General features: G+C 43.5%; 1 protein-coding gene and 1 pseudogene across 1 annotated transcript; both read left to right on the top strand.

Moving 5' to 3' along the window:
* Positions 1–21,000: 21,000 nt before the first annotated feature.
* LOC147086886 (histone H2B 1.2-like) lies at positions 21,001–21,375 on the top strand (annotated as a pseudogene).
* Positions 21,376–38,093: 16,718 nt separating this feature from the next.
* On the top strand, positions 38,094–62,696 carry LOC147086885 (uncharacterized). Its single transcript, XM_085978350.1, has 6 exons — positions 38,094–38,166; positions 44,671–44,906; positions 51,217–51,469; positions 54,193–54,489; positions 58,034–58,156; positions 62,542–62,696. Exons 1-6 carry the CDS (start codon positions 38,094–38,096, stop codon positions 62,694–62,696), a joined length of 1,137 nt encoding a protein of 378 aa, XP_085834476.1.
* The last annotated feature ends 9,393 nt before the right edge of the window (positions 62,697–72,089 follow it).

Genomic DNA, 72,089 nt, shown 5'->3' with positions numbered 1-72,089 from the left:
CTCCTTTGTGAATACAGAACCAAAGTATGAGTTTAATTGGTCTGCCATTTCCTTATTCTCCATTATATATTCTCCCGAATCGGACTGCAAGGGACCGACTTGGGATTTTACTAGTCTTTTCCTCCTGATATACCGATAAAAGCTTTTGCAGTCTGTCTTTATGTTTGCTGCAAGTTTACTTTCGTTTTCGATTTTCCCCTTCCTGATTAATCCCTTTGTCCTCTTTTGCTGTATCTTGTACTGCCCCCAATCTTCCGGTCTGGTGCTTTTTTTTGCCAGTTGATATGCCCTTTTTTTTGATTTTCTGCTGTCCCTAATTCCCCTCGTTATCCACGGTTGAGCCACGTGCTTCCGCTGTCGAACAGGCAGGTCGTGGCGTGGCCATTTACTTTGATGTCCATCATGGACTTGGACAGGTGATGCGGGCGAGCTTGGTCCAGTGTGACGGAGGCTAGTGTGTGGCTGAGCGAGCTGCTGTCGTCTGCGGGTGAGGCTGTGGTCGGGTCTGGAGACAAGGTGGCGGTCGAGTGTGGTGAACAAAATGGCGGTGCCCACGACGTTGCATAAAATGGCGGAGAAGATGGCCGCCCCCACAACTCACATGAGGCACTGCCGGTGTCGGTGGCCTTGATCAAAGATGGCCGCCCCCACGACTCACACAAGGGGATACTGGCATCTGTGGCCTTGATGAAAGATGGCTACCCCCACAACTCGCATGAGGCACTGCTGACGTCTGTGGCTTTCCCCCTGCAGACCTTCGTGAAGTGGCCTTTCTTGTGGCAGTCAGAGCAGCTCGCATTTCTTGCAGGGCAGCGCGCCCTCGGGTGTTTCGCCTGGCCACAGAAAAATCAGCCGGCGGCCCGATCGCGGGGCTCCGATGTCGCAGCCGGTACCGGGGGTGGCGGTCCCGATCGGGTCCGGGACGCCGACGCTGAGGTAGGTCCCAGAGGTGGCGGTGCGAGGGGTATTGCGGTCGGGGTCGGGCCCGAGTCCCAGGGTCGCGCAGCACAGTACCTGGAATACGCCTCGAGGTCCCGATGGGCCACTTCCAGAGAGCGAGCGAGGGCTGCAGCTGTGTTCAGGTCGAGGTCCTTTGATTCGAGCAGTCTTTGCCGTGAGTAGTCGGACCGAAGGCCTTTCACGAAGGCATCGCGGATATTCCCTTCAGTATTTTCTGCAGCCGTTACAGCTTTAAAGTCACAGGCCTAGAAATTGAGTGCCCTTAGCACCGATTTTGCGGCGCTAGAGGGCCTAGCGCTGCAATTGGCGCCGGTTCCTAAATTGCCTGGGGCCCTTCCACGGCGGTAGACCGGTAGCGCTGCGCCGCCACCGATGACGTCATCGGTGTGCGCAGCGTCCCGGTTGCCGTGGTAACCCGGCCCCAAGCCGAAATTCAGTAGCGGCCGCCTCGCCAGTGGCAGCCGCAACTAAGGCTCCGGCAAACGAGTGCTGCCGGAGTCTGCGCCAGCGCTTTAAGGAGGCGCGGCGGCCGGCCGCTTTCCCGCCGGCCGCCTGCCCGCAGCTCCCTCCCCGGACTTCTCCCCCCCCGACCCCCGGAACAGATGCAAGCCCGGCACTTGTCCGAGGTGCCGGGCTCATTTTTGCAGAGATTTGCGCGGGCCGCGGCCGGGTGCAGGCAGCTCCTCCTTAACGGAAGGAGGAGGCCTGCACTTCCCGAGCCTGCCGCACCGCAGCGGGTGCCGCAGCGCTGGAATAGCGCCGCAATGCGGCGCGTTGCGCCAGTTTTCAGGCGCTAAAAACCTTCTGTAGCGCCGGCAGCCGTTTGGGCGCGGTGCTACTGAATTTTTGGCGCGCGCAAAGGGACTTAGCGCCGGCGCTAACTTCCGGCGCTAAAGCCCTGGCGCAGCGCAAACTCAATTTCTAGGCCACAGTCCCTGCCGAGTGTTTGTAGCGCCCGTAAAAATTCATCTACAGACTCTCCTGGCTGTTGCGGGCGGGATCTTAGGAGATGTCTGGCATACATAGAATATTCCGGGCTCTGGTACTGCTGTGTCAGCAGGTTGAGGGCGGCCTCGTATGTAGTAAGGTCCTGGATGAGTGCAAATACTTTAGGGCTCACTTGGGCGGTCAGAACTCTTAGTTTGGATTCCGGAGGCACGCCGGAGGCTCCCAGATAGGATTCGAAACAGCTCAGCCAGTGTTTCAGGTCGAGGGCTGAGTTCGCTGCCTGTGGGTTTAGATACAGGTACGGCGGTCGGAGGGCTCGCAGCCAGGCCGGCTGCTGTGGCTGTTGTAGCTGGGCGTCTGACTGGTCGTTTGGCTGCTCCGTTAAAGACATTTCAAAATTTAGCCAATAAAATTGATATACCTATCAATTCATCCAATGAAAAGCGACGAGTTAAGACAGTAACTGTAGGTTTTTATTGGCTAAATAACAGAGCCCACCCTCGTGGGTGATCGGATCCAACAAGGAGGAATACCAGCCAGTCGACCACCTTTATACCTCGGCAAGAAGGTGGAGCCATGGGCGGAGTCAGCAGTGGTCAGCCCAGGTATAACAGCGTGACAAGAGGCGACCTCGTGTAGTGATACAACAGTGTAAACAGTGATAACCATAGTGTAATGATATTACAGTGATAACCATAGTGTAACGATAGTGAACGATAAAAGTGATTTACCACACAGAGACTGTCAGATACAGAATGAATCCCACACTCACAGACACCACCAGAGACTGAGAGATACAGAATGAATCCCACACTCACACACACTACCAGAGACTGACAGATACAGAATTAATCCCACACTCACAGACACCACCAGAGACTGAGAGATACAGAATGAATCCCACACTCACACACACTACCAATGACTGAGAGATACAGAATGAATTCCACATTCACACACACTACCAGAGAGTGAGAGATACAGAATGAATCCCACACTCGCACTACCAGAGACTGACAGATACAGAATGAATCCCAGACTCACACACACTACCAGAGACTGAGAGATACAGAATGAATCCCACACTCTCTCTACTGCAGACTGAGAGATACAGAATGAATCCCACACTCACGCACAGTACCAGAGACTGAGAGATACAGAATGATTCCCACACTCACACACACTACCAGAGACAGAGAGATACAGAATGAATTCCACACTCACACACACTACCAGAGACTTAGAGATACAGAATGAATCCCACACTCTCACACTCTACCAGAGACTGAGAGATACAGATTGAATCCCACGCTCACGCACAGTACCAGAGACTGAGAGATACAGAATGAATCCCACACTCACACACACTACCAGAGACTGTCAGATACAGAATGAATCCCACACTCACACACACTACCAATGACTGAGAGATACAGAATGAATTCCACACTCACACTACCAGAGACTGAGAGATATAGAATGAATCCCACACTCACACTACCGGAGACTGAGAGATATAGAATGAATCCCACACTCACACACACTACCAGAGACTGACAGATACAGAATTAATCCCACACTCACAGACACCACCAGAGACTGAGAGATACAGAATGAATCCCACACTCACACACACTACCAATGACTGAGAGATACAAAATGAATCCCACACTCACACACACTACCAGAGACTGAGAGAAACAGAATGAATCCCACACTCACTCTACTGGAGACTGAGAGATACAGAATGAATCCCACACTCTCACACACTACCAGAGACTGAGAGATACAGAATGAATTCCACACTCACTCTACTGGAGACTGAGAGATACAGAATGAATCCCACACTCACACACACTACCAGAGACTGAGAGATACAGAATGATTCCCACACTCACTCTACTGTAGACTGAGAGATACAGAATGAATTCCACACTCACACACAGTACCAGAGACTGAGAGAAACAGAATGAATCCCACACTCACACACACTACCAGAGAGTGAAAGATACACAATGAATCACACATTCACACACACTACCAGAGACTGACAGATACAGAATGAATCCCACACTCACTCTACTGGAGACTGAGAGATACAGAATGAATCACACACTCACACACAGTACCAGAGCCTGAGAGATACAGAATGAATCCCATACTCGCACTTCCAGAGACTGAGAGATACAGAATGAATCCCACACTCATGCACAGTCCCAGAGACTGAGAGATACAGAATGAATCCCACACTCACGCACAGTACCAGAGACTGAGAGATACAGAATAAATCCCACACCCGCACTACCAGAGACTGACAGATACAGAATGAATCCCACACTCACACACACTACCAGAGACAGAGAGATACAGAATGAATCCCACACTCACACACACTACCAGAGATTGACAGATACAGAATGAATCCCACACTCACACACACTACCAGAGACAGAGAGATACAGAATGAATCCCACATTCACACACACTACCAGAGACTGAGAGATACAGAATGAATCCCACACTCACACACACTACCAGAGACTGAGAGATACAGAATGAATTCCACACTCACACACAGTACTCACTCTACTGGAGACTGAGAGATACAGAATGATTCCCACACTCACACTACTGGAGACTGACAAATACAGAATGATTCCCACACTCACATACACTACCAGAGACTGAGATACAGAATGATTCCCAAACTCACACTACCAGAGACTGAGAGATATAGAATGAATCCCACACTCACACACACTACCAGAGTGATATAACTATCAATTCATCCAATGAAAAGCAACGAGTTAAGACAGTAACTATAGGTTTTTATTGGCTAAATAACAGAGCCCACCCTCGTGGGTGATCGGATCCAACAAGGAGGAATACCAGCCAGTCGACCACCTTTATACCTGGGCAAGTAGGTGGAGCCATGGGCGGAGTCAGCAGTGGTCAGCCCAGGTATAACAGCGTGACAAGAGGCGACCTCGTGTAGTGATACAACAGTGTAAACAGTGATAACCATAGTGTAATGATATAACAGTGATAACCATAGTGTAACGATAGTGAACGATAAAAGTGGTTTACCACACAGAGACTGTCAGATACAGAATGAATCCCACACTCACAGACACTACCAGAGACTGAGAGATACAGAATGAATCCCACACTCACACACACTGCCAATAACTGAGAGATACAGCATGAATTCCACACTCACACACACTACCAGAGAGTGAAAGATACAGAATGAATCACACACAGTACCAGAGACTGACAGATACAGAATGAATCCCACACTCACACACAGTACCAGAGACTGAGAGATAGAGAATGAATCCCAAACTCACACTACCAGAGACTGAGAGATACAGAATGAATCCCAAACTCACTCTACTGGAGACTGACAGATACAGAATAAATTCCCACACTCACACACACTACCAGAGACTCACAGATACAGACAGAAAGCCACACTCGCACTATTGGAGACTGACAGATACAGAATGAATCCCATACTCACAGACACTACCAGAGACTGAGAGATACAGAATGATTCCCACACTCACACTACCAGAGACTGACGAATACAGAATGAATCCCACACTCACGCACAGTACCAGAGAGTGAAAGATACAGAATGAATCCCACACTCACACACACTACCAGAGACTGAGAGATACAGAATGAATCCCACACTCACACACACTACCAGAGACTGAGAGATACAGAATGATTCCCAAACTCTCACTACCAGAGACTGAAAGATACAGAATAAATCCCACACTCGCACTACCAGAGACTGACAGATACAGAATGAATCCCACACTCACACACAATACTGGAGACTGAGAGATAGAGAATGAATCGCAAACTCACACTACCAGAGACTGAGAGATACAGAATGAATCCCACACTCACACTACCAGAGACTGAGAGATATAGAATGAATCCCACACTCACACACACTACCAGAGACTGACAGATACAGAATGAATCCCACACTCACACACACTACCAATGACTGAGAGATACAGAATGAATTCCACACTCACACACACTACCACGGACTGAGAGCTATAGAATGAATCCCATACTCACACACACTACCAGAGACTGAGAGATACAGAATGATTCCCACACTCACACTACCAGAGAATGAGAGATACAGAATGAATCCCACACTCGCACTACCAGAGACTGACAGATACAGAATGAATCCGACACTCACACACACTACCAGAGACAGAGAGATACAGAATGAATCTCACACTCTCACACACTGAAATAAAGAATAGATTTGCCTTTCTAATCAAGGCTTTATTAACTTAAACATCCTGTCGCACATCTTTCAACACCCAGTCCCAACTAAAGGCTGGAAAGAACTGAATTTAAGATGGCCACCACAAATCACATGACATCAACTACCAATGAGATTACAGCATATATCCCAAGGCAGGAAACAAACAACCAATCACAATACTTCTTACTAAACAAAGAATAATCACCACATTCACCCCTCCTTTTAAAATATACTCCAACCTAAATAACCTTTACAATTTATAATTAATTATTTACAACTAAAACTATGCATAGACAAAATAAAACAATTCAACATGACACAATACTAAGTGAGCAACAACAAATAGTAACATTGCACAAAAGTATTAAGTATCTCTCAACTAAAACAATATAATATAATATTTCAACAGTTTTAAAACATTACTATCAATTTAAAAGTCCATTTTCAATCGGTCGACCGGATATCTTGTTCGTGTCGACCTTCTTAACCTTGGTGAAATTCCTTGCCCTCCCACACCAGAAGACACAGAAGTATCTTCTGCAGGAAGGCTATCCATATCCTGATTTTCAACGGTTTCCGGATTAGAAATCCCATCAGGAGGTAAGCTGGGACGGTCATGAACATCCCTCGAGGGCTGACTAATAGAAGTATAATTATCTGCAGTCGGATTGGAAATATTCGTAGTATCTGTAACAGCATCCACATTATCTGAATCATGACTATTGTTAATATCCTCAGAAGAGGGCTGGCCACCACAAGGAGCCAAGTCTTTAATTGAAACGGTACTTTCTTTCCCATCTTGGAATCGAATATGAGCATATTGGGAATTTGCCTCCAACAGCTCCACCTCCTCCACTAAAGGATCATATTTTGACAACCTAACATGGCGTCGAAGCAGCACAGGTCCCTGCATAGTAAGCCATGAAGGTACCGAATATCCCGTAGTAGATCTCCACGGATAGTTAAAGAGCCTTTCATGGGGGGTCACATTAGTAGCCGTTGAAAGCAATGATCTAATGGAATGCAGGGCATCAGGCAGTACCATTTCCCACTGTGTATTCTTAAGGTTCCGGGATCTCAAAGCCAACATAACTGCCTTCCAGATCACCCCATTGTATCGTTCGCACTGTCCATTACTCTGGGGATTATACGGGGTAGATCTGCTAGTAGAAATTCCCCGACTCTGAAGGTATTCCTTCAACTGGGAAGACATAAAAGAACTTCCCTGATCCGAATGGATATACGCAGAATGAGAGATACAGAATTAATCCCACACTCACAGACACCACCAGAGAGTGAGAGATACAGAATGAATCCCACACTCGCACTACCAGAGACTGACAGATACAGAATGAATCCCAGACTCACACACACTACCAGAGACTGAGAGATACAGAATGAATCCCACACTCACTCTACTGCAGACTGAGAGATACAGAATGAATCCCACACTCACGCACAGTACCAGAGACTGAGAGATACAGAATGATTCCCACACTCACACACACTACCAGAGACAGAGAGATACAGAATGAATTCCACACTCACACACACTACCAGAGACTTAGAGATACAGAATGAATCCCACACTCTCACACTCTACCAGAGACTGAGAGATACAGATTGAATCCCACGCTCACGCACAGTACCAGAGACTGAGAGATACAGAATGAATCCCACACTCACACACACTACCAGAGACTGTCAGATACAGAATGAATCCCACACTCACACACACTACCAATGACTGAGAGATACAGAATGAATTCCACACTCACACTACCAGAGACTGAGAGATATAGAATGAATCCCACACTCACACTACCAGAGACTGAGAGATATAGAATGAATCCCACACACACACACACTACCAGAGACTGACAGATACAGAATTAATCCCACACTCACAGACACCACCAGAGACTGAGAGATACAGAATGAATCCCACACTCACACACACTACCAATGACTGAGAGATACAGAATGAATCCCACACTCACACACACTACCAGAGACTGAGAGATACAGAATGAATCCCACACTCACTCTACTGGAGACTGAGAGATACAGAATGAATCCCACACTCTCACACACTACCAGAGACTGAGAGATACAGAATGATTCCCACACTCACACTACTGGAGACTGAGAGATACAGAATGAATTCCATACTCACACACAGTACCAGAGACTGAGAGATACAGAATGAATTCCACACTCACTCTACTGGAGACTGAGAGATACAGAATGAATCCCACACTCACACACACTACCAGAGACTGAGAGATACAGAACGATTCCCACACTCACTCTACTGGAGACTGAGAGATACAGAATGAATTCCACACTCACACACAGTACCAGAGACTGAGAGATACAGAATGAATCCCACACTCACACACACTACCAGAGAGTGAAAGATACACAATGAATCACACACTCACACACACTACCAGAGACTGACAGATACAGAATGAATCCCACACTCACTCTACTGGAGACTGAGAGATACAGAATGAATCACACACTCACACACAGTACCAGAGCCTGAGAGATACAGAATGAATCCCATACTCGCACTTCCAGAGACTGAGAGAAACAGAATGAATCCCACACTCATGCACAGTCCCAGAGACTGAGAGATACAGAATGAATCCCACACTCACACACAGTACCAGAGACTGAGAGATACAGAATAAATCCCACACCCGCACTACCAGAGACTGACAGATACAGAATGAATCCCACACTCACACACACTACCAGAGACAGAGAGATACAGAATGAATCCCACACTCACACACACTACCAGAGATTGACAGATACAGAATGAATCCCACACTCACACACACTACCAGAGACAGAGAGATACAGAATGAATCCCACACTCACACACACTACCAGAGACTGAGAGATACAGAATGAATCCCACACTCACACACACTATCAGAGACTGAGAGATACAGAATGAATTCCACACTCACACACAGTACTCACTCTACTGGAGATTGAGAGATACAGAATGATTCCCACACTCACACTACTGGAGACTGACAAATACAGAATGATTCCCACACTCACATACACTACCAGAGACTGAGATACAGAATGATTCCCAAACTCACACTACCAGAGACTGAGAGATATAGAATGAATCCCACACTCACACACACTACCAGAGACTGAGAGATACAGAATGAATCCCACACTCACACTACCAGAGACTGAGAGATATAGAATGAATCCCACACTCACACACACTACCAGTGTGATATAACTATCAATTCATCCAATGAAAAGCAACGAGTTAAGACAGTAACTATAGGTTTTTATTGGCTAAATAACAGAGCCCACCCTCGTGGGTGATCGGATCCAACAAGGAGGAATACCAGCCAGTCGACCACCTTTATACCTGGGCAAGTAGGTGGAGCCATGGGCGGAGTCAGCAGTGGTCAGCCCAGGTATAACAGCGTGACAAGAGGCGACCTCGTGTAGTGATACAACAGTGTAAACAGTGATAACCATAGTGTAATGATATAACAGTGATAACCATAGTGTAACGATAGTGAACGATAAAAGTGGTTTACCACACAGAGACTGTCAGATACAGAATGAATCCCACACTCACAGACACTACCAGAGACTGAGAGATACAGAATGAATCCCACACTCACACACACTGCCAATAACTGAGAGATACAGCATGAATTCCACACTCACACACACTACCAGAGAGTGAAAGATACAGAATGAATCACACACAGTACCAGAGACTGACAGATACAGAATGAATCCCACACTCACACACAGTACCAGAGACTGAGAGATACAGAATGAATCCCAAACTCACACTACCAGAGACTGAGAGATACAGAATGAATCCCACACTCGCACTACCAGAGACTGAGAGATACAGAATGAATCCCAAACACATACACACTACCAGAGACAGAGAGATACAGAATGAATCCCACACTCACACACACTACCAGAGACTGAGAGATACAGAATGAATCCCACACTCACTCTACTGGAGACTGACAGATACAGAATAAATTCCCACACTCACACACACTACCAGAGACTCACAGATACAGACAGAATGCCACACTCGCACTATTGGAGACTGACAGATACAGAATGAATCCCATACTCACAGACACTACCAGAGACTGAGAGATACAGAATGATTCCCACACTCACACTACCAGAGACTGACGAATACAGAATGAATCCCACACTCACGCACAGTACCAGAGAGTGAAAGATACAGAATGAATCCCACACTCACACACACTACCAGAGACTGAGAGATACAGAATGAATCCCACACTCACACACACTACCAGAGACTGAGTGATACAGAATGAATCCCACACTCTCACTAACAGAGACTGAGATGCAGAATGAATCCCACACTCACACTACCAGAGACTGAGAGATACAGAATGAATCCCACACTCACACTACCAGAGACTGAGATACAGAATGAATCCAACACTCACACTACCAGAGACTGAGATACAGAATGAATCCCACACTCACATTACCAGAGACAGAGATACAGAATGAATCCCACACTCACACACACTACCAGAGACTGACAGATACAGAATTAATCCCACACTCACAGACACCACCAGAGACTGAGAGATACTGAATGAATCCCACACTCACACACACTACCAATGACTGAGAGATACAGAATGAATTCCACACTCACACGCACTACCAGAGAGTGAGAGGTACAGAATGAATCCCACACTCACACACACTACCAGAGAGTGAAAGATACAGAATGAATCCCACACTCACACTACCAGAGACTGAGAGATACAGAATGAATCCAACACTCGCACTACCAGAGACTGAGAGATACAGAATGAATCCCACACTCACGCACGGTACCAGAGACTGAGAGATACAGAATGATTCCCAAACTCTCACTACCAGAGACTGAAAGATACAGAATGAATCCCACACTCGCACTACCAGAGACTGACAGATACAGAATGAATCCCACACTCACACACACTACTGGAGACTGAGAGATAGAGAATGAATCGCATACTCACACTACCAGAGACTGAGAGATACAGAATGAATCCCACACTCACACTACCAGAGACTGAGAGATATAGAATGAATCCCACACTCACACACACTACCAGAGACTGACAGATACAGAATGAATCCCACACTCACACACACTACCAATGACTGAGAGATACAGAATGAATTCCACACTCACACACACTACCACGGACTGAGAGCTATAGAATGAATCCCACACTCACACACACTACCAGAGACTGAGAGATACAGAATGATTCCCACACTCACACTACCAGAGAATGAGAGATACAGAATGAATCCCAAACTCGCACTACCAGAGACTGACAGATACAGAATGAATCCGACACTCACACACACTACCAGAGACAGAGAGATACAGAATGAATCTCACACTCTCACACACTGAAATAAAGAATAGATTTGCCTTTCTAATCAAGGCTTTATTAACTTAAAAATCCTGTCGCACATCTTTCAACACCCAGTCCCAACTAAAGGCTGGAAAGAACTGAATTTAAGATGGCCACCACAAATCACATGACATCAACTACCAATGAGATTACAGCATATATCCCAAGGCAGGAAACAAACAACCAATCACAATACTTCTTACTAAACAAAGAATAATCACCACATTCACCCCTCCTTTTAAAATATACTCCAACCTAAATAACCTTTACAATTTATAATTAATTATTTACAACTAAAACTATGCATAGACAAAATAAAACAATTCAACATGACACAATACTAAGTGAGCAACAACAAATAGTAACATTGCACAAAAGTATTAAGTATCTCTCAACTAAAACAATATAATATAATATTTCAACAGTTTTAAAACATTACTATCAATTTAAAAGTCCATTTTCAATCGGTCGACCGGATATCTTGTTCGTGTCGACCTTCTTAACCTTGGTGAAATTCCTTGCCCTCCCACACCAGAAGACACAGAAGTATCTTCTGCAGGAAGGCTATCCATATCCTGATTTTCAACGGTTTCCGGATTAGAAATCCCATCAGGAGGTAAGCTGGGACGGTCATGAACATCCCTCGAGGGCTGACTAATAGAAGTATAATTATCTGCAGTCGGATTGGAAATATTCGTAGTATCTGTAACAGCATCCACATTATCTGAATCATGACTATTGTTAATATCCTCAGAAGAGGGCTGGCCACCACAAGGAGCCAAGTCTTTAATTGAAACGGTACTTTCTTTCCCATCTTGGAATCGAATATGAGCATATTGGGAATTTGCCTCCAACAGCTCCACCTCCTCCACTAAAGGATCATATTTTGACAACCTAACATGGCGTCGAAGCAGCACAGGTCCCTGCATAGTAAGCCATGAAGGTACCGAATATCCCGTAGTAGATCTCCGCGGATAGTTAAAGAGCCTTTCATGGGGGGTCACATTAGTAGCCGTTGAAAGCAATGATCTAATGGAATGCAGGGCATCAGGCAGTACCATTTCCCACTGTGTATTCTTAAGGTTCCGGGATCTCAAAGCCAACATAACTGCCTTCCAGATCACCCCATTGTATCGTTCGCACTGTCCATTACCCTGGGGATTATACGGGGTAGATCTGCTAGTAGAAATTCCCCGACTCTGAAGGTATTCCTTCAACTGGGAAGACATAAAAGAACTTCCCTGATCCGAATGGATATACGCAGAATGAGAGATACAGAATGAATCCCACACTCACACTACCAGAGACTGAGAGATACAGAGTGAATCCCACACTCGCACTACCAGAGACTAAGAGATACAGAATGAATTCCACACTCACACACAGTACCAGAGACTGACAGATACAGAATGAATCCCACACTCACACACACTACCAGAGACTGAGAGATACAGAATGAAACCCACACTCGCAGTACCAGAGACTGAGAGATACAGAATGAATCCCACACTCACACGACCGGAGACTGAGAGACAAAGAATGAATCCCACAGTCACACACACTACCAGAGACTGACAGATACAGAATGAATCCCACACTCACACACACAACCAGAGACTGAGAGATACAGAATGAATCGCACACTCACACACACTACCAATGACTGAGAGATACAGAATGAATTCCACACTCACACACACTACCAGAGACTGAGAGATACAGAATGAATTCTACACTCACACACACTACCAGAGAGTGAAAGATGCAGAATGAATCACACACTCACACACAGTACCAGAGACTGACCGATACATAATGAATCCCACACTCACACACAGTACCAGAGACTGAGAGATACAGAATGATTCCCACACTCACACTACCAGAGAGTGAGAGATACAGATTGAATCCCACACTCGCACTACCAGAGACTGACAGATACAGAATGAATCGCACACTCACAGACACTACTGGAGACTGACAGATACAGAATGAATCCCACACTCACACACACTACCAGAGACTGAGAGATACAGAATGAATCCCACACTCACACACACTACCAGAGACTGAGAGATACAGAATGAATCCCACACTCACTCTACTGGAGACTGACAGATACGGAATGAATTCCCACATTCACACACACTACCAGAGATTCACAGATACAGACAGAATGCCACACTCGCACAACTGGAGACTGACAAATACAGAAGGTATTCCACACTCACACACACTGCCAGACACTGAGAGACACAGAATGAATCCCACACTCACTCGACTGGAGACTGACAGATACAGAATGATTCCCACACTCACACACACTACCAGAGACTGACAGATACAGAATGAATCCCACACTCACACACAGTACCAGAGACTGAGAGATACAGAATGATTCCCACACTCACACTACCAGAGACTGACAGATACAGAATGAATCCCACACTCACTCACACTACCAGAGACTGACGGATACAGAATGAATCCCACACTCACACTGCCAGAGACTGAGAGATACAGAATGAATCCCACACTCACACACACTTCCAGAGACTGAGAGATACAGAATGATTCCCACACTCGCACTACCAGAGACTGACGGATACAGAATGAATTCCCACACTCACACACACACTACCAGAGACTGAGAGATACAGAATGATTCCCACACTCACACTACTGGAGACTGACAGATACAGAATGAATTCCCACACTCACACACACACTACCAGAGACTGAGAGATACAGAATGAATCCCACACTCACTCGACTGGAGACTGACGGATACAGAATGAATTCCACACTCACACACACACTACCAGAGACTCACAGATACAGACAGAATGCCACACTCGCACTATTGGAGACTGACAGATACAGAATGAATTCCGCACTCTCACACACTACCAGAGACTGAGAGATACAGAATGAATCCCAAACTCACACACACTACCAGAGACTGAGAGATACAGAATGAATCCCACACTCACACACACTACCAGAGACTGAGAGATACAGAATGAATCCCACACTCACACTACCAGAGACTGAGAGACAAAGAATGAATCCCACAGTCACACACACTACCAGAGGCTGACAGATACAGAATGAATCGCACACTCACACACACTACCAATGACTGAGAGATACAGAATGAATTCCACACTCACACACACTACCAGAGACTGAGAGATACAGAATGAATTCCACAATCACACACACTACTAGAGAGTGAAAGATGCAGAATGAATCACACACTCACACACAGTACCAGAGAGTGAGAGATACAGAATGAATCCCACACTCGCACTACCAAAGACTGACAGATACAGAATGAATCGCACACTCACAGATACTACTGGAGACTGACAGATACAGAATGAATCCCACACTCACACACACTACCAGAGACTGAGAGATACAGAATGAATCCCACTCTCACACACACTACCAGAGACTGAGATATACAGAATGAATCCCACACTCACTCTACTGGAGACTGACAGATACGGAATGAATTCCCACACTCACACACACTACCAGAGATTCACAGATACAGACAGAATGCCACACTCGCACTACTAGAGACTGACAAATACAGAAGGAATTCCACACTCACACACACTACCAGAGACTGAGAGATACAGAATGAATCCCACACTCACTCGACTGGAGACTGACAGATACAGAATATATCCCACACTCACACTACCAGAGACTGACAGATACAGAATGAATCCCACACTCACTCACACTACCAGAGACTGAGAGATACAGAAAGATTCCCACACTCACACTACCAGAGACTGACAGATACAGAATGAATTCCACACTCACACACACTACCAGAGACTGAGAGATACAGAATGATTCCCACACTCACACTACTGGAGACTGACAGATACAGAATGAATTCCCACACTCACACACACGCTACCAGAGACTCACAGATACAGAATGATTCCCACATTCGCACTACCAGAGACAGAGAGATACAGAATGAATTCCACACACACACACTACCAGAGACTCACAGATACAGACAGAATGCCACACTCGCACAACTGGAGACTGACAAATACAGAATGAATCCCACACTCTCACACACACTCCCAGAGACTGAGAGATACAGAATGACTCCCACACTCACACTACTGGAGACTGACAGATACAGAATGAATTCCCACACTCACACACACTACCAGAGACTGACAGATACAGAATGAATCACACACTCACACACACTACCAGAGACTGAGAGATACAGAATGAATCCCACACTCGCACTACCAGAGACTGAGATACAGAATGAATCCCACACTCACACTACCAGAGACTGAGAGATACAGAATGATTCCCAAACTCACACTACCAGAGACTGAGAGATACAGAATGAATCCCACACTCGAACTACCACAGACTGACAGATACAGAATGAATCCCACACTCACACTATCAGAGACAGATAGATACAGAATGAATCCCACACTCACACTACCAGAGACTGAGAGATACAGAATGAATCCCACACTCACACTACCAGAGACTGAGAGATACAGAATGAATCCCACACTCACACACACTACCAGAGACTGAGAGATGCAGAATGAATCCCACACTCACACGACCAGAGACTGAGAGATACAGAATGAATCCCACACTCAAACTACCAGCGACTAAGAGATACAGAATGAATTCCACACTCACACACAGTACCAGAGACTGACAGATACAGAATGAATCCCACACTCACACACACTACCAGAGACTGAGAGATACAGAATGAATCCCACACTCACACTACCAGAGACTAAGAGATACAGAATGAATTCCACACTCACACACAGTACCAGAGACTGAGAGATACAGAATGAATCCCACACTCACACACACTACCAGAGACTGAGAGATACAGAATGAATCCCACACTCACACACACTACCAGAGACTGACAGATAGAGAATGAATATCACACTCACACACACTACCAGAGACTGAGAGATACAGAATGAATCCCACACTCACACACACTACCAGAGACTGAGAGATACAGAATGAATCCCACACTCACACTATCAGAGACTAAGAGATACAGAATGAATTCCACACTCACACACAGTACCAGAGACTGAGAGATACAGAATGAATCCCACACTCACACTACCAGAGACTGAGAGACAAAGAATGAATCCCACACTCACACACACTACCAGAGACTGACAGATACAGAATGAATCCCACACTCACACACACTACCAGAGACTGAGAGATACAGAATGAATCCCACACTCACTCTACTGGAGACTGAGAGATACAGAATGAATCCCACACTCACACACACTACCAATGACTGAGAGATACAGAATGAATCCCACACTCACACACACTACCAATGACTGAGAGATACAGAATGAATTCCACACTCACACACACTACCAGAGATTGAAAGATGCAGAATGAATCACACACTCACACACAGTACCAGAGACTGACAGATACAGAATGAATCCCACACTCACACACAGTACCAGAGACTGAGAGATAAAGAATGATTCCCACACTCACACTACTAGAGACTGAGAGATACAGAATGAATCCCACACTCGCACTACCAGAGACTGACAGATACAGAATGAATCGCACACTCACAGACACTACTGGAGACTGACAGATACAGAATGAATCCCACACTCATACACACTACCAGAGGCTGAGAGATACAGAATGAATCCCACACTCACACTACCAGAGACTGAGAGATACAAAATGAATCCCACACTCGCACTACCAGAGACTGAGAGATACAGAATGAATCCCACACTCACACACACGACCAGAGACTGAGAGATACAGAATGAATCCCACACTCACTTTACTGGAGACTGACAGATACAGAAGGAATTCCACACTCACACACACTACTGGAGACTGACAGATACAGAATGAATTCCACACTGACACACACTACCAGAGACTGAGAGATAAAGAATGATTCCCACACTCACACTACTGGAGACTGACAGATAGAGAATCAATTCCCACACTCACACACACACACTACCAGAGACTGAGAGATACAGAATGAAACCCACACTCACTCTACTGGAGACTGACAGATACAGAATGAATTCCCACACTCACACACACACTACCAGAGACTCACAGATACAGAATGATTCCCACACTCGCACTACTGGAGACTGACAGATACAGAATGAATTCCCACACTCACACACACTACCAGAGACTGACAGATACAGAATGAATCACACACACACACACACAGTACCTGAGACTGAGAGATACAGAATGAATCACACACTCACACTACCAGAGACTGAGAGATACAGAATGAATCCCACACTCGCACTACCAGAGACTGAGATACAGAATGAATCCCACACTCACACTACCAGAGACTGAGATACAGAATGAATCCCACACTCACGCACAGTACCAGAGACTGAGAGATACAGAATGATTCCCAAACTCACACTACCAGAGACTGAGAGATACAGAATGAATCCCACACTCGCACTACCACAGACTGACAGATACAGAATGAATCCCACACTCACACTACCAGAGACAGAGAGATACAGAATGAATCCCACACTCACACACAGTACCAGAGACTGAGAGATACAGAATGAATCCCACACTCACACTACCAGAGACTGAGAGATACAGAATGAATCCCACACTCACACACATTACCAGAGACTGAGAGATACAGAATGAATCCCACACTCACACACACAGTACCAGAGACTGAGAGATACAGAATGAATCCCACACACACACTACCAGAGACTGAGAGATACAGAATGAATCCCACACTCACACACAGTGCCAGAGACTGACAGATACAGACTGAATCCCACACTCACACACAGTGCCAGAGACTGACAGATACAGACTGAATCCCACACTCACACACGGTGCCAGAGACTGACAGATACAGAATGAATCCCACACTCACACACACTACCAATGACTGACAGATACAGAATGAATTCCACACACACACACTACCAGAGACTGAGAGATAGAGATTGAATCCCACCCTCACACTATTGGATACTGACAGATACACAATATTTCCAACAATTCCGCACAGTACCAGAGATTGTCAGATATAGAATTAATACCAACAGCACACACAGTACCAGTGAGTGACATGCAGGATGCAATTAAAAGTACAGATAGTTGCAGGATGTGTCTTACCAGTACCAGAAATGGAGAGATAGAAAATTATTGCCACGCATACACATACAGAACCAGAGATTAATAGATACAGAAGGAATCCCACACTCACACACAATACCAAAGACTGATTGATAAACATAGAAACACAGAAGATAGGAGCAGGAGTAGGCAATTCGGCCCCTCGAGCCTGCTCCGCCATTTAATGAGATCATGGCTGATCATCCAAATTCAGTACCCTGTCCCTGCTTTCTACCTTATCCCTTGAACCCTTTAGCCTTAAGAAATATATCTAACTCCTTCTTGAATATATTTAATGGATTGGCCTCAACTGCATTCTGTGGGAGAGAATTCCACAGGTTCACTACTCTCTGGGTGAAGAAATGCCTCCTCATCTCTGTCCTAAACGGCTAACACCTGATCCTTAGATTGTGACCCCTGGTTCTGGACTCCCCCGCCATTGGGAACATCCTGAATCTAGTCTGTCTAGTCCTGTTAGAATTTTATAAGTTTCAATGAGATCCCCTCTCATTCTTCTAAACTCCAACGAGTACAAGCCCAATCGACCCAATCTCTCCTCATACATCATTCTTGCCATCCCAGGTATCAGTCTGGTGAATCTTCGCTGCACTCCCTCCATTGCAAGAACATCCATCCATAAAGAATGTATCCAATGTTCACAGACAGTGCCAGAGACTGAAATGAATATAATTGACCCACAGTCACACACAGTCCCACTGGCTGACAGATACAGAATGAATCCCAAACTCTCACACAGTACCTGAGACTGACAGATACAGAAAAACGCCTCACCTACATATACTATTTAAGAAAGGAGGGAGAGAACATGGGGAACTATAAACCTGTTAGCATCACATCAGTAGTTGGAAAAATGCTGGAATCTATTACAAAAGATGCAATAACTGGGCACTTCGACACTAATAGTAAGATTGAGCAGAGTCAGCATGGATTTATGAAAGGGAAATCCTGTTTAACAAACATATTGGAGTTCTTTGAGGATGTAACTGGTGGAGTAGATAATAGGGAAGCCTTACTCCAATTATATAGGGCCTTGGTGAGACCACACCTGGAGTACTGGGTACAATTTGGACCTCCTTACCTAAGGAAGCATATACTTGCCATAGAGTGAGTGCAACAAAGGTTCACGAGATTGATTCCTGGGAGGAGGAACTGTCGAATGAGAAGAGATTGAGTAAATTAGGCCTGCATTCTCTTGAATTCAGAAGAATGAGAGGGGATCTCATTGAAGCATACAACATTATTACAGGGCTTGATAGGGTGGGTGCTGGGAGAATGTTTCCCTTGGCTGCGGAGTCTAGAACCAGGGGCCACAGCCTCAGTATAAAGGGTAGGCCATTCAGGACTGAGGAGGAAGACACAGAAAAACATAGAAACATAGAAGATAGGAGCAGGAGTAGGCCATTCAGCCCTTTGAGCCTGTTCCGCCATTTAATGAGATCATGGCTGATCATCCAAATTCAGTACCCTGTCCCTGCTTTCACCCCTTATCCCTTGATCCCTTTAGCCTTAAGAAAAATATCTCACTCCTTCTTGAATATATTTAATGAAACAATCTGCCAAAAACAAACAAAAATCTATTGTCATCCAGACTCGAGTGGTCGTTGGCTTGTTCTCTCTACACTGATGCGGCCGGACCTGCTCTGATTTCCAGCAAAAAAAATAGTTTTTTGTTTGTTTTTTGTTTTTCATACAGACCCCAGCATCTGCAACATTTGACCCCCTGTGACCCCACCTCATTGTTCTTTGATGTAATGTTTTCCTGACTGACCTGTTTGGACACCATTCACACCTTTGATTGCTGTGATTATCTCTCTGCCGAGGTGTAATAAAGGGCAGTTAGAAAGATTACCTGTAATCATCTGGCAGTATTCTCTGACGATATATGCTGTGTCTATATGCATTTCTCCTCTTCACCTGACGAAGCAGCAGCGCTCCGAAAGCTTGTGATTTCAAATAAAGCTGTTGGACTATAACCTGGTGTTGTGTGACTTCTTACATATATAATACGAGCTCGGAACAGCGTTTCCTTAAATCTATTGCTCCCTGAACGAGACAATGGCTGACAAGAAGAAATCAGCTGCCAAGAAGGGCGTTATGAAAATCGTCAAAAAAGCGCCTCCGAAGGGCGGTAAGAAGCACAGAAAGTCGAGAAAGGAGAGTTACTCCATCTACATCTACAAAGTGATGAAGCAGGTTCACCCCGACACCAGCATCTCTTCCAAGGCCATGAGCATCATGAACTCCTTTGTGAACGATATTTTCGAGCGCATCACGGGTGAGGCTTCCCACCTGGCTCATTACAACAAACGGCACACCATCAGCTCCCGGGAGATCCAGACCGCCGTGCGCCTGCTGCTGCCCGGGGAGCTGGCCAAGCATGCCCTGTAGGAAGGTACAAAGGTGGTGACCAAATACACCAGCTCCAAGTAAAACTCCACGCTGTCCTGAAAGAACAAACTGCAAACACAACGGCTCTTTTAAGAGCCACCCACAATATCTCTGAAAGAGCGACATAAACGCTTCTCCCATTACACTCAAGTTAAACATAGAAACATAGAAGATAGGAGCAGGAGTAGGCCATTCGGCCCTTCGAGCCTGCTCCGCCATTCAATGAGATCATGGCTGATCATCCAAATTCAGTACCCTGTCCCTGCCTTCTCCCCATATCCCTTGATCCCTTTAGACTTAAGAAACATATCCAACTCTTTCTTGAATATATTTAATGAACTGGCGTCCACCGCCCTCTGTGGCAGAGAATTCCACAGGTTCACCACTCTCTGGGTGAAGAAATTCTTCCTCATTTCAGTCCAAAATGGATTACCCCTTATCCTTAGACTATGACCCCTGGTTCTGGACTCCCCGGCCATCATAAACATCCTTGCTGCATCTAGTCTGTCCAGGCCTGACAGAATTTTATAGGTTTCGATGAGATCCCCTCTCAATCTTCTAAACTCCAGTGAGTATAATCCCAATCAACACAATTTCTACTCATACGTCATTCCTGCCATCCCAGGTATCAGCCTGGTGAATCTTCGCTTCACTCCTTCCATGGCAAGAACATCCTTCCTCAGATAAGGCGACCAAAACTGCACATAATACTCAAGGTGCAGTCTCACCAAGGCCCTGTACAACTGTAGCAAGACATCCTTGTTCCTGTACTCGAACCCTCTTGCTACGAAGGCCAACATACCATTTGCCTTCTTAACCGCCTGCTGCACCTGCATGCTTACCTTCAGCGACTGGTGCACAAGAACACCCAGGTCTCTTTGCACTTCCCCTTCTCCCAACCTATTGCCATTCAAATAATAATCTGCCTTCCTGTTTTTGCCATCAAAGTGGATAACCTCACATTTATCCACATTAGAGTGCATTTGCCATGTTTGTATATTCCAAGAAGCGTTCCTGAAATTTATATTTCGTCCCTTGGGAATGGGAGATATAAACCTGGACTGTGCCAATCGGATGGTCCCATTCATGGTCCAGTGCTGGGTTTGGGTTGTGTCTGGATGCTGATAACTTAATATTGAACCGTCCTACACAACTGGTGTGGAGAATCTAAGTGCCGCTGTACTGCAGTGAGGTCAGACAATGACACTGTTTGTATCGCGGTTGCCCCTCTACAGATATTTTTATTTATTATAAACATACATGTTAATTATAACTTTATTTTTATATTCTACCAGCACCTGTCCATATATTACAACAAATATTGTTCTCTTATTAATCTCGTATCAAAATACTTCAATGAGCCAGAATAAACGTAATCTTTCCTCCACCTGGAACACAAGGAACAGTGCAGGCAGCTCCTTCTCACACACAGTAAGTACATTATCACTCACAGAGCGCAGAGACACAGAACTGGCCTCAATCCTATTATCACAGGCAGCAGAAGCAGTCAGTCTCACAGTAATCCTAATTCCTAGAGTTTCATTATAAATCCCACAGTCACTTGCAGCAGTGGAATTGATGTTGTTTCAATGTCCAAACATATCGCACTGACAGGCAGATCCATTTTCTCTCCCTTACACACACGAACAGAGAGACACTGATATGGAGTCAATGCCCGCTGCTGGCTGTATAGAATCATAGAGAGTTACAGCACGGAAGGAGGTCATTTCGGCCCATCGTGTCTGCACCGGCCAACAGAGTAAAACATACACTCACATAACAGTGACCGGCAGATATGACTAAAATCCACATTTCTGTACAAGAAACTGGCAGGTTCTTATTAAAATCCACAATCACATACTGGAAACTGACAGTTAGAGAGTAACACTCACTCACAAATACCAGAAACTGGCAGATACTGAATAAAACACACATTCCCATACTGGAAACTGACAGTTAGAGAGTAACACTCACTCACAAATACCAGAAACTGGCAGATACTGAATTATACACACATTCCCATATTGGAAACTGACAGTTAGAGAGTAACACTCACTCACAAATACCAGAAACTGGCAGATACTGAATAAAACACACATTCCCATATTGTAAACTGACAGTTAGAGAGTAACACTCACTCACAAATACCAGAAACTAGCAGATACTGAATTATACACACATTCCCATATTGGAAACTGACAGTTAGAGAGTAACACTCACTCACAAATACCAGAAACTGGCAGATACTGAATTATACACACATTCCCGTACTAGAAAATGACAGTTACAGTGTAAAACCCACACTCACATAACAAAGACAGGCAGGTGTAAACATTTACAAGCTCTTCCATAGGAGAAACTGATTGATACAGAATTAAACCCACATTCACGAACTTGAAACTGACAGGTACAGAAAAAAAACCCAAACTCACAAATCAGAAACTGACAGATACAGAGTCAAACCCGCACTCCCATCCCAGAGAGTGGCAACTGTCGAGTAAAATCAACTCTCACATAAAAGACACTGACAGATACAGTGTCAAACAAACACTCACACACCAGAAACTGAGAGGTACTGATTAAAACCCACACTCACAGAACATAAATTGACAGATGCAGTGCAAAACCAAGGCTAACACATCAGAAACTGATAGGTAAAGTATAAAGTCCCCCTCAAATACGAGGAAATGAAAGTTGTACTACTCACATCCCAGAGCATGAACGATACAGAGGAAAACCACACTCACATACAAGAGAATGACAGGTACAGAGTGAAATCCATACTCACATACCAGAAACTCACAGGTATAGGGTAAAATCCACACTCCCATACCAGAGACTGACAGGTACAGAGTGAAATCCATACTCACATACCAGAAACTCACAGGTATAGGGTAAAATCCACACTCACATAACAGAAACTGACAGGTACAGAGTGAAATCCATACTCACATACCAGAAACTCACAGGTATAGGGTAAAATCCACACTCCCATACCAGAGACTGACAGGTACAGAGTGAAATCCATACTCACATACCAGAAACTCACAGGTATAGGGTAAAATCCACACTCACATAACAGAAACTGACAGGTACAGAGTGAAATCCATACTCACATACCAGAAACTCACAGGTATAGGGTAAAATCCACACTCCCATACCAGAGACTGACAGGTACAGAGTGAAATCCATACTCACATACCAGAAACTCACAGGTATAGGGTAAAATCCACACTCACATAACAGAAACTGACAGGTACAGAGTGAAATCCATACTCACATACCAGAAACTCACAGGTATAGGGTAAAATCCACACTCACATAACAGAAACTGACAGGTACAGAGTGAAATCCACACTCACATACCCGAAACTCACAGGTATAGGGTAAAATCCACACTCACATACCAGAGACTGACAGGTACAGAGTGAAATCCATACTCACATACCAGAAACTCACAGGTATAGGGTAAAATCCACACTCCCATACCAGAGACTGACAGGTACAGAGTGAAATCCATACTCACATACCAGAAACTCACAGGTATAGGGTAAAATCCACACTCACATACCAGAAACTGACAGGTACAGAGTGAAATCCATACTCACATACCAGAAACTCACAGGTATAGGGTAAAATCCACACTCACATACCAGAAACTCACAGGTACAGAGTGAAATCCATACTCACATACCAGAAACTCACAGGTATAGGGTAAAATCCACACTCCCATACCAGAAACTGACAGGTACAGAGTGAAATCCATACTCACATACCAGAGACTGATAGGTACAGAGTGAAATCCATACTCACATAACAGAGACTGACAGGTACAGAGTGAAATCCATACTCACATACCAGAAACTCACAGGTATAGGGTAAAATCCACACTCACATAACAGAGACTGACAGGTACAGAGTGAAATCCATACTCACATACCAGAAACTCACAGGTATAGGGTAAAATCCACACTCACATACCAGAAACTGACAGGTACAGAGTGAAATCCATACTCACATACCAGAAACTCACAGGTATAGGGTAAAATCCACACTCACATACCAGAAACTCACAGGTACAGAGTGAAATCCATACTCACATACCAGAAACTCACAGATATAGGGTAAAATCCACACTCCCATACCAGAAACTGACAGGTACAGAGTGAAATCCATACTCACATACCAGAAACTCACAGGTATAGGGTAAAATCCACACTCCCATACCAGAAACTCACAGGTACAGAGTGAAATCCATACTCACATACCAGAAACTCACAGGTATAGGGTAAAATCCACACCCACATACCAGAGACTGACAGGTACAGAGTGAAATCCACACTCACATACCAGAAACTCACAGGTATAGGGTAAAATCCACACTCACATAACAGAAACTGACAGGTACAGAGTGAAATCCATACTCACATACCAGAAACTGACAGGTACAGAGTGAAATCCATACTCACATACCAAAAACTCACAGGTATAGGGTAAAATCCACACTCACATACCAGAAACTGACAGGTACAGAGTGAAATCCACACTCACATACCAGAAACTCACAGGTGTATGGTAAAATCCACACTCACATAACAGAAACTGACAGGTACAGAGTGAAATCCATACTCACATACCACAAACTCACAGGTATAGGGTAAAATCCACACTCACATACCAGAAACTGACAGGTACAGAGTGAAATCCATACTCACATACCAGAAACTCACAGGTATAGGGTAAAATCCACACTCACATAACAGAGACTGACAGGTACAGAGTGAAATCCATACTCACATACCAGAAACTCACAGGTATAGGGTAAAATCCACACTCACATACCAGAAACTCACAGGTATAGGGTAAAATCCACACTCACATACCAGAAACTGAAAGAATTTAATACAGAGAAGTGGGAGGTGAGGCATTTTGGGAGCAGGATTAGAGAGAGGCAATATACACTTAATGAGACAGTTTTAAAGAGTGTGCAGGGTCAGAGGGACCTGGGAGTTAATGTGCATTGGTCCCTCTGAAGGTGGGGCGACATTTTGAGAGAGTGGTTAGCAATGCATATGGGATCTTGGGCTTCATATATAGAGGTATTGAGTACAATAGTAGAGAAGTTATGCTGAACCTTTATAAAACACTGGTTAGTCCACAACTGGAGGACTGCATCCAGTTCTGGTCACCGCACTTTAGGAAGATTGTGAAGGCCCTTGAGAGGGTGCAGAGGAGATTTACCAGAATGGTTCTGGGGATCACGGATCTTAGCTACAAGGACAGGTTGGAGAAGCTGGATTTGTTTTCATTAGAGCAAAGGTGGATGTGGTGTGATTTGATAGATGTGTACAAGATTATGATGAGTTATGACAGGCTAGACGGGGAAAGGCTGTTCCCACTAGTTGATGATACAAGGACTAGGGGAGACAGATTTAAGATTTAAGGTTTTGGAGAAGAGATACAGGGGGGATGTGACCAAAAACTTTTTTACACAGTGATTGGTGATGACCTGGAACTCGCAGCCGACAGAAGTGGTGAAAGCGGAGACACGCAATGTTTTCAAGGGGAGACTGGATAGGCATTTCTTAATTGGACAATTTACAAATCCTGTGGGAATAATCCACTTGGGGATCTCACAAGGAGCAGGGCGCTTCTCACACAGCGAAATATATTAATTCTACACGAAAGAGACGCAAACACTGCGCTTGCACTCTAAACAGAAGTCTGCTCCTCCCCCTCTCCCCGCACAGTGTTTAAAGCGACAGGAAGCCCCATGCGGGCTCCCCTCCCCCAGCTCTGCCAGCGGGGGCCGTTTCCTCTGTGCTCGGCTGATGATCGTTGAACACACCAGGGAATAAGGGAGCAAACAACAGCACATCACATTGGGTCTGTGTCCGCAGAATGGTTTTGGTTCAGGATAAATTCAGCAGCAGTCGGGAGACTGATTGAAAGAGGCAGAGTGGAACAGGAAGTAGTTCCGGAACATGGAGTGAGTGGGGGAAGGGAGAGGACATTCTCGAGTTCTGAGACATTCTGTTAACTACTCAGGCCCTCAACTCGTTTTCAATAGATTAAAAACAATTATTGTACAGCCCAGGTACCTGTGGTTATATTCCAGTAAGCCATCCTTGAAATGTACAGGTAGTTCCATGGGAATGGGAGATAAAAATCTGGACTGTGCCAATAGGGTGGTCCCATTCATGGTCCGGTGCTGGCTTTGGGTTGTGTCTGGATGCTGATAACTTACTATAGAACCGTCCTACACAGCTGATGTAGAGAATCTGAGTGCCGCTGTACTGCAGTGAGGTCAGACAATGACACTGTTAGTATCACGGTTTCTTCTCTCCAGGTACTTTACTTTATTATAAATAGACACATTAATTATAACATCACTTTTATATTCTACCCGCAGCTGTCCATAACTTATAACTAATATTGTTCTCATATTATTATTCTCGTAGCAAGATACTTCAGTGAGGCAGAATAAATGAGATAATTGCTCCAACCTGAACAGAAGGGGGATTGCAGGCAGCTCCTTCTCACACACAGTAAGTACATTATCACTCACAGAACGACAGATTGAGAATGAAACATAATCACTTCCAGTAACAGATTGATGACTGACAGATGCAGAGGAAAACCCACACTCCCACAACAGAGGTAGAAGGTCACAGAGTGAAATCCACACTCCCAGACTACACACAGAGAGATAAACAGAAACTTACACTCACATACCAGATACAGACAGGTAGAGAGTGAAATCCAGTCATTCACCAGAAACTGAAAGGTACAGATACAACCCACACCTGCATCCCAGTTAATGACAGATCCAGAGTGAAATCCACACTCACACACTTGAATAAAACACAAATTCTGACAGAATCTGACAGTTACAGAGGAAAATCCGCATGCACATTCCAGAGACTATATTAACAGAAATAAATCTTCTCTCACATCCCAGAGATTGAAAGCTGTAGAGTCAAACACAACCTCACACAGCAGTGACTGACAGACACAGAGTAAAATCCACATTCATGTAATAGAGATTGACAGATACATAAAAAACCCACACACACATACCAGAAACTGACAGATAGAGAATAAAACCACACTCACATCCCAGAGTCTGACAGATAGAGAGTAAAGCTCTCACGCACATCCAAGAGATGAGCAGAAATGGGGTAAAACTCACACTCATATCCCAGAGAGTGACGGATAATGACTAAAATCTACACTCCCTTACCAGGAACTGGCTGGTACTGTACTGAATAAAACCTTTACTCATATAACACAAACTGAGAGCTACAGCACAAAACCCGCACAAACATACAATAATCAGACAGGTACAGAACAAAATCCACACAGATACCAGAAACTGACAGGTACAGGACAGAACACAATTCACATAGCAGAAATTGACAGGTACAGGACAAAACCCCACTCAGATACCAGAAACTGACAGGTACAGGACAAAACCCAACTCACATACCAGAAACTGACAGGTACAGCGTAAAATCACACTCACATACCAGAAACTGACAGGTACAGCGTAAAATCACACTCACATACCAGAAACTGACAGGTACAGTTCATAACCCAAATCACATACCAGAAGCTGACAGGCACAGGATAAAACACGCTCACTTACCAGAAATTGAGAGGTACAGGATATAACCACACTCACAAACCAGAAACTGACAGGTACTTGATATAACCACACTCACAAACCAGAATCTGACAGGTACATAAGAACATAAGAAGTAGGAGCAGGAGTAGGCCATACGGCCACTCGGGCCTGCTCCGCCATTCAATAGGATCATGGCTGATCCGAATCTAGACTCACGTCCACTTCTCTGCCCTCTCCCCGTAACCCCTAATTCCCTTATGTGCTAGGAAAATGTCTATCTCCATTTTAAATTTATTCAATGTGGCAGCTTCCACAGCTCTCTGGGGTAGCAAACTCGATAGATTTACTACCCTCGGAGTGAAGAAGTTTCTCCTCATCTCAGTTTTGAATGCGCAGCCCCTTATTCCTAGATTATGCCCCCTAGTTCTAGTCTCACCCGTCAGTGGAAACATCCTCCCCGCATCCACCCGATCAAGGCCACTCACAATCTTATATGTTTCCATAAGATCGCCTCTCATTCTTCTGAAATCCAATGAGTAGAGTCCCAACCTACTCAACCTTTCCTCATACGTCAACCCCCTCATCTCCGGAATCAACCGAGTGAACCTTCTCTGAACCGCCTCGAGAGCAAGTATAACTTTTCTTAAATATGGAAACCAAAACTGCACGCAGTATTCCAGGTGTGGCCTCACCAATGCCCTGTATAACTGCAGCAAGACTTCCCTGTTTTTATACTCCATCCCCCTTGCATTAAAAGCCAAGATTCCATTGGCCTTCCTGATCACCTGCTGCACCTGCATACTAATTATTGTGTTTCATGCACCAGAACCCCCAGATCACTTTGCATTTTCTCTCCATTTAGATAATAACTTGCTCTTTGATTTTTCTGCCAAAGTGCATAACCTCACACTTTCCAACAGGTACAGGACAATACCACACTCACGTACCAGAAACTGACAAGTACAGGGCAAAATACCACTCACATACCAGAAACTGACATGTACGGGACAAAACCCCATTCACATACCAGAAACTGACATGTACGGGACAAAACCCCACTCACATACCAGAAACTGACATGTACGGGACAAAACCCCATTCACATACCAGAAACTGACAGGTACTGGACAAAACCCCACTCACATACTAGAAACTGACATGTACGGGACAAAACCCCATTCACATACCAGAAACTGACAGGTACTGGACAAAACCCCACTCACATACCAGAAACTGACATGTACGGGACAAAACCCCATTCACATACCAGAAACTGACAAGAACAGGGCAAAATCCCACTAAAATACCAGAATCTTACAAGTACAGGGCAAAATCCCACTAACATACCAGAAACTGACAGGTGCAGAACAAAACCCCACTCACATACCAGAAAATGACAGGTATAGGACAACGCCACACTCACATACCAGAAACTGACAGGTACAGGACAAAATCCCACTCACATACCAGAAATAGACAGGTACAGAACAAAATTTCACTAACTTACCTGAAGCTGGCAGGTAGAGGGAAAAAACACTGACATATCAGTAACTGACAGGTACAGCACAACATCCCACTCACATACCAGAAACTGACAATACAGATTCAAATAGACACTGACATACAAGAAACTGAAAGGTACTGATTAAAACTGATTCTCACATAAAATAAATTGACATGTACAGTGCAAAACCTCGAGTAACTCACCAGAAACTGAAAGGTACAGAAAAAAATCCCCCTCAAATACGAGGAAATGAAAGTTGCAGCGTACACACTCACATCCCAGAGCATGAACGATACAGAGGAAAACCACACTTACATACCAGAGACTGACAGGTACAGAGTGAAATCCATACTCACATACCAGAAACTCACAGGTATAGGGTAAAATCCACAATCACGTACCAGAGATTAAGAAATAGACAGTAAAAACCAGACTCACATACCACAGATTGAGAGATACAGAGTAAAACTCATACTTACCTCAAAGAAACTGAGAGATACAGAATGAAACATACACTCACATATCATAAACTTACAGACACAGGGAAATAGCCAATCTCCCATACCAGAAACCGGCATGGACTGATTAAAACCCACATTTCATAACCAAAACTGACAGATACAGAATAAAATCCCACTCACATAGCAGAGTCTGAATGATACAAATGAAAACACCACTCACTTGGCAGATACTGAAAGATACAGAATAAAGCCACACACACAACAAAGACTGACAGATACAAAATAAGATCCACACTCACATGCCAGAATCTGAAAGAATTTAATACAGAGACGTGTGAGGTGATGCATTTTGGCAGCAGGAACAGGGAGAGGCAATATACACTTCACGGCACAGTTTTAAAGAGTGTGCAGGGACAGAGGGACCTGGGAGTTAACGTGCATAGATCCCTCTGAAGGTGGGGGGGGGACATTTTGAGAGAGTGGTTAGCAAAGCATATGGGATCTTGGGCTTCATAAATAGAGGTATTCGTACAAAAGTACAGAAGTTATGCTAAACCTTTATAAAGCGCTAGTTAGGCCACAACTGGAGTATTGCGTCCAGTTCTGGTCACCACACTTTAGAAAGGATGTGATTCACTTGCGAGGCTGCAGAGGAGATTTACCAGAATGGTCCCCGGGATGGGGGATCTTAGCTACAAGGACAGGTTGGAGAAGCTGGATTTGTTTTCTTTAGAGCAAAGGAGGTTGAGGGGTGAATTGATAGAGGTGTGCAAGATTATGATGGATTTGGACAGGCTAGACGGGGAAAGGCTGTTCCCCCTAGTTCATGGTACAAGGACTAGGGGACATATATTTAAGGTTTTGGGCAAGAGATACAGAGGGGATGTGACCAAAAACTTTTTTACGCAGCGATTGGTGAGGACCTGTTACTCGCTGCTGACGGAAGTAGTGAAAGCGGAGGCACTCAGTGTATTCAAGGGGAGACTGGATAGGCGCTTGAGGGAAGTAAACTTGCAGGGCTATGGGGATAGAGCGGGGGAATGGGACTGACTGATTGCTCTTCAGATAGCCGGCACGGACTCGATGGGCCGAATGACCTCCTTCTGTGCCGTATTGACTCCATTAATTTATGACAGCTAAAAACCGCATTCACACACCAGAGACTTCTAATACAAAATAAACCCACACTAACATACTAGAGACTGAGAGCTACAGCATTTTACCCATTGTTCCATGCCAGAAATAGACAGGTACAGAATAAAACCCACATTCACATACCAGAAACTGAGATACAGAAAAAACCCGCGCTCACATTAATGTTCTGTGATTACGATGGCCCGAATGAATTCATCGACTAAATTAATGCTGTTTCAGAGCGTTGTGAAATGTATTTGCAATGGCCTCCGGCATTGTCCCTTCCGACACCCCGTGCTTGGCCAGCTCCCCGGGCAGCACCAGACTCACGGCGGTCTGGATGTGTGGACACAATCCGCACACTCCAAACTATTAGTGGTTGGTGCCATCTCCTGGCTGCCAGCCTGTACTGCAACACGATAACCATTCATCAGCAACTATTTTAAATTGGAGAGAAATAACCTGAACATCTTGTTTACGTTCAGATTAAGATGATTGCAAGTGTTATTCGTCCTGACTAAAGCTCCAGAGACCTTTGGCGAGTGATCTGTAAATACAGAGGCTTTCAATTTACAATTAGAGCGATGGTGGTACAGTGATGAGCCCAGCTGCCCTTCCTAGCGAGCTGACTCGGGTTCGAATTCTCGGTATCATGGGGTGAGGGCTCAGTCCAAGTGGAATGAACCTCACTCTCACACACAGTACCAGAGACTGACAGATACAGAATTAATTTAACTCTCATACACTGGATCAGAGACTAATATATACCGAATGAATCCCTCACTTTCATACAACACCAGAGACAGAGAGATACTGAATTAATCTAACTCTCACATATAGAATCATAGACTGACAAAGAGAGAATGAATCTCACACTCATATACAGAACCAGAAAATGATCGAGACAAAGTGAATTCCAATCTGATACAGAATATTAAAGACTTCTGATACAGAATGAATCTCACTCTCAAACATAATACCAGAAACTGACAGACACAGAATGTACCTCACTGTCACATAGAGCATCAGACACTGTCTAATAGAGAATCAATCCGCACTGAAACAGATTGTCAGAGACTGACAGGTGCAGAATAAATCTCACACTCACATACTGTATCAGAGACAGACACACAGAATAAATCTCACACTCACATAATGTATCAGAGACAGACACACAGAATAAATCTCACACTCACATACTGTATCAGAGACACTATTCACACCTTTGATTGCTGTAATTATCTTTCTGCCGAGGTGTAATAAAGGGCAGTTAGAAAGATTACCTGTAATCATCTGGCAGTATTCTCTGACTATATATGCTGTGTCTATATGCATTTCTCCTCTTCACCTGACGAAGGAGCAGCGCTCCGAAAGCTTGTGATTTCAAATAAACCTGTTGGACTATAACCTGGTGTTGTGTGACTTCTTACATTTGTATCAGAGACAGACACACAGAATAAATCTCACACTTACATACAGTACCAGACAGTGACCGACAGAATTAAACTGATATTCACATACAGCATCAGAGATGACAGATACTCAGCATGAATCTCACACTCTCATACATAGAAACTTAGATTTTGGAGCAGGAGTAGGCCATTTGGCCCCTCGAGCCCGCTCCGCCATTTAATGAGATCATGGCTAATCATCCAAATTCAGTACCCTGTCTCTGCTTTCTCCCCATATCCCTTGATCCCTTTAGCCTCAAGAAATATATCCAACTCCTCCTTGAATATATTTAATGAATTGGCCTCAACTGCCCTGTGTGGCAGAGAATTCCACAGGTTCACCAGCTCAATCCCTCCTCAGCTCAGTCCTAAATGGCTTACCCCTTATCCTTAGACTGTGACCCCTGATTCTGAACGCCCCTGTCATCGGGAACATCCTTCCTGCATCTAGTCTGTCTAGTCCTGTTAGAATTTTATAAGTTTCAATGAGATCCCCTCTCATTCTTCTAAACTCTAGCGAATATAAGCCTAATCGACCCAATCTCTCCTCATACATTACCAGATAATGACAGAGACAGAATTAATCTAAATCTAGCATACAGTACAGAATAAATCCCGAACTCACATGCCATACCAGGAAATGACAGATATAGAATAAATCTCAAACTCACATACAGTGATGCCCCTCCCTCAACCATATCTCTGCAATAGCAACAATATAATTTTCCCATTTGTTCATCAACAACTTCAATTCATCTGCCTTACTCGCAAGACTGCTTGCATTAAAATACATGCCATCCAGCGTGCCATACTCCCTTGTGCCGTTACATGTTTGCTCTTACTTCCAGACTGACTTGCATTTTCCTCTATATTTGGCCGTGCATCAGCTCCTACTATATCTCCACTCAGTATCCCATCCCCCTGCCAGTTTGTTTAAACCCACCGCCTACCATACTAGCAAACCTCTCCGCAAGGATGTTGGTCCCATTCCGGTCCAGTTGCCAAATTTCCGACTTGTACAGGTCTCACCTACCCAAGAAACAGATCCAGTGTTCCAGGAAACTAAAGCCCTCCCTCTTGCACGAAATCATTAGCCACGTATTTAACTGCTCTATCCTCCTATTCCTATGCTTACTAGCACGTGGCTCCGGGAGTAATTCAGAGATTACAACATTTGAGGTCCTTCTTTTTATTCTGCTACCAAGCTCCCATCTACCGTCAGTTGTGGAAATGCACTAAAACCTATTATTAGGGACAGAGTGACTGAGCAGTTGGACAGATATTAACTGAACAGAGAGATCTAGCATGGAAATGTAAAGTGTAATTCATGTCTAACGAACCTAGTTGAATTTTGAGGTGGTAACTAACGTGGTAGATAAAGGACTGTCGATGAATGTTATTCATATGGACTTTCAAAAGGCAGTTGACTAGCTTGTGCATGGAATTGGAAGCAACTGATAGACTTGGCTAGAAAATGGTTATTTGATTGGAGACATATGGTATGGATAATAGGTCTGTATCACATTGGCATGCTGTGACGACTGATGTCCCCTCGGGATCTGTATTGTGTCTCAGCTTATCAATTTATTTATAACTGAATTGGATGAAGGAATAGAGAGCTGTATTTCTAAGTTTGCAGTCGAAACTAAGTTAGGTGGCGCAGTAAATAATGCAAACTTGAACAGAATGTTATAAAGGGACTTCGATAGAATGAATGAGTGGGAACACTGTAGCTTATGGAATTTAAAGTAAAAAAGTGAAGCACTTGCACTTTGGACGTAAAAACAAGATTCCTGTATTTTCTAATTGGTGAAAAGCTGGGGAAAGTTGAGGAGTGGTTAGACCTAATCTCCCCCTGACAATGTCTTGCTGACTATTCTTGATTAGTCCTTGCCTGTCCAAGTGGTGACTAATTCTGTCGCTAAGAATGTTTTACAATAATTTTCCTACCACCGATGTTAGGCTAATTGGCCTGTAATTCCCTGGTTTATCCCTACTGGCCTTCTTGAACAATGCTACAAGGTTCGCTGTCCTCCAGTCCTCTGACACCTCCCCTGTGGCCAGAGAGGTTCTGAAAAGTTGTCTCACAGCCCCTGTAATCTCCTCACTTGCCTCCCCCAGCAGCCTGGGATACATCTCGTCTGTGTCTGAGGCTTTATCCAATTTTCAGCCGGCTAAAACCGCCAGTACCTCCTCCCTCTCAATACAAATGTGTTCAAATATGTCACAATCCCCCTACCTGATTTCAATGCATACATCGTCCTTATCCATAGTGAACAAAAATGCAAAATATTAATTTAAAACCTCACCTACATCTTCCCACTCTACACACAGATTGCTTCTTTGGTCTCTAGTAGGGCCCCACGCTTTCCCTCGTTATCCTCTTGCTCTTAATATAATTATAAAACACGTTGGGATTTTCCTTTATTTTGCCCACACGTATTTTTTCATGCCCCCTCTTCGCTCTGCTAATTTATTTTTTTAAGTAACCCCCTGCACTTTCTATACTCCTCTAGGGCTTCCACTGCTTTTAGTCCTTTGTATCTGCCAAAAGCTTCTCTTTTTTTCCTGATCCTTTCTTGTCTATCCCTTGACATCCAAGGTTGCTGGAATTGTTGGTCCCACTCTTAACCTTTTCGGTTTATATGTTGGCGCTGTATTCTCTCTATTTCCTTTCTGAGAGAATCCCACTGCTCTGATGTGGATTTTCCTACAAGTAGCTGATCTCAGTCCATTTTGGCCAAATCCTGCCTTATCATATTATAGTCGTCCTTCCCCCAATTTAGAACTTTATTACCCTTCCATCTTTGTCCTTTTCCATGCCTACCATAAATATCAGCGAATTATGGTTACTGTCACCAACATGCTCTCCTACTGACACTCCTACCACTTGCCCGCTACATTCCCTAGAATTAGGTCCAGGAGCGACTCTTCTATTCTAGGACTTTCTAAATGCTGGCTCATAAATCGCTCCTGGATGCACTTTAAAAATTTTGCAACCACTAAGCCTTTCACACACTGAATATCACAGTTTATATTGGAGAAGATGAAATCCACTACATTTAGTACCCTATTATGTCTACACTTCTGTGAGATTTGCCTACATATCTGTTCCTCTATCTCCCCCTGACCGTTTGGTCCCGTATAGTACACACCCAGCAAAGTGCTTGCCCCCTTCTTGTTTTTAATTTCTACTCATATGGCGTCATTGGAGGAAACTGCTATGTTATCATCCCTCCTTAGAGCAGTACTTGACTCCTTGTTTAATATTGCTACACCCCCTCCCTTTTACATCCCTCTCTGTCCCGCCTGAAAAATCTATACACCGGAATATTGAGCTGCCAGTCATGCCCCTCCCTCAACCATATCTCTGCAATAGCAACAATATAATTTTCCCATTTGTTCATCAACAACTTCAATTCATCTGCCTTACTCGCAAGACTGCTTGCATTAAAATACATGCCATCCGGCGTGCCATACTCCCTTGTGCCGTTACATGTTTGCTCTTACTTCCAGACTGACTTGCATTTTCCTCTATATTTGGCCATGCATCAGCTCCTACTATATCTCCACTCAGTATCCCATCCCCCTGCCAGTTTGTTTAAACCCACCGCCTACCATACTAGCAAACCTCCCCGCAAGGATGTTGGTCCCATTCCGGTCCAGTTGCCAAATTTCCGACTTGTACAGGTCTCACCTACCCAAGAAACAGATCCAGTGTTCCAGGAAACTAAAGCCCTCCCTCTTGCACGAAATCATTAGCCATGTATTTAACTGCTCTATCCTCCTATTCCTATACTTACTAGCACGTGGCTCCGGGAGTAATTCAGAGATTACAACATTTGAGGTCCTTCTTTTTATCCTGCTACCAAGCTCCCATCTACCGTCAGTTGTGGAAATGCACTAAAATCTATTATTAGGGACAGAGTGACTGAGCAGTTGGACAGATATTAACTGAACAGAGAGATCTAGCATGGAAATGTAAAGTGTAATTCATGTCTAACGAACCTAGTTGAATTTTGAGGTGGTAACTAACGTGGTAGATAAAGGACTGTCGATGGATGTTATTCATATGGACTTTCAAAAGGCAGTTGACTAGTTTGTGCATGGAATTGGAAGCAACTGATAGACTTGGCTAGAAAATGGTTATTTGATTGGAGACATATGGTATGGATAATAGGTCTGTATCACATTGGCATGCTGTGACGACTGATGTCCCCTCGGGATCTGTATTGTGTCTCAGCTTATCAATTTATTTATAACTGAATTGGATGAAGGAATAGAGAGCTGTATTTCTAAGTTTGCGGTCGAAACTAAGTTAGGTGGCGCAGTAAATAATGCAAACTTGAACAGAATGTTATAAAGGGACTTCGATAGAATGAATGAGTGGGAAAACTGTAGCTTATGGAATTTAAAGTAAAAAAGTGAAGCACTTGCACTTTGGACGTAAAAACAAGATTCCTGTATTTTCTAATTGGTGAAAAGCTGGGGAAAGTTGAGGAGTGGAGAGATTTATGGGTCAATGTACAGAAATGACTAAAATCTAGTGGAAAGGTAGGAACATTATGAAATAGCATAGTGGAATGCTGGCCTTCATCTCAAGAGAGCTGGAATACAAAGCGGTTAAACTTAAGCTGCAGCTTTACAGAGCTCTGGGTATATCCCGTCCGGAGGAGCTGCATTCAGTTCAGTAAACCGGACGTCAGGAATGATATGATGGCCCAAAAATTGCTTTCGGTGGCGTAGCTGCAGACTATGGAGCTAGGGAGAACGGAGAGTTCTCTTTGGCGCTGCAGAGTTCTACACAGGTTATGGCATCAGCCAGGCCAGGAGCACAGCTACAGCCTATGCGTAAGGGAAGACACGCCCACAAAAGCTGCCCATACCATGCCACGCCCACATAAGATGCTTTCAGTCTATTCAATTGAAATTCTGTTTTAAAATTTTTCAAAATTTCTAAAAACCTTTATTAACATTTAAGCAAACTGGTGCTTGAACCTCTTTCATATATCAGACTTTTAATTTATTTTTTTAACCCAAACTCACAATCTATTAGTCGCTATGTATACTACTTTCTGTTTTGATCATCAGTAAATGTCTAACAATGTTTTATTTTCCCTACAAGAAATATTGTTCAAATTCAGAAAGACATTCCCAGCCATATATTCAATGTTAATTTTCAGGATTATAATATATTATTCAGACCTCATTTAAACTGGTAATAGATAAATCTACTTTCCATGTTATAGAGGCATTAGATTGTTTGTTGTCTTGTTCACGTTTGATTTGAATGGACTTTTCGCACTGAAATCTGCTAGATGTTCACTTTATTTAACTTTTTTATTCAAACTCCCTAATTAATAAATGAATCTCGACCGTCAAAAAAGTCTCCTCCACCAAAACGTCTACAATATACACATGCAGATCTTCCTTTACGATGTGACACAGGCTCCTGCGCCTGCTTTCAATGATGTATCATTTTCGGACGGATGTGCTGGGCAGTTGGTTGGTAACTAGCCCAAATCTGCGCCAATAATCAGTATTTCCCCGTCGGTGTGGATCATGTATGATGGAGTGCTCTCAGTGAACGGCGTCATACCCACCACAAAATTTGCCCCATTGGCTTTGGAGGGGTGACAGCACAGATTCACCAGAATGATACCGGGGATAAAAGGGTTAAACTATGAGGACAGGTTCCGTAGTCTAGGCTTGTACTCACTCGAGCACACGAGATAAAGGGGTGATCTAATTGAGCTGTTTAAGGTCATTAAGATCGAAAGAGAGAAACTATTTCCTCTTTTGGGAGAGTACAGAACCCAGGTGCATAACATTAAAATTAGAGCTAGAGCCTTCAAGGGTAACTTCAGGAAGCACCTCTCTGCACAAAGTGTAGAGAAAAACTTGAACTCTCACCCGAATGTCGATTGGGGCAAGGTCAATTGAAAAATTCAAAACTGTGGTTGATAGATTTTTATTAAACAAGTGCAATAGGTTTTACAAATCAAGGCAGGTAGATGGAGTTAGGATACAGATCAGCGATAATCAGATTGAATGGTGAAACAGGCTCCAGGGGCTAATGGCCGACTTCTGTTCCTATGTTCTTGTATCCTTACTCTGATGTGGGTTAAAAAGTGTAAAAAGCCTTCCAATTGGAATATATATCTTGCTTTGGTCTAAAGTCAGTGTCCTCACACTCCCCCCACACTGAACTGAATCGCCCTGAGTTTTGCCCACTCACTTAATCTAGCCATGTCCCTATGCAACATTCTGCTGCTATCTGCAGAACTTACAGTGACACCTAACTCAGTGTCGTTAGTGAACTTGTATGTATGGATATTTATTCATTCCAGTAACTCATAGATCAATGCAGTCAAAACATGAGTCCACATTACAGATTTCTGAGGACACCACATGTCACATCCTGACAATTAGATTACATCCCCGTTATACCTGCTCTCTTTCTCCTAACTTCTAATAAATTCGCAACCAACGTCAATCGTTTGCCTTCTGTTCCATGTGATGTCCCGGACAAATGCTCTGCTTATTTACACTATTACTAATTTTCATCACACAAGTGTATCATTTTTTAGCAAACCATATAATAAGATTTGGCATGAGCCACACATGAGCTGCATGAGTTCAAGGGTCAATATTTCACCAGCCCGATATCCCTTTTACTAATTCTGTTTTCTGTATTTTCCTCTTCTGTACTTATTGCACCACCATTATCCCAACACTTCACTACTCCACTAGTTTTCCAATCCCTTGCATTTCCAGAATTGAATTATTCGTGAACAAGTCCACAGTGACCCTTTGTGCCTCTCCTGGCATTCCCCGAAAAGGACAACGAGAGCTCTGTCAATCGCTTCATGTGAGGAGCAACACCAATTCCCGTTTCTTCTCTGTTGCTGATCTTCACACCCATCGCTCTTGCTGAGGCCGAGTCTCATAAACTATTTATCAGTCCCAGTGAAATAATCCTCCACTATCCCTTTAGAGACTTCAATGTATCCCGCAGCGTCGCTAGCCATTTCCATCCCGAATAATGTTTCACTATTAATTATATATATGTGAAGTGGAAGGATATAAGTGAAATAACGTGTAAGAAGGATGTCACTTACTCCTTCGAAACTAATATTTGAATGGGGCAGAGGAGCAGAGGAAACTAGTGGTTTAGGCACACAAATCATTGAAAGTTGCGACGCAGATTAATAAGGCCATAACTAGGCTGGATATGCTGGGGTTGGTCTCTTTGCATCTTATTCCCCTAGCAGAGATGTCAATTGACCGGAGTCATAGATTTAAAGTAATTGGTAGAAGGATTAGAAGGGAGTTGAGGAGACCATTTTCACCCAGAGGGTGACGGGTGTCTGGAACTCACTGCTAGAAAGGATGCTCGAGGCAGAAACCCTCATCACATTTAAAACGTACTTGGCTATGCACTTACAGTTCCATAAGCTACAAGGCTCCGGACCAAGAGCTGGAACGTGGGATTCGACGAGATGGCTCCTTATCGATAGACACAAACAGGAAGGGAAGAATGGCCTCCTTCTCTGCCATGCTTTTCTATGATGCTATGATTCTAGGAAAGCAAGCAATACCATGGGATTTATTTCTAGAGGCCGAGAATTGAAAAGCAGAGAAGTGAGCAATGTATAGACCAGTGTTAGACTCACTTGGAGCACCGTGCAGAGTCCTGGTCTCCATATTATAAAATGGATATCGAAGCACTGGAGAAGGTGCAATGTAGATTGACAAGGAGGACACCAGAACTGAAAGGCTGTAACTATAAGATAGATTGACCAAGTTTGCTCTCTTTTCTCTAGAATAGGGACAATTGGGAGTGGGGTTCTGATAGAGGTCTTTAAATTATGTAAAGTTTTGACAGAGCAGATGTAGAAAACATGTTTTCAATTGCGGGGGAAACCAGGAATGAGGTCCATATATATATGATCGTCACTAATGATGTTAATAACGAATCCAGGCGAAAATCTTTACCCAGAGAGTGGTGAGAATGTGGAACTCGCTACCACAGTGAGTGTTGAGCATTTAAAGGGAGTGTTAAGCACAGATGCATTTAAGGGGAAGCTGGCTAAATCCCTAAGAAGGAAAGGAATAGAGGATTTGTTAAATATAAACAGAAAATGCTGGAAAAACTCCGCAGGCCAGGCAACATCCGTGGAGAGAAAATAGAGCCAACGTTGTCTGTTGTTATTTCGGATTTCCAGCTTCTGCAGTAGTTTGCTATCGTAATAGAGGATATGTTGCTAGCGTTAGATGCAGTAGAGCTGGGAGGAGGCTCGTGTGAAGCATAAACACCGGCATTGGTGGTCTGGATTTGAATGAGCTCACAATGGCAACATCTTAATTCTTCCTGAAGCCTCCCTACAGGCTTGTACATTCCACCACCTGCCACACCAGAACGACTGTGGTAGCACTGTGATTCCAATCATTACATCTCACCATTGTCCCTACTCTTGCTCCGCTGCTAACTTCTCTTCCATTCACTTACACACCAGGATTTACTCTTCTGGCCTCTCCAAAAATCCTAGTTGTCGACCGAACCCCAATCATATTCGAGTATCTTACCACCATCTCTTTTCGCCTTTAATCCGACAGCCTCCTGTTGAGTGACTCCTCGGCCTCAGTGGTTTCAATCTCCATGGCGGCTTCACTACCCCGAACCATGGGTTTTTGCAGCTCCAATGTACTTCCTAAACTCCCTCCATATAATATTTCTCCCCAAATTCAAGACCACCGTGCCCTGCCCCCACCCCACTCCTGCACCCCCGATAAATTTAGGTTACCTCCGTTGCGCTGCCTCTGCTGTTTGAACTCGTTCCCATTAACCCACTTCCACTGCCCTAGTCTTGAATTGATTATCATTTATCTCATGCCTCCCCTCATGCACTCTCTGTACCCGTCTTGTGCACAAATCCCACCTCTTGCTCCCGTGACCTCCCTACTCTTCCGAAATGCCATGTAATCTTTACCTGTCACGGGGAGGCCGAAAGTACCTCGGTCTAACGTCTCATCAAAGGGTTGGTATCTCCCACAGTGCAGCACTCCCTCAGTACTGCACTGGGAGTGTCTGTCCACAAAGGAGCTCAAATGTTTGGAATGTTGCTCGAACCCATAATCGTTTGTCTCAGAGACGTGAGAGTGTACACATTGAGCCAAAGCAAACTCATCTATTCTCCTTTAAAGCACTGAATTCCGCCTATCACAAAGAGTGAGAATACGGAGATATCTCCCCAGTCGCTGTTAGCTGTTGTCCCGCAATTTGATTGCAACATTCGATACCGGTAAAGTTGTATTAGCGGCACCTGTCGGCGAGCAAAGCCAATGCAAATGCAGATCACTTATTTAAATCCCTTTTATATTTCGGTAGATTATTCAATCATGGAATCTTGAAGATTTACAGCACAGAAGGAGGCAATTTGGCCCTACGTGCCTGTACCAGTTGTTTGAAAGACCTGTCCATTTCAGTCCCACTCCTCAGCTTTTCCCTTAATCCTGCAAATTAGTCATCTTCAAGTACATTTCCAATTGCATTTCGGGACTTCCTATGGAATCTGCTTCCACAACATTTTCAGATAGTACGGCCCATATCTTACACGTGTCCTCCCTTCAGCCCTCGCACTCTTTTTATCTCCCATATCCAGTCTCGTTAGCCCCCCACATTCGATTTCTCTATTATTCTCGCAATCCTTCCCTCTCTTTTTCTCTCCCACTCCTATTATTCATCTTTTGGTTGCATTATCTTTCTATCGTGTGCTCTCTTCCACATCTTTTGCGAATCCCTTTAATGCGTTCATTTTTCCTTCCTCTCCCTGGATGCTGTCTTTCGCTTTAACGTGCTCTCTATCTCCCCCTCCCACTATGTGCCTGTCTATCTCTGTCTCTATCTCTCTCCCCCTCTCGTTCTCTTTCTCTCTCTTCTAGCCATCACGTAGCTCTGTGCCTTATAACCCCGGGTAGTTCGATGTGGAGAGACTAGATACGGTGGGGTTATTCGCATAGAGCAGAAAATAATAAGTGGAGAATCAATAGAGTTGTTCAAAATTATGATGCGTATCGATAGAGTGAATAAAAATAAATGTAACCAAAGGACAAAGATTTAACTTAATTGGCAAAAGAACCAGGCAGGATATCAAGAGAATTGTTTTACACAGTCAGCTGTTATGATCTGGAATGCACTGCCTGAACTGGTGGTGGAAACAGATTCAATATTAACTTCCAAATGGAATTGAATGAATTCTGGAAAAGGGAATAATTGCATGGCTAAGGGAAAAGGGCAGCGGGTGAGACTAATTGGAAATCTCTTTCAAAGAGCTTTTTGTGGGCCCACTGTTTCAAATGCGATTCAAAGTATTTTAACGGAAATGTTCACTCCTTTTTATCAAATTAAGGGCAGCAGGCGCATGGGAACACGACCATGTCCAAGTTCCCCTGCAAGTTACAAATCATCCCGAATGGGTTCAATTAGAAGACCACCGAATACCCTCTGAAGAAGCAATTATGGATGGACAGTAGTTGCCAGCCATGACAGTGAATATCACAGCGGTAATGATAACAACAATTGAGTGTCCACCAAAACAGCTCGATTATGTGAAATGTGTGACCGTCACAGCCTCGCTGAGATTGGTTTCTAAATGCCTTCCCTTGGCGGAGGGTTCATACTTACTCTGGTGCCGGTCGCGGTGCATGTATAATGGAGACTTTTACTCTTTCTCATCACATCATCACCTGGGCTATATTAGCAGCACTGGTCTTTTAAAAGCAACCATTCCCTTGTTCCGCTCATATCACAGAGTAAAATCTCCGGCCAAATATCGGACTTTGGAAGAGAACTCGAGCTGATTTAGGTTATTTCGCTCTACCATTTGATTTCCTACATTACAACAGCGACTACACTTAAAAGTACTAAATAGGCAGTAAAGTGCTTTGGGACGTCGCGTTTTCATGAAAGGCGCTGTAGAAATGCATGTCTTTCTTTGTTTCTTTGTAATCAAATCCCGAAAACCTCTTTTGAGTAATTTCTGTACCGATGTGAAACTGCACTTCAACACCGTACAATCACCAGTGACCCAACCTTGCACTGTACACGAAAATCCGCAGACCCAATTCTAAATGTTATTTCTGTATATTTTGCCACAGATCCGCTAACAACACCAGTGATATCTCTTGATCAACCGACTGGGGTGTATGTAGTAGGAGAGACGGTGACCATTACCTGCACCGTGACCAGAGATGACCGCAAAAATACCTTCTACATTTACAAAAGTAATCAACAGCTGTACTCCGATCACATCGTCACAAAGGACAACGTTGGAACATTCCCGGTTACCAGTAAAGATGAAGGAGGGCGGTACTTGTGCCAATATAGAACCGCGGTTAAGGGAAGGTGGTTAGAATCTAATCGCAGTGAGTCTGTGACGGTCACTATAGCAGGTGAGTGACAGGGATCAGTGAATTTGTGTATGTTTTATTCAAGCTCTTGTCTATAATCATTGGAACAACATAAATGCTTTAAGATAAGGAGAGAGTAAAATAACCGAATGGGTTTTGATCTTATTGCTCAAATCTTGAAAGGATTCATGTAACGCTGGACCCTGCATTCAATTGATGTGAAATCACTACCGGCAAAGGGCGTTACTGGAGTGAAGGCGGTGAAATTCGTCACGGGGTTAGACCAAAACGGGCGGTAGCGATTCCGCCGCCCGTTTCTGGCCCCGCCTGATAAAGCTTTCCATTTAATTATGTGTGTAAAATCGAATCGCGCCCACTTGTTTCAAGGGTCTGCCTAAGGAAAAATGATCCCCTACATGTTTGAACTTTCAAAATTTAGTGCCACAAATACAGCACGACGGCATGGATTTAACGCCATTGAGTGCAGCGTCACCACAAGAAGCTCTCCAGACTAACTGGCCTTGACATATTACAGGTTTCTCTGTCTGGCAACAGGATCTGCGTGCCGCGACTGTCAAAATAATCCTGTTATGCACGATATTTTAATCTAATTACATTGTGGGGTTCGATATCAATCTCTCCATTGCATTTCGGCAGCACTTCACAAACACGGGAACTCTACCTCTCAGAAGGGCAAGAGCAGCAGGCACATGGGAACAGCATCACCTCTAAATTCACCTCCAAAACCATCACCTCTAAATTCACCTCCAAAAACATGAACTCCAATTCCCTTCCACATAAACACTGTAGCTATTAGAACAGGTCGGAGGCGAATAATTTTGCAGTGAATGAGTCACCTCCTGACTCCCCATAGCATTTCCACCATTTACTTGGCACATGTCTGTCGTTTGATGGAACACTCTCCGCTTGCCTGGATGAATGTAGCTCCAACTCAGGAAGCTTGACACCATCCTGTACAAAGCAGCCCGTTTGACTAGCACCCCATGCACCCCCTTAAACATTCACTCCCTCCACCACCGGTGCACCGCGGCTGCAGTGTATACCATTTACAAGAGGCACTGCAGGAACTCACCAAGGCTTCTTCGGCAGCATCTGTAGAGGGAGAGACAGTCACCATTACCTGCACAGTGAACAGAGAGGATCACGGTCAAATTTACTTTTACAAAGATAATCAAAGACTGAACTCTCCTCAAATCATCACAAAGGACAACATTGGAGGGTTCCCGGTTACCGGGACAAACCAAGGAGGCCGGTACAAATGCCGATATATAACCTCAATCAACAGAAGGTGGTTACTGTCCCAGTGCAGCGAGGCTGTGACGGTTACTATCGTGGCTGAGTGAAGGGAAATACGAATTGTTAAGATGTCTATACAACCCTCTCGTTATTTACAAAGAAAAATTCTTGTTTTGACATAACAGTGTTTAATATCCACAGAAACGGTGTTTTTGCTCAGATTTTGTCTATAACAAGTTACCCTGAACAGAGGCTGATGCTTTACTGACAGCGACACCACTAATCATCGAATTATAGAATCATGGAATGATACAGCACGGAAGGAGCTCAATCGGCTCTTCATGCCTGTTGTGGCTCTTTGCAAGGGCTCAACAATTACTCCCACTCACCTGCCTTTACCCCATTGCCATGCAAATGTTTCCCCTTCCAGTGTTATCTTCCAGTATTATATGCTCTGGGAGAGGGTAGAAACTAAAATGGCAGGGGGTTGGGAACCTGAGCAGGGAGACAGAAGAAAGTGAAACAAGTCCAAAGATGTGCAGGTTAGGTTGATTGGCTATGATAAAATTGACCCTTAGTGTTAGAGGGATTAAATACGTGGGGTTACGTGGATAGGGTGGGATATGTGTTGGTGTAGGGGTTACGGGGATTGGGTGGGATATGTGTCGGTGCAGGCTCGATGGGCCGAAATGGCCTCTATCAGCACTGTGGGGTTTCTGTGATTCTGTGAAAAGCAAAAGATAGGAAGGAGAAAAAGAAAAGTGGCAGTGAGAGAAATCAGCGCTTTAAATCAAGCATGGCCACAGTAAATAATAATTCCAAAAGTTCTAAGAGCATTAAAAAAACAAGACTGAAGGCTTTGTGTCTTAATGCGAGGAGCATTCGTAATAAGGTGGATGAATTAGCTGTGCAAATAGAGGTAAACAAATATGATTTGACTGGGATTATGGAAACATGACTCCAGGGTGGCCAAGGCTGGGAACTCAACATCCAGGGGTATTCAATATTCAGAAAGATAGGCAAAAAGGAAAAGGAGGTGGGTAGCATTGCAGTTTACAGAGGGGATTAACACAATTGTAAGGAAAGATATTAGCTCTGATATTGTGGAATCTGTATGGGTAGAACTGAGAAATACCAAGGGGCAGAAAGCGTTAGTGGGAGTGGTATATAGACTTCCAAAACAGTAATGCGGAGGTTGGGGATGGCATTAAAAGGGAAATTAGAGAAGCGTGCAATAAGGGCACAGCAGTTATCATGGGTGATTTTAATCAACATATAGATTGGTCTAACTAAATTAGTAACAATACAGTGGAGGAGGAATTCCTGGAGTGTATACGACTTGTTTACCTGGACCAATATGTCGAGGAACCAACTAGAGATCAGGCCATCTTAGACTGGGTATTATCTAATGAGAAAGGATTAATTAGCAATCTTGTTGTACGAGGCCCCTTGGGGCGGAGCGATCATAATATGATAACATTCTTCATTAAAATGGAAAGTGTAGTAGTTGACTCAGAGACTAGTGTACTGAATTTCAATAAAGGAACTACGAGGGTCTGAGGGGAGAGTTGGGTAAGATTGATTGGGGAATGTCACTCAAAGGGTTGGCAGTGGATAGGCAATCGCAAACATTCAAATACTGCATGGATGAACTACAGAATTTGTTCATCCCAGTGTGGCATGAATATAAAACAAAAAAGGTGTCTCAACTGTTGCTAACAAGGGAAATTAGGGATAGCAAAAGACCCAAGGAGAGGACATATACATTGTCCAGAAAGTGAGGATTGGGAGCAGTTTAGGATTCAAGAAAGGAGGACAAAGGGATTAATAAAGAAGGTGACAATAGAATATGAGAGTAACCTTTCAGGGAACATAAAAACTGACTGTAAAAGCTTTTATAGATATGTGTAGACTAAAAGACTGGTGAAGTCAAGCGTAGGTCCCTTGCCGTCAGAATCAGGGGAATTTATAATGGGGAACATGGAACAGGCAGCCCAATTAAATACAAGTTTTCGTTCTGTCTTCACAAAGGAGGACACAAATAACCTCCCAGAGATGTCGGGGAACATAGGGTCTGATGAAAGTGAGGAGCTGAAAGAAATCTGTATTTGAAGGGAAATGGTGTTAGGGAAATTGATGTGATTGAAGGCCGATAAATCCCCAGGGCTTGATAATCTACACCCTAGGGTACTTCAGAAAGTGGCCCTAGAAATAGTAGATGCATTGCTGATGATCTTCCAACATTCGATAGAATCTGGAAGAGTACCCATGGATTGGAGGGTAGCTAATGTTACCCCACTATTCAAAAAAGGTGGTAGAGAGAAAACGTAAGCTTGACATCGGTAGTGGGGAAAATGCTAGAGTCCATTATAAATGATGTAATAGCAGAGCACTTGGAAAACAGTGACATGATCGGACAAAGTCAACATGGATTTACAAAAGGTAAATCGTGTCTGACTAATCTACTGGAATTTTTTGAGGATGTAACTGGTAAAATAGATAAGGGAGAACCAGTGGATGTGGTGTATTTGGACTTTCAAAAGGCTTTTGATAAGGTCCCGCATAAGGGATTATCGTGTAAAGTTAAGGCACATGGGATTGGGGGCAAGGTTTTGACTTGGACAGAGAACTGGTTGGCAGACAGAAAGCAAAGATTTGGAATAAACGGGTCTTTTTCCAACTGGCAGGCAGTGAAGAGTGGGGTCCCGTAGGGATCGGTCCTTGGACCACAGCTATTCACAACATATTATAATGATCTAGACGAGGGAACTAGAAGTAATATCTCCAAGTTTGCAGACGACACAAAGCTGGGAGGACGTGTGTGCTGTAAGGAGAATAGCGAGAATCTCCCGTATGATTTGGACAGGTTGGTTGATTGGGCTGAAGCATGGCAGATGCAATATAACGTGGGTAACTGCGAGGTTATCCACTTTGGTGTCAAAAACAGGAAGGCAGATTATTATCTCAATAGCAATAGATTTGGCGAAGTGCAAGTGCAACGAGACCTGGATGTCCTTGTGCACCAGTCGCTGAAGTTAAACATGCAGGTGCAGCAGCCGGTTAAGAATGCAAACGGTATGTTGGCCTTCGTAGCAAGAGGGTTTGAGTACAGGAACAAGGATGTCTTGCTGCAGTTGTACAGGGCCTTGGTGAGACCACATCTTGAGTATTGTGTGCAGTTTTGATCGCCTTATCTGAGCAAGGATGTACTTGCCATGGAGGGAGTGCAGCGAAGATTCACCAGGCTGAAACCTGGGATGGCAGGAATGACGCATGAGGAGAGATTGTGTCGAGTGGGCTTATACTCGTTGGATTTTAGAAGATGTAGAGGGGATCTCATTGAGACTTACACATCTCTAACAGGACTGGACCGACTAGATGCAGGAAGGATGTTCCCGATGGTCGAGGATTCCAGAACCAGGGGTCACAATCTAAAGATAAGGGATAAGCCATTTAGGACAGAGATCAGGAGGAATTTATTCACCCAGAGAGTGGTGAACCTGTGGAATTCTTTACCACAGAAGGCAGTATAGGCCAATTCATTAAGTATATTCAAGAACGAGTTGGATACATTTCTTAAGGCTAAATGGATCAAGGGATATGGATAGAAGGCAGGAACTGGTCACTGAATGTGCATGATCAGCCATGATCTCATTGAATGGCGGAGCAGGTTCGAGGTGCCGAATGGCCTACTCCTGTTCCTATCTTTTATGTTTCTAGTTTCTATGTTATCCGATTCTCATTCGATAGATACTGTTGAATCTGAATTCACCTCTTTCAGGCATGTATTTAATTTCATCACAACCCGCCGCATCAAAATTATTCACCTCATCTCACCTCTGGTTCTTCTTCCAATCACATTAAGTCTGTGTCGTCTGCTACTCGACTCTTCTGCCATTGGATACAGTCGCTCTTTATTTACTCTATCGAAATATTTCATGATCTAATCTCTTCCTTAAGCTTCACCTCAAACTTCGCTTATCTAAGGTGAACGATCCCAGTCGCACTAAACGCGAAACATAATTGAATTCCCTCATCCTTGTTACCATTATTGTGATTCTCCTCTGCACGCTTTCTAAGGGCTTGACATTCTTCCTAAAGGGTGATGGCCAGAATCGGAAACAATACTCCCACTGGTGCCTAATCAGTCATTTATAAAAGTTTAACATAAATTCCTTGCCGTTTTACTCCATTCTCTTTCTTTCTAAAGCCAAGGCTCATGTTTGCTTTTTAACTGCGGGATAGTCGATTTTTAATTTACAATTTTGTGACTTCAAAACCGATCAAATCTTGTGCTCATAACCCAAGTAGCAATTTCAAAGTAACTCGCCCTGCGGTAATGGGGCGGGTTTGGCTGCATGTCCATCACCCAGTTTACACGCCACCCAATTATACCCTCCATGACCTTTAATGGGATATACAATCGAGCAAAGCATGAAATGGTGGCAGTCCAGAACCCAAGAACTCTCCCACCTAGAAGGTGAATAACTACAGGTGCAGGTGCACACCATCGCTTCCAGGTTCTGCTCCAAGTTATAGACCAACCTGACTGGAATATATACTGGCCGTTCATTCAGCTTCACTGAGTCAAAATCCTGGAACTCCATACCGAGCAGCACTGTGGGGCGACATTCTCCACACGGACTGCAGCGTTAAAGAAGAAGGCCCATCATCACCTTCTCATTGGCAATTAGGGATGGGCAATAAATACCACCCTTGGCAGCGACACCACAGTCCAAAGCCCAACCACACTTCATTCCTTTACTTGAAATGCGAATCTCCACGGTTTAGCAGAGACTGTGCTTTTTAATTTGGTTATGGCTCGGCTAAATTAGCAGAAATGTGAAATTCAAATCGCCAATATCCATTTCTCCTCCTGGTATCCCAGTGTAACATTTTGTCGAAAAACCCTGGTTTCGGGAATAGATCCCCTGCTGATTTATTTTCTGTCGCACTTTTGATTGGTTCTGCCAATGAAAGTGGCAATTCCCCTTTGGTAGAATCTCAGTCGTCGATGCAAACATTTCCCTTTAACAGATTGGGGTGTATGTAGAAGGAGTGATGGTCACCATTACCTGCACAGTGAATAGAGAGGATCACAGTCAAATCTACTTTTACAAAGATAATCAACTACTCAACTCTCCTCAAATCATCACAAAGGACAACATTGGAAAATTCCTGATTACCGGGACAAACCAGGGAGGGCGGTACCAGTGCCGATATAAAAGTTCTATCAAAACAAGGTCTTTGTTGTCCCATGCCAGCGACGCAGTGACAGTAACTATAGCAGGTTAGTGAAGAGGAATACAGATTGTTAATGTGTCTATTCAAAGATATTGCTATTTTATCAATAAATCTAACTAGTTTCAGTGATCAGTAATCATATCTGACAGAGAGGCTTCCTGCGCTCAGCCCTTGACAGTGTCTTTGAAGAATCGGGTAAAATTCGGTATTTCTAGTTGTGGAAAGGGAGCATTGTTGCATTCCATAGTGTGACATAGAATTTACCCCATGGAACAGACCATTCGGCCCAGCTGGTGTAAGGCGGCATTTAAGCTCCACATGAGCCTGCTACCACACTATTTAATCTCATCCTCCCTGTACGTTCTTCAATTCCCTTCTCCCTCGTGTGTGTATTGAGCGAAATCCTAAAAGAATCCACATTATTGGCCTCAACCACTCCAATAGTAGCAATATCCACATTCTCGCCACAATCTGTGATTAATTAGTGACTATCTGATAATCATGGCCACTAGATTTTGACTCCCACACAAGTGGAAAATTTTCTCTAAATCTACACTATCAAACCCTTTCAGAATCTTAAAGATCTCTATCAGGTCGCCTCTCAGCCTGCTGTTTAGTAGTGAAAAGTGCCCCAGGCTGTTCAGCATTTCCTGACAGCTTTAACCTCTGAGTTCTGGGTCACCCTTGTAAATAATTTTTTCCACATTTTCCTGTGCCTCTGGATCATTTTTGTAATATGGAGAGCAGAACCATACACAATATTCCACGTGTGGTGTAACCAATGTTCAGCAGGCTGTGGGTTACTAATGCACCATCATTGCTCCAGTTTTTCAATTTTACCCCTACATTTCTGACCTGCCAGAGAGAAACGATTAATACCACGGCCAAGGAGAACGGTACCATTGCCAATATAGAACATCCGTCAATAGTTAGAATTGACGGTCACTATAGCAGGTGAGTGAATGGGAGCAGAGCTTTTCAATTCATATATTTAACGCTCTTGGTATATACAGAAAATTATCCGTCTTTCAACGAAACATTGTTTAATAACGGGTCTTTTTCCGGGTGGCAGGCAGTGACTAGTGGTCTAATGCAGGGATCGGTCCTTGGACCCCAGCTATTCACAGTATATATTAATGATCTAGACAAGGGAACTAGATGTAATATCTCCAAATTTGCAGACGACACAAAGCTGGGTGGGCGTGTGTGCTGTGAGGAGGATGTCGAGAAACTACAGGATGATTTGGACAGGTTGGGTGATTGGGCAGAAGCATGGCAGATGCAATATAATGTGGATCAATGTGAGGTTATCCACTTTGGTGTCAAAAACAGGAAGGCAGATTATTATCTGTCTGGCAATAGATTGGGAGAAGGGGAAGTGAAACGAGACCTGGGTGTCCTTTAGCACCAGTCAGTGAAGGTAAGCATGCAGGTGCAGCAGGCGGTTAAGAAGGCAAATGGTATGTTGGCCTTCATAGTTAGAGGGTTTGAGTACAAGAACAAGGACGACTTGCTGCAGTTGTACAGGGTCTTGGTGAGACCACATCTTGTGTATTTTGTGCAGATTTTGTCGCCTTATCTGAGGAAGGATATTCTTGCCATGGAAGGAGTTCAGCGAAGATTCACCAGGCTGATACCTGGGATGGCAGGAATGACGTATGAGGAGATATTGAGTCGATTGGGCATGTACTCGCTGGAGTTTAGAAGAATGAGAGGGGATCTCATTGAAATTTATAAAACTCATGCAGGACTGGACAGAGTAGATGCAGGGAGGATGCTCCCGGTGGTCGGGGAATCCAGAACCAGGGGTCACAGTCTAAGGATAAGGGTTAGGCCTTGTAGGACAGAACTGAGGAGGAAGTTCTTCACCCAGAGAGTGGTGAACCTGTGGAATACTCTACCACAGAAGGTAGTACAGGCCAGTTCATTAAATATATTCAAGAAGGTGTTGAAAATATTTCTTAAGACTAAAGGGATCAAGAGGTATGGGGCGAAAGCAGGGGCCGGGTACTGAACTTGGATGATCAGCCATGATCGCATTGAATGGCGGAGCAGGCTAGTGGGGCCGAGTGGCCTGCTCCTGCTTCTATCTTCTATATTTGTAATATACACAAGAGGGTCTCTGCGCTCAGTGCTTGTCTGTATCAATTAATGCTGAACAAACAGGCTTACACTTTACTGCCAGTGACACCACTAATCATAAAATCATAGAAGGATACAGCACAGAATGAGGCCAGTCGGTCCATCGTCCCTCTGCCTTAGCTTTGGATTCCTTCCTAAAGTGTGATGCCCCGAATTAGACACCATAATCCAGCTGGCACATAACCAGTGAGGAAAAAAAGGTTTATCATAACGGCCTTACTTTTGTTCTCTGCGCCTCTATTCTCTGTGCCTCAATCATTACCGCCACCTTCAAAGAATTGTTTACGTAGACGCCAGGTCTCCTGCCTCCTCCATCCCGTTGAAAATTATACCTTGTTGTTCATATTGTCTCTCCTCATTCTTCCTACCAAAATTCTTCCCTTCACAATTCTTGGTGTTAAATTTAATCTGCAATGATTCTCCCCATTTCAACAGCCTGATTTTGCCCATCTCATGCGTTTTAATATCAAGCTCGGTGCTCACTATATTTACGAGTTGTGAGTAATCTGCAAACGTTTAAATTATGTTTTCTTTACGCAAGTCCAGGCCGTTAATATTTTCGATCAGAAAAATAATCTGTATTGCATTGTGAATCGATTGTCAATACTTCTTCTGTTCGAATGACAGGTCTACCCAAACCAATTATATCAGTGGATTCCAGTGTTGCTGTGAAGGGTGGAAATGTTACATTTAACTGTACAATCTCCCGGGACATTCCTGGCATCACATTTTACTTATATCGGCTCGGAGAAAAGAATTACTCAGATGACCAGCTTGCGGCAGCAGGAACCAATTGTGTCACCTTCACTATCAATAATATAGATCACCCCAAAGGAGGACATTACAGCTGTCTGTATAAGGGGAATGTGGAGGGAAAACAGCTAACATCGGCTCTGAGTGACCCGGTATATATAACTGTAAGAGGTGAGCGAGATTCATACATTCACTGTTTATTTCTTTTCCCTTTAGGCTGAAAAAGTTGTTTTATTTATCGAATGCAGTAGGAATGAATGAATAAATGAGTGAGTGAGTAACTGAATAAATGAATCAGTAACTGAATCAATGAATGTATGAGTAAAATAGTTAAAAATGCAATCAGTTATTAAACCAATTAATGAATCAACCAGTCACATTTGACAATGTTGCACCTACCTTCAGCGCTATCCAATGCTATGTTGTGTTAAAGGATTGAAAAAATTTCTCTCATCCTGTTGTTGCATTTTTCCCAGAAACACACCGGGCTTAGGTTTGTGCAATCAATTTGATGCTACATCCTCATTTTCTTGAGATGGACGTATTAAATTGTAGGTAAATGTCACTGTCAGCGAACCGCCCTCTCCCAGAACCAGTGTGCAAAAATCAGACCTACGAGATTTTGGAGAATGGTTTTTGCATTTAACTATTTAGCGGTTGTTGCAATTTTTCTTGGAATATTTTGCGGTTACTGCCAGGAAAACGCAGACTTTGAGATGTCCCTCGCTCTCGCCGTCTTCACTAAATGATTCCAAACACAGATCGGTCAAGAGCCGATGCAATTAATTTCAACAGTTGCCACTGGATTCATCCTATGCATGTTTCAATCATATTCACAACCTACCCCGTATTATCCACGATGTAACGGTAAATTTAAAGGACCGCTCTGTCTTGCCTTGTAACGATCAGTTTATTCCCATTGCAGTAAGAGAGAGATGGACAAATTCACACAAACACACTCACTTACACAAAATAATACACATACATACACACACATGCAGACAAAAACACACTCAGAAACACACACTCACACACATGCAAAAAAATTAAACACATAGACAAAAATAATATTCACACACACACGCTCACACACACACACTCATACACTCGGTCACACGCACAGAGACACACACAGAGACACAAACTCCCACACTCCCAGAGACACACACACAGACATGCACACAGACACACAGTCACTATCGCAGATACACAATCACAAAAGCACACTCATACACAGGGACTCACACACACAAACACACATTCACACGCACGCACACACAAACAGACACACACACAGACGCACACACGCACTGTCACTCTCACACACACATACATCACACACATACACACACAAACACTTACACACACTCACAAACTCACACATGCACACAGAAATGCGCACAATCTCACACTCACACACTCACACACATGCACAAACGTGCATACATACTCACACACACACACATTCACACGCACATACAAACAGACACACACACAAGAAACGCTCACACTCTCCCACATGCACTCTCGCACACACACCCACATACGCACACACAAAAATGCACACAATCACTCACACTCGCACACACACATATGCACACATTCACACACTGACACAGCCACATACACACATATACAAATGCACACCCTCACACACACCGACCCACTCACAAACACACTAACGCACTAACACACTCTAAAGCTCACAAAAACATTCCGCTCTACCCATATAGTAGTCCGGCTGAGATTCCCTGTTTATCAGATGTAGGAATGAAGAAAATAAACCAGCAGTTTGGAGAATCTACCTTACCTCATCCCCTGATTAATCTGCTGCCTAATGGGCGCCAGTGATATTCTGCTGGAAATGTCCGCCAACCTGGTTCGAACAGCTTTTGGCCTGTAAATGGCCATGCCCTTAGATTTTTACAAAAATGTTTAAAACAAACTAGCTATGAATCAATGAACTTTAAACGGCAGCGGCTGCTGCCGGTGCAATTCCAAGAATCCAATGATGCAGGATTCCACAACAACAGCAACAACTTCCATTGATAAAGAGCCTTTAAAGGTTTAAAATGTCGCAAGGAGCTCCAAAGGAGCAGTTATCAAACACAATGATAAAGAGGGACATAAGGAGATATTAGGGCAGGTGAACAACTACTTAGTCAAAGAGGTCGATTTTATCGCGCTTCTAAAAATGAGGAGAGAGAGTAAGAGATTCGGAAAGGTTTTTGAAGGGAATTCAGGAGCTCAGGGACCAGGCAGATGAAGGCATGGCCACCACTAGTGGAGCGAATAAAATCAAGGATGCTCAAATTTCCAGAATTGGAGGACCACAGATATCTTGATGGCTTGAAGGGCTGGAGGAGGATACAGAGATCTGGATTGGTGAGGTGATGGAGGGGTTTGAACACGAGCATGAGAGTTGTAGGGCGGTAGGACGTCATAGAGATAGGGAGGGGCGAGTGCCATGGAGAAATATAAAAATGACGATGAGACTTGTTGGGCCGGAGGAGGTTACAGCGATAGCGAGGGGTAAGATCATGGGGGGGAATTGAACACGTGGTTGAGAATTGTAGGGCTGGAGCTATTTACAGAATTAGGGAGGGGCGAGGGCTATGGAGGGATTTGAATACATATGTGAGAATTGTAGGGCTGGGAGAGGCTACATAGATAGGGAGGGCTGAGCTGTTGGATTGATTTGAACAGGAGTGTGAGAATTGTAGTGGTGGAGGTGTTTACAGAGATAGGGAGTGGGCAAGGCCACCGAGGGATTTGAACACGAGGGTGAGAATTGTAGGGGTGGAAGCGGTTACAGCGATGGGGAGGGGTCGAGTGCCATGGAGGGATTTGAACACAAGTTTGAGAATTGTATGGCTGCAGAATGTTACAGAGACAGGGAGGAGGCGAGAGCCATGGAGGGATTTGAAGAGGAGGAAGAGAATTGTAGTGGCGAGGAGGTTACACAGATAGCGAGGGGGCGAGGGCCATGGAGGGTTTTGAAGAGGAAAATGAGAATTGTGGGGCTGAATGACATTACTGGGATAGGAAGGGGGCGAAGGCCATGGAGGGATTTGAACACGAGGGTGAGAATTGTAGGGATGAATTATATTACTGAGATAGGGAGGGGCGAGGTTCATGGAGGGATTTGAACACAAGTTTGAGAATTTTATGGCTGGATGATGTTACAGAGACAGGGAGGGAGCGTGGTCCATGGAGGGATTTGAAAAGGAGGATAAGAATTATCGGGGTGGAGGATTTCACAGAGATAGGGGGTGGGCGAGGGCCATGGAGGGATTCGAACACGAGGTTGTGAATTGTAGGGCTGGATGATGCTACAATGATAGGGAGGGGACGAGGACCATGGAGGTATTTGAAATCAAGAATGCCCATTTATAATGGCGGCTTTGTCGGAATGGGAGCCAATGTAGATCAGCGAGCAGGAGGGTGAATGTGACTCAGTGCGATTTAGGATACGGGCAGCGGAATTTTGGATAAACTCAAGTTTATCTAGGGTGAAACACATAGAAATTGAATGTGATTAAAGTCTTCCCCGAGTGAGTGTGTTCCTGATAATTAATGCTGACTGAGATTATCATGATAGCTCCGTACTTTCCAGGCATAGGTTAGGTACGATTATAGAATGACCCTGCACTTGTGTTTGCAGTGGAAACTGGAACATTACCCATTGAAATTCTCTCTGTCTTTGTTCTTCTAGGTTACTACTTAATTTCTTATTCAATCTCAATTCGTTTGTGTCTCGCTGCATTTATCCTCATTGGGACACTGATTATTCTGGGAATAGAGTGCAAACCGATAAAGGCAAATAAACATCGTGACGGTACGTTTGAATAATTTACTGAGTCTCCGCAATATTTCATACTGTATTTAAGTCAGAAAGGACAATGTTTTGCTTTTCACACCGTGCTATAAATAAGTATTATTAAATGTCGAAACTCAGACTAAAGTTTGTCCCGATGCTGAAAATAAAGGGCCGTATATTGTTCCTCTTTGACACAAAATGCACACAGTACTTCCTTACTCTTTGACAGTGCAAGAGGCGATAAAGGCAACAAAGAGCTGACGGTTGGCGGGAACCTGACAGAAAGTGGCTGAGTTGTAAAAACCTAGCGAATTAAATGCATTCAGATTGGTCATTGTGAATTCCTTTAAATTGTCTACATCGATTATATCTGAATCAAAATATCTTTCAGTTTATTGATATTTACCAGTTGCAATTGCCAGTTGCGACAGAACTGTTTGAGTTTACTGTTCAGCCCAGTTGCCAACAATCAGAATGTTCTATGCTTCCGTTTATATCTATATGCATAATTATGCTAAACTCATTTCAACACTTTTAAAAATCTGGAACTCCAGTTACTCAAAATGCACCGTTTAAAAGGTAATTATTGCTTCACTGTGCAAAAAGAGTCAACGCAGACACATTCTTTGATAAGATGACCATCATCCCTTTTACCCAATACAAAGAGATGGTTAGCATTCTGCTTTTAACTACAATTGCTGGATTTTATCCATTAATAATCAATCAATTACTAACTGACTCAGGTAGTGGTAGCAAGGAGAAGACAGTGTATCTGAGAGTTTCAGATAAACATGCCGAAATAAGTAATTTTAGATGCTATAGACCTGTGCTAGGAAATTGCCTGTGACCTGGCCCAAGATCAGGTGATGAATACTTCTTTGCACATTCAAGGTTGGGACATGGTGGAAAAGAGAAATTTGGCTCCACAGCGCCACCGACGGGACGGACTCCACTACTGCATGTTTATAAGTAACTGCAAGAGGATGCCCTGAACTCATCACAGCCAAAAGTAGTACAGGAAATGCACGCACTCACAAAAGTGTTTTAATAATGGTAGTGAATGGTTATTGGCGTTGCCCATAATCACTTTTTGAACCTAAGTTGTTTAGTAATTTTAAGAACTGGCGATGAATTAGGGAGAAGAAATGAAGAATTTATTGCAGAGCGTAACCTCGCGGCTAGAAACTGTACTTTTCACATGAGAGTTGAATTCGCAAAATTTTATTGGAAATATTGAAATGTTATTTGCCACAGCAAATGTCCACACAAGAGCCTGATCGAAAAGTAAGTCAGCTGGAAATAAGTCAGGTGAACTGGAAGTGTACGCCCGAATAATATGTAGTTTTATGGTCGATTACTGTCATGAAGATATCAGTGACACTCCACCACTTGCTGAGCAGCCTTGATGATAACAATTTACTTTCTCTTTTGGTAGGAGATGTTACTGCAGGATAACCTTCTGTCCCAAGTGGTGATGAAGAAACTGCATTCTAATCAGACCATAGTCAAGATGTTATATACATGTGACATTATCTCAAGAGCAGTGTTTGAAAGTTAACCAAATCGGAATCACTTAAATTTGATATCAAACGTGGATATTCGATTTTTTCCCCTCTTTCTATCAATAGATTTCAGGGTGTCTGTGTGAGAGAGAGACAGACAGAAGAATCATTTTCTCTTATGATTCACATCCATAAGGATAAAATAAGCTTTTACAGCATTCACTTTTGCAATTACTCAAATGCAGTATAATAGTTGCCCTCAATGTGTGGTATGAATGCAATATTGTCTCTCGCCTTTTGAAGACGGTTGACTACTCCCGAGTTGGTGGAACTGAACCTGCATTCAAGCTTTCGTTGAGTATTACTTGTTTCAAGTTGTAACTTAGCTTCACTTGCATATTTTTAAAGAGAAATTTGAGTTGGCCAAATATAATCTGTGAATTACATAACCTTTGTTCTTGCATTATCAGCGCATGTTACATAGAATGATAAATAAAAACAGAGACAGACAGAGAGAGATGGAGAGAAAAGCAAGCGGACATACATCCATAAATGAATGAGTGAATGAATGACATGACAGCTGAATACTGTTAATTTAAGCTATGACACTTCTCATCTGTAATTACATTTTTGCTAAAAAACCTTTCATCACTAAACTTTGGAAAAGCATAACTTGCAGATCCGTCGAATCAAATTGTTGCATTGGTTCAATAAAATGTGACTCAATGCTGTTTCGTGCTTTTTTATAATGACATGTGTTGCCCAATTCTTCATGCTCAGCGCCCCCATTTAATGATTGTATCTCTCCCGCTTTTTGTTCATTCTGCATTAAGATCACGTTTGCTAACTGTTGGCAATGAAGGGTCCGAGAGTCACAATTTAACTTTGAAATATTTCAGATTGACAATAAAAATGTTTAACTTGTGTCTCCTGGACAAACCTTTAATTAAGGATTCAATTCAGAGCTGAAAAAAACACAATTTTCCAAACACATCCAATCAGCTCTCTGTATATTCTAGCTGTAAAGTTTTGTGAAACAAAACTGCGATAATTATACGAAGCATGCAATGGGCCGGATATTCCGCTGCCTACGGGTGTGTACGAGCTGCGCACACACCAGTAGGGACATCGGAAATGCCGATTTCAGGCATGCAAAGCGCATGCGCTGAAAACCGGTATTGCCGATCTGACAAGAATGTGCTTGACAGGTCAAACGCATGCGCAGGAAAGACAGCCAGACCGGCTCACAGTTCCGCTGATTTCTCAAATGCTTGAGTTCAGGTTCGTCCGAAACAGCTGTGACTATTAAAAGCAGGCATACAGCCTGCATTCTAACAGAAGAAGCTGCAGGAAGAAAGACGTTTCCAGCAGCGGGCTTGGAAGCGGTATAATTTTAACTATGAAAGTGAGCAAAATTCTTTGTAGAAAGCCTGAAGTAAGTTTTTAATAACTTTAATTTGTTAAAAACTTTATTGGTTTTGTAACTTGTTTTGAGGTGTGTAATTAATTTAAGGAGCAGCTATCGCCGTGTGCAAGGTAAACATTCTTTTGAATTGGATTTCATTTTCTTAAATGTGAAAATGACTGATTAAAAATGAATTATTTAACATTTACTAAAGTTTTAAAAATTATGCCAGAAAATATCAATTAGTTATATGTTAACTCTTCCATGCCCTTTAAATATTGTATGACTTTATGAAAAAGTTAAAGTTCTTCGAAAATCATCTCGGGCCGCACTATTCATCAGGCGGGTATGATGTGCTCCCAATCCGATACCACACATTTGCCACCATAGCCCGTCGTGAATTTCTAGCCACTCACTTTCATAAAATAACTTCTCCATCTCTGCCCATCTTCTCCTTACAATTACTTCATCTGTTTAAAGAGGAAGCCTGTGCGGGACAAAGATGCCCTTTGACGATGATGCCCTGCAACTCGGTGCGATTGTGCATCACAGAATTGGAAACGCCATGGAACAAGAAAGAAGATTGAGGGACCATCACCATCTCCTGACCAGGAGGAGCTACTACCCAGCCCAGAGAGTGTACAGGGGGAGGCTGTCATTTGAGATGCTGTCGGAGGAGTTGTGTGTGAGAAGGCTGTGCTTCAGTAAAGAGGCAATCGACCGACTATGTGACATGTGAAAGGAAGACCTTCAAACACGCTCCAAGACCAGCACTGCCTTGTCACCGAACATGACGTTAACCACAGCACTGAACTTCTTTGTAAGTGGTTCATTACAGGCAGGCACAGGTGACATTTCGTGCATCTCCCAGAGTGCTGCGTTGGGCAGCATTCACCAGATCACAGATGCCATTTTCTTTAGGGACTCAGTGTTCATAGACTTTGACTTGTCCACTCGCCAGCAAGAGGAGATGGACCTTGCATTTTATAGCATTGCTGGATTCCCCAAAGTGATTGTAGCCTTCGATGGAACCCATGTTCTATTGAATGCACCACTGGATGTAACTGTGACATATATCAACAGGAAGGAGTTACATTCATTTAATTTCATGATAGTCTGTGATGCGCAATTCATGTTCCTAAACGTGAATGCAGATCACCGGGGAGGTGCTCATGGCTCCTTTGTCCATCGTGACTCGGAATTTATGGCACCCTCAGCACATTGCCTCCAGGATACGCATGGATATTGGCCGACAAGGGCTACCCACTAAGTCCATGGCTGATGACTCCCTACCGCAAGACAAATAATGAGGCTCAGGAGAGATACAACCAGGCACATGTGTCTAAATGGCAAGTGGTGGAGAGGACAATTGGGGTTTCTGACATCACGCGTCGGGTGCCTGGGCAGGTCAGGGGGGACATTGCAGTATTTTCCACTGAAAGTTGCAAGGATTGTGGTGTCCTGTTGTGCTTTACATAACTTTGCCCTGCATGAAGGATTGGCCCTTAAACCTGCAGAGGAGTTGCCTGCTGAAATGGAGAACATGGACGATGCCAATCTGCCTGTGGCCAGGCCTGATGGGGAGGAGACAAGTGCTGCCGAATGTAAGGCTACTCGAGAACTGCTAGTAGCCAACACCTTCACGAGTTGATGATAGTGCCTCCTTGTTCCTCCACCTCCCCCACCAAGTCAAAGAAAGTAACAGACACAATTTAAAGTGAAACAGTGAACTTTTATTGCAGCATCAAAGACTTTAGCGGTTCAGTTTTGATGCTCTTAGTTTTTAACTTTTAAATGTTAAGTAGCTATTTTCTACTTTTCAAACATGCGCAAATATAATTTTTTGAATAATATTTCTAAACTGTTTAAAGTGACTTTGTTGTTTCTTAGTGCAATAAAGGCATGGACACTAGCTATTTTCCAATTTTCAAACAGTTATAATGTTAATTTTTTGGGCAAATGAAAAAGATGAAGTTTTTTCAAAGTGACTAGAGGGCATACTTTTTAAACGGAATGGTTACAAATACTTTCAGTCACAAGTATATATTTGAATAAAAAAAGCAATGACAACATTTAGCATTTAAACACAATGAAACATTAATGAATTGAACGATTTGCCCCCTCGCATCTGTGCCTGAGGATCAAAGGAGGTGGATTGTGCAAAAGGTGACATCTTACTGTGCTTTCCCATTCCCCGTGATGCGAGCCCTCTGCTGCTACGTGAAAGGCCCCTGTGTGCTTGCTCTTGCTCACCAGCTATTGCCACCTGGCAGGGTTGCTGCTGCTGCTGAAAGGCAACATTTGCTTGCATCAAGACTGGTGGAGCTGCTCTCTCGTGCACCTGCACTGTGTCTGCGCTGGAGCAGCCAAGGCCAGTTCTGCAGGATGCAAAATAATGGCAGCAGAACCGGTTTTAAGCAAGTGCAATATTTGAATGAGAGACTCACTAATCTGATTCAGCTCAATACCACCAACATCAATTCCTGGCCTGATAGAGGCAGGAAAGTCAACTTTCTTCTCATGAAGAGTAAACATCTCTTGCTCAACCTTTCAATCTGTTGTAAATGAGCTTCGATGTCATTCAATTGCACTGAACGTCTTTCTGCTTCTCCCACCTGCTTTGCAATATCAGGCTGGTGTCTGGCTGTGGAACGATAGTCATCATTCACCTCCTCCTCCACCTCAATTACTGCTCCCACTCCACCAGTTACGCCTTCTCCAATGCCCTCAGCAGCCGCAAACTCAACGCACTGTTTATGCCGTGTGTGAAACGGATGCTGTCCACCTGTGGGAAGGAAACAGTAAACAATTACAAAGGTGAAGTACGATCTGCCATATCACAGAAGATGATATTAAACACACAACTAACATTTTTAAAATTGTAGCTGGGCCGACCAACTCACATTTCCTTATCCCAATATCTGATTGGGCAGCAGGCACTATACAGCCACTACTGAGTTCTAGCAGCTGCTCGACCCTTACCTCATGCTCTGATAAATCCATTAGGGTGACAACACCGCCGCCTGTCAATGCACGTTCTCTGGCACTGTTAACAATTTTGCTCTAAAATGAATACAGAAAATATGAAACATCATGAAACTGCAGTTTTTTTGCAGAGATCATCCACCTGTCTTTGAGAGAGTGTCACAAACTGCTTTGGAGACAGGGTTGTGAGAGCAGAGACAGGGCAGCACGGTGGCATAGTGGTTAGCACTGTTGCCTCACAGCGCCAGGGACCCGGGTTCGAATCCGGCCTCGGGTGACTGTCTGTGTGGAGTTTGCACATTCTCCCCGTGTTTGCGTGGGTTTTCTCCGGGCGCTCCGGTTTCCTCCCACAGTCCCAAGATGTGCGGGTTAGGTTGATTGGCTATGATAAATTGACCCTTAGTGTTAGGGGGGATTAAATACGTGGGGATAGGGTGGGATATGTGTTGGTGTAGGGGTTACGGGGATCGGGTGGGATATGTGTCGGTGCAGGCTCGATGGGCCGAAATGGCCTCTATCTGCACTGTGGGGTTTCTTTGTTTCTGTGTGTGTGTGTAACTTAAATTCTACTACTCAAACCTGTGGAGTCAAGATAAGAGCACAATGGTTGACCCGGATTGACCCCAAAGTCATAAAATTTTAAAACAAGCTCACATGACTGGATAATGAAGGCACTTGACAACACACATGCATCTAAGAGCATTTTAAAAATAATTCACTCAACTTTAAAGGAATGTTACCGTTGACTATTCTAATAACTGTACAAACTTTGGCAGATCACAGCAAACCATAATTTTTTTGCAGCATTGTTCCGCTGTCCGTGTAATGATGGAGTTCTCGTTGACAGCTTTGGAATCTTCTGTTCAAGCTATCATCTGTCCTTTGCGTGGTGCCCTGGACTTCTCATTCACAAGGATCCGCCATCGCTTCATCTCAACTTCATTGAGGAGTGTCCTGCTGTCAACGTCACTGAAATACTGAGCTCTCGAAATCATGCGAATTATGCTCAGTCCATCCATTTCACTATGCTGATTAAGTCAAATGAATGAAAAACAGATTTCAGGGCATTTAAGAATCTTTAAATTGCTTCAAATCTCTTAAGAGCTATTTCAAATTCTTCAAATCCATGTAAAAGTCTTTAAAAGTTTCCAAAAATGAACAAAGATTCAAAACACTAAAAAGAAACAACTTACCATTGAGTTTTGCAATTATTTTCAGTTTTGAATGCTTCTGAAGAGCTGCAAAAAATCGGGGGCGTGGCCTACGCAAAGATAAGTTTTGAGGGCGGGTCTCACCGACGGTCGAAGCCCTAGGCTCCACGCACACTGTATCATATGCATATGCTGCCCAGGAGTCCTCAGGATTAAATCAGAAGATTACGTGGGCCAGTAGCATTAAGGAAGTTGCGCTTCTTTTCTTCCCGTCTGCGGGAAGCCTCCAAGTGGAATATATGGTCCAATATTACTTCATGAAATAGAGGCCGTCACTGAAGTCGGACCCTTCCTAACCAGCGCTAAGCAAACGTGATAGTTATGCAGCATGAACAAATAGCAGGCGAGATACAAGAATTAAATGAGGGTCCTGAAAATGAAGACTTGTGCAATAAATTTAATATAAAGAAGCACTAAACAGCGCGTATTCATATTTCAATGAATCGAAGCTACAATTTGGTTGGTCTGGTCTGCACATTATGCATTTCCAGTGTTTGGTGAGGTATTTGAACAAAAATGGAACGACAGCTGATAACATCCAGGGGTACTCAATATTCAGGAAGGAGAGGAAAAAAGGAAAAGGAGGTGGGCTAGCATTGCTGCTTAAAGAGGAGATTAACACAATAGTAAGGAAGGATATTAGCTCTGATGATGTGGAATCTGTATGGGCTAGCTGAGAAATACCAAGGTGCACAGAACGTTAGTGGGAGTTGTATACAGACCACCCCATCCGCCCCCCGCCAAAGTGTAATGCTGAGGTTGGGAATGGCATTAAACGGGAAATTAGAGATGCGTGCAATAAGGGCACAGCAGTTATCATGGGTGACTTTAATCTACATACAGATTAGGCTAACAAAATTAGTAACAATACTGTGGAGCAGGAATTCCTAGAGTTTATATGGGATGGATTCCTGGACCAATATGTCGAGGAACCAACTAGAAATCAGGCCATCTTAGACTGGGTATTAAGTAATGAGAAAGGATTAATTAGCAATCTTGATGTGCGAGGCCCCTTGGGGAGGAGCGATCATAATTTGAGAGAAATCTTCATTAAAATGGAGAGTGAGGTAGCTGACTCAGAGACTTGGGTCCGGGAATTAAATAAAGGAAACTACGATGGTATGAGGCACGAGTCGGCTTCGATGGGTTAGGGAAAGTTACTTATAGAACTGATGGTGGATAGGCAATGGCAAACATTTAAATATATCATGGATGAGCTACAGAAATTATTCATTCCTGTTTGGCATAAATATAAAACAAAAAACTTGACTCAACCGTGGCTAATAAGGGAAATTAGGGATAGCAGAAGATCCAAGGAGAGGCCATAAAATGTGGTCAGAAATAGCTGCAAACCTGAGAAGATGGAGCAGTTTAGGAGTCAGCAAAGGAGGAAAAGGGGATTAATTAAGAAGGGGGAAATAGGTTGAGAGTAAGCTAGCAAGGAACATAAAAACTGATTGTAAAAGCTTCTATAGATATGTGAAGAGAAAAAGATTGGTGAAGTCAAGCATTGGTCCACTGCAGTCAGAATCATGGGATATTATACTGGGGAATCAAGAAATGGCTAAGCAATTAAATACATACTTTGGTTCTTTCTTCAAAAGGAGGACACAAATAACCTCCCAGAGATGACGGGGAACATAGGATCTAATGATAAGATAAATTGAATGAAATCAGTATTTGTAGGGAAATGGTGTTAGGGAAATTAACAGAATTGAAGGCTGATAAATTCCCAGGGCCTGATTATCTATATCCTAGGGTACTTCAAGAAGTGGCCCCAGAAATAATAGATGCATTGCTGGACATCTTCCAAAATTCTATAGACTCTGCAACAGTTCCCATGGGTTGGAGCATAGCTAATGTAACACCATTAATTAAAAAGGGTGGTAGAGAAAAAACGGGGAATTATAGACTGGTAAGCCTGACATCGGTAGTGGGGAAAATGCTAGAGTCCATTATAAAAGATGTAATAGCAGAGCACTTGGAAAACAGTGACAGGATCGGACAAAGTCAACAGGATTTACAAAAGTTATATCATGCTTGACTAATCTACTGGAAATTTTGAGGATGTAACTGGTAGAATAGATGAGTGAGAACCAGTGGAAGTGGTGTATTTGAACTTTCAGAAGGCTTAAGATAAGGTCGCGCATAAGAGATTAGCATGTAAAGTTACAGCACATGGGATGGGGGTAAGGTACTGTCTTGGATAGAGAACTGGTTGGCACACAGGAAGCAAAGAGTTGGAATAAACGGGTATTTTTCAGAGGGGCCAGGCAGTGACTTGCGGGGTAGCGCAGAGATCGTTGCTAGGACATTTGCTATTCAAAATGGACCAGAAATTCGGGTTGGGGGCTTCCCGCGGGTGCAAACCTCCGACCTGTAATTACCTAGCGTGCCAGCATTTGGGCTGTGGGCCCGCGTGGGATTACGATCCTGGGCCTGCTCCAACTGTTGCCGCGCTGTGCTTGCTTATCGCAGGGGTGCAATTAGTTCGAAGCATCCCCTGGGATCATGTGGGCCATGGAGAGCCAATCGTAGCAGGGAATCTCTATTCATAGATTTGACAGGAAGGCCTGTCAAATCTAGGAATACAATGCAGCCCCAAAACATCACTAAAATTTCAAATAAATTTTAATAATCATCACATTTTTAAAATAACTATAAATTACATAAAATAACTATTTTAAACAATCATTTAAATTTTGAAAAAATTAATTAAACTTTCTAACGGAGCAAAAATAAACTTACCTTTCTTTAAAGTATTTAAAAGTAATCAACCTGTGGAAAAAATATATTCATTTTACTTAATTCACCACTTACCTTGTTAAAAGCATGCCTTGTGACTGCTTTTTAAATTCGTAGCTGCTGGAGACTTACCCTTGTGGAGAAACGTGCAAAAAAAACGGAAGATCCAGGCAAGCGCGCAGCCTCGCCGGCGCACGTGTTCGACCTGTGAACGCCTTGCTTTAAGGAGCAGAAGTTCCAGTTTCCCGCGCATGCGCAGTTCATTCTCAAAACCGGCACTTTCGTTGGTCCTACGGGTGAGTCACCAGCGGATTCTCACCAGTGGGTCGCGAATTTCTGGCCCAATATATATAAATGATCTAGTCAAGAGAAGTAGATGTAATATCTCCAAGTTTGCAGACGACACAAAGCTGGCTGGGCGTCTGTTTTGTGAGGAGGATGCTAAGAAATTGCAATACGATTTCGACAGATTGGGTGATTGGGCAGATGCATGGCAATTGCAGTATAATGTGGATAAGTGCGAGGTTATCCACTTCGGTGGCAAAAACAGGAAGACAGATGACCGGCAATAGATTAGGAAAAGGGGAAGTGCAATGAGGCCTTGGTGTCCTTGTGCACCAGTTGCTGAAGGTAACCATGCAGGTGCAGCAGGCGGTTAAGAAGGCAAATAGTATGTTGGCCTTAATAGCAAGTGGATTCGAATACAGGAGCAAGGATGTCTTGCTGCCGTTTTACGGGACCTTGGTGAGGCTGCACCTTGAGTATTATGTGCAGTTTTAGTCCCATTATCTGAGGTGGGATGTTCTTGCCATGGAGAGAGTGCAGTGAAGATTCACCAGACTGATACCTGGGATGGCAGAAATGACGAAAGATGAGAGATTGGGTCGAATAGGCTTATATTCGCTAGAATTTAGAAGAATGAGAGGGGATCTCTTTGAAACTTATAAAATTCTGACTGGACTAGACAGAGTAGATGCCGGAAGGATGTTCCCAATGGCAAGGAATTCCAGAGCCAGGGGTAACAGTCTTACGATAATGGGTAAGCCAATTAGGACAGAGATGCGGAGGAATTTCTTCGCCCAGAGTGTGGTGAACCTGTGGAATTCTCTGCCTCACAGGGCAGTTGAGGCCAATTCATGCAGTATATCCAAGAAGGAGTTGGGTATTTTTCTTGAGACTAAAGGGATCAAGGGATATGGGGAGAAAGCAGGGAAAGGGTACTGAATTTCAACAATCAGCCATGATCTCGTTAAATTGCGGAGCAGGCTCGAGGGGCAGAATGGCCTACTCCTGCTCCTATCTTCTATGTTTCTATAAGTGTCACCCATTAAATGAGCAGTATTCACTGCCCAGGTCATTCTTTTACTAATTCATTTATGTCTCTCTGTCTGTCTATCTGTCTTCCTGTCTGTCTGACCGCCTGTCTGCCTAGATCTCTCTCTCTCTTTTTATTTATCCTATCGATTTATCTGTCTATCTATCTACGCAAGAACACATGTCATGTAATTCACCAGTTATATTTGGCCAACTCGAAATCGTTATTTACAAACAAGCAGCTGAAGATAAGCTACAATTTGAAACAAGTAATATTCCAAGGAAGCTTAAATACAGGTTCAGTTCCACGAACTCGGGGGAGTTCAACCGTCCACAACATCGAGAAACAATAACACACATAGACTGCAACAATTAAACTGCATATGATTAATTGCAGAAGTGAATGATTTATAAGTTTACATATCGTTATGAATGTGAAACATAAAAGAAAATGACACTGTCTGTCTCACTTTCGCACATACACACACATCAATGACTATTTATAGCAAGAGTTTCAGAGATTTCCTGTGTCCACGTTTGACCTCAAAATCAAGTCGTTCCAATTTGGTGCACTTTCAAGCAACGCACTGGAAATAATATCACATGTCTATGGCATCTTCAATACCGTCAGTTTACACTGCAGTCTCTCTCTCGCCCCTTTCGACAGAATGTTTATGTGCAGTAACATAACACACCAAAAGAGAAAGTAAATGTTTCTCAACAAGGCTGCTCAAGCAAGTGATGGACTGTCACTCATATCTGCATGAGACAACTTGACTATATAACTATATATTATTTGGGCGCACAGTTCCGTTTGACAGAACCTATTTCTGGTTGAACTAATTTTCGACCAGGATTTTGTGCGAACATTTTCTGTGTCAATTTAACATTTCAACATTTTCAATTAACTTTTGTGAAGTCAACTGTCATGTTAAAATTACATTTTCAAGCCACGAGGTGGGGCTGAGCAATAATATTCTAAATTCTTTCTCCGTTCATCATCGCCATTTCTTAAATTCTCTGAAGAACTTATGCCAATGGTGATTATCAACAATGCCGCTAACCATGTACTGACATTATTGGAACACATGTGTGAGCATTTCCCTATACACCTTCCAGCTTTCATGATTTCTGGCCACTCACATGTGGCAACTTTTAAAGCAGAAACTGACTATGAAAACAGTTGTGCGTAATCATCCAGTAGTGGACCCGGGCCCGTCGGTGGCGCTGTGGGGCGGTCGTGCCAAATTTCTCTGTTTAAACCATGTCGCTACTTTGAATCTGTAAAAATCATAGTCATCACCTGATCTTGGACGACGTCACAGGCCGCTTCCTAGCTCTGTCAATAAAATCTTAAGCTAATTTTTTCAGCATTTGTTTTTCTGACTCTCTCAGATACACTGTCTACTTTTTGCTAACCCTACCTGAGTCAGTTAGTAATTGATTGGATATTAATGTATGAACTGCATCGATGATAGTTAATGGTCGAATTATAGCCAGCTCTGTATTGGGAGAAAGGAATGATGGTTATCTTATCAATGAATGTGTCTGTGTTGGCTAATTTTGCATGGCGCCCTGATTATTAGATGTTAAATGGCGAATTTGAGAAAATGGTGTTGCAGACTTTCAACGGGATTCAAATGAATTGTGCACGAATTTTCAAACAGATGTAACAGGAAAAATAGAACTTTCTCATTGGTGGGAACGGGGCTGACGTGCAAAATTCCAACATTCCGTCGCAATTCGCAATTACAACTGCTTTTTGTAAATATCAATAAAGTGAAATATATTTTGATTGAGATATAATCGTTGTGGACCATTTAAAGGAATTTGAAGGGACCAATCTGACTGCTTTGAATTCTGCAGCTCTTCACAAATCCGTGCTTATTGTTATTTTCCCGCCAACCTTCACCGCTTTGGTGACTTTATCATCATCCCTCTTGCACAGACAATAACTGAGGATATAATGATTAGGATCATTTCGCAAGTGCATACATTATTTCGAAGGGAACATTAAATGGCCCTTTATTTTTTTAGTATTCGGACAGCCTTTATTCAAAGTGTCCACATTTAGCAATGACGAAAATAATGCTTATTTATAGCTCGATGTTTTATCCAAAATGTCTTCCTTTCTGACTTTATTCCAGCATGAAATTTTGTGGTGATTCAGAAATTTTTCAAACGTACCGATCTGTCTTTGGCTTTATTGGTTTGCACTCAATTCCCAGAATAATCACAATCCCAAACAGGATAAATGCGGCGAGAGACACGCGAATTGGATTTGCATAATATGTTAAGTTAGATACTAGAAATATATAGACAGACGGAACGTCAATAGGTAATGTGATAATAATAATAACTTCCAGGAAGTTATGTGCATCACTTCCTGTGAACTGTGAACTGTGAACTATGAACTGTGAACTTTGTACATACATCACTTCCTGTCATACGTCATCTTCCTGTTGGACTGGTATAAATAGTGAACTGCTCAGTATTGTAAGGGGCTTCTACCAGAGGCATGGTGAAGACCTCTCTTGTATATAGTGTGATTATAAGTTGCTTAAAGCTTACTTTAAAGTTACTTAATGTGTGAGACTCCTTTTTCTTACATCAATTTAAGCAACTTAGTATTTACACTCACAAATACTAGACCTTCAGACAAACTCGGAGTTAAGAATCCAGGGAACCACCCATCATGGAAAAGATCCTTAAACCTACTCGTCTGGACTTGGACCCAAACACACCAGCAGCTGGCAGGGTATGGAAGAATTGGTACCGTACTTTTGAGA

The sequence above is a fragment of the Somniosus microcephalus genome, unplaced genomic scaffold (genome assembly GCF_052327205.1).
Source record: "Somniosus microcephalus isolate GS21.2 unplaced genomic scaffold, FLI_Smic_1.0 unresolved_chr7, whole genome shotgun sequence".
NCBI lineage: Eukaryota > Metazoa > Chordata > Chondrichthyes > Squaliformes > Somniosidae > Somniosus > Somniosus microcephalus.
Note: the sequence above shows the minus strand (reverse complement) of the source record. Positions and strands in the feature narration are given on the sequence as shown.

Excerpts from the sequence above, each read along its gene's own strand:
- LOC147086885 (XM_085978350.1), top strand. The coding sequence starts at position 38,094 with ATGCTGGCCTTCATCTCAAGAGAGCTGGAATACAAAGCGGTTAAACTT. Across the intron at positions 38,167-44,670 it reads GCAGCTTTACAGAGCTCTGG|ATCCGCTAACAACACCAGTG; the intron begins GTATATCCCGTC and ends ATTTTGCCACAG. Across the intron at positions 44,907-51,216 it reads TGTGCCAATATAGAACCGCG|ATTGGGGTGTATGTAGAAGG; the intron begins GTTAAGGGAAGG and ends TCCCTTTAACAG.